We start from the raw sequence: 72,089 nt of genomic DNA on the forward strand, positions 1-72,089 counted from the left end.
TGCAAGCGATACAGCAGCAATGGTGCGGCGGCACAGCGTTTAACAAAAAAGCAGCGCATTTTATAAAACAAATACGCAACATCTATTCAGGAATGTACCGATAGAACGATAAGGCAACTTATTTCGAGAATGATAAGAGTGCTTAAAAGTAATATCAGTGTCGTATATAAAATAATCATTATAATGTTAAATTTTTGAAAAATACATTTTTGTATTTATTAATATATTTTTATTGAAAAAAAGTACTAAACGTTACAAAATTTCATTTATATTTTTGCTATTTTAATTTTTGTATAGTTTGCATTGAAAAGATAATTTAGAAGAAATAAAGGAAAAACAAAAAGGAAATCTGTAATCTTCATTGTAGTCGTCATCACTTATCATGTACACGCTTTTATGTATTTTAAAAAATCGTATTCGGAAGAGATATCGGTCTATACTCTCGTTTTGAAAAAGCATGAAAATTAATGCTTATCATTGCATTTTGCACAAGGATGCATTAAATCAATTCAAATGGACCGAATAAAAATTGTATCCAAATATTCATACGGTGGCATGTATATGTATATATGTATATGTGTATCTATATGTATATATACAGGGTGATTCAAAATAACCTAATTGTCCTTAAAATGACACATTCTTGAGTCAATTCTAAGACGATTTTTCCTTTGGCAAAATTTCGTCCAACGCTTAGTTATTGAATTATTAAAAGAAGTAATTAACTTATGACGGGTCGGATACAAGGGGCAGGCAAGGGTGGCGCGATTCACCGTCAGACGCGGGTGCTTACGCGGGGTGCCTGCTGCGATCACCTGATCGCTACAGACATACACACACATGCGAATACATACATTCTCATTCTCTCTCTCTCTCTCTCTCTCCGCCTCTCTCTCTCTCCCTCCCTCACTCTCTCTCTCTCTCTCTCTCCCTCTCATTTGCTTACTCACTTTAAGTCATTATTATTCTTACTTAAATTATTATTTACTTTTTATTATTATACGTTTTCGCTTTAATTATTATTGTTTTAAATTGGATTTTTTTTCTATTTTACGAGAGAGGGGAAAATGCATTTTATGCATACTCACCGGGCGGTCCGGTGAGTATGCATAAGAATAATTGAGTTATGTGGGACTCGAGTACCAAGTCGAATTACCAACTCGGTACTCCCTACCCACTAAAAACCCCTCTCTTTCGCGAATTTTCTGTAACACTCTTTATTTGACATCCCGAAATCTGTTTTCACACAACACCAAAGAATAGTTATTATTACCTTGTTCGATGTATTGCTGTAATTCCTTGAGAAATGAATTTTCCGATAGATCGTACTTTCACTCAAATTGAACGTAGATATCACGTTCTAAAGGACAGAGATCCACACTAAATAATTAATCGAAAGTTCTTTTTTTTTTTATAAACTGTATTATTTCTAAACTTCAACATAATCACATTCATTCACTCACTCGATAAGACGAGAAATTTATGACTATCACTAATCACTATCAATCACTATCGAATAATCACTGTTGGCAATTAAAAACCACTCGATTAAAGAAAGACACGCGCACATACGTTATTACACGACGCGACGACGCGACAATGCGACGATATTTACCCGGCGACAGCAAACAGTTTTTTGTTATGGTAGGTTACGGTAGGTTAAGGTACTAACAGCGCTGTCGAACTTGAACATGTGTTTGATTGAAGACACGACAATTTAGCGTATAATATTATTATCATATGATATTTATACATCGTATATTTGTTTTTTAAAATTAATTAGAATAAATAAATGTTTAATACTTTCACTATTAATGTTAAATATTATTTATTATTAATACTAAATATTATTATTAAGTATTCTTAAATATTATTATTTATATTAAATATTTATTTATTATTATTAAATAGTATTATTAATATTAAATATTTATTTATTATTATTAAATATTTTTATTAATATTAAATATTTATTTATTATTATTAAATATTATTATTAATATTAAATATTTATTTATTATTAAGTATTTATTAAACTATTATCTGATTGAAAATCGATAATCAATAATAATATGAAAGTAATATGAAAAAATATCATTAAATTCTGGCGTTTCAATCTCTCTTGGTTTTTTCTTATGATTTTAAAAACGAAAGAAAATGTTCCAAATGTTCAAAAATATTGGTCGCACTGATTTCGTTTTTAAAACCATAGGAAAAAACCAAGAAAGATTGAAACGCCAGAATTTAATGATATTTTTTCATATTATTATTCATTATCGATTTTCAATCAGATAATAGTTTAATAAATATTTAATAATAATAAATAAATATTTAATATTAACAATAATATTTAATAATAATAAATAAATATTCAGTATTAATAATAATATTTAATAATAATAAATAAATATTTAATATTAATAATACTATTTAATAATAATAAATAAATATTTAATATTAATAATAATATTTAAGAATATTTAATAATAATATTTAGTATTAATAATAAATAATATTTAACATTAATAGTGAAAGTATTAAACATTTATTTATTCTAATTAATTTTAAAACAAATATACGATGTATAAATATCATATGATAATAATATTATACGCTAAATTGTCGTGTCTTCAATCAAACACATGTTCACGTTCGACAGCGCTGTTAGTACCTTAACCTACCGTAACCTACCATAACAAAAAACTGTTTGCTGTCGCCGGGTAAATATCGTCGCATTGTCGCGTCGTCGCGTCGTGTAATAACGTATGTGCGCGTGTCTTTCTTTAATCGAGTGGTTTTTAATTGCCAACAGTGATTATTCGATAGTGATTGATAGTGATTAGTGATAGTCATAAATTTCTCGTCTTATCGAGTGAGTGAATGAATGTGATTATGTTGAAGTTTATAAATAATACAGTTTATAAAAGAAAAAAGAACTTTCGATTAATTATTTAGTGTGGATCTCTGTCCTTTAGAACGTGATATTTACGTTCAATTTGAGTGAAAGTACGATCTATCGGAAAATTCATTTCTCAAGGAATTACAGCAATACATCGAACAAGGTAATAATAACTATTCTTTGGTGTTGTGTGAAAACAGATTTCGGGATGTCAAATAAAGAGTGTTGCAGAAAATTCGCGAAAGAGAGGGGTTTTTAGTGGGTAGGGAGTACCGAGTTGGTAATTCGACTTGGTACTCGAGTCCCACATAACTCACCGGACCGCCCGGTGAGTATGCATAAAATGCATTTTCCCCTCTCTCGTAAAAAAGAAAAAAAAACCAATTTAAAACAATAATAATTAAAGCGAAAACGTATAATAATAAAAGGTAAATGATAATTTAAGTATGAATAATAATGACTTAAAGTGAGTAAGCAAATGAGAGAGAGAGAGAGAGAGAGGGAGGGAGAGAGAGAGGCAGAGAGAGAGAGAGAGAGAGAGAGAGAGAGAGAATGAGAATGTATGTATTCGCATGTGTGTGTATGTCTGTAGCGATCAGGTGATCGCAGCAGGCGCCCCGCGTAAGCACCCGCGTCTAATTGTGAATCGCGCCACCCTTGCCTGCCTCTTGTATCCGACCCGTCATAAGTTAATTACTTCTTTTAATAATTCAAAAACTAAGCGTCGGACGAAATTTTGCCAAAGGAAAAATCGTCTTAGAATTGACTCAAGAATGTGTCATTTTAAGGACAATTAGGTTATTTTGAATCACCCTGTATATGTGTATATGCAGGGTGAGCCATTTTAATTAACGCACGCAATTATTTCGGAAACAAAGCATTTTAGAGAAAAATGTTTCAGACAAAAGTTTTATGGTTTCGAGGGGGCCATAAGATGGTATCATTGGTTTGACCTTGAAGAGTTATTTGAAGGTCACATGAAGGTCATCTTCAATTTCTTAAATGGAACCTACTATTTGTCATTGCATATTCTTGTAGCTTATCTCGAGAGCTTTCCAAAACACTATAATTAAGTACCTTTTCGTTAAGTACTTTTTGAGTTATGAGGCTTGAAATAATTTCTTAATTTTACATAAACCGTAAAATATCTTGTAAAATATTCATTTTTCGATTATCTTACCTTAATACTTTTACGTACAAAATAATGAGAGGAATCAACTGGTGTAAAGAAAACGCATAGTTGTTTTGAAGAAAAAATATGTAATTTGCAATTAACAATTCCATATTTTTTCTTAAAAACAACTATGTGTTTTCTTTACACCAATTGATTCCTCTCATTATTTTGTACATAAAAGTATTAAGGTAAGATAATCGAAAAATGAATATTTTACAAGATATTTTACGGTTTATGTAAAATTAAGAAATTATTTCAAGCCTCATAACTCAAAAAGTACTTAACAAAAAAGTACTTAATTATAGTGTTTTGGAAAGCTCTCGAGATAAGCTACAAGAATGTGCAATGACAAATAGTAGGTTCCATGTAAGAAATTGAAGGTGACCTTCATGTGACCTTCAAATAACTCTTCAAGGTCAAACCAATGATACCATCTTATGGCCCCCTCGAAACCATAAAACTTTTGTCTGAAACATTTTTCTCTAAAATGCTTTGTTTCCGAAATAATTGCGTGCGTTAATTAAAATGGCTCACCCTGTATATTATTTTCTCAACATAAGAAACGTGCACTTTTTCCGTTTTTTTTTCTGTGTTTTGTTCTTTATATTCCTTTATGTTTTATATCTTTCTTTTTGTATTTATTTTATGTGTCCTTTCTAACTATCTTCTGTTCTCTTTGTATTCTTTCGAAATATAACAAATTTCTTTTCTTTAATATTACATTAAAATAACTATCTATTTATCTATGTATATATATATATATATATATATATATATATATATATTTTATATCATTATAAGTATTTTTTACATCATATATAATATTTAATTTTTATATTTAATTTAATTTAATAATAGTATTCAATATGTCTATTTACGAATTGATAAAATGTCATACATGGCATTAAAATATTATTTATTATATAGAAAGTATTATTAACATGTGTGATTTCTTGAAAGAAAAAACGTACATGTTGGCCAAGAGTGGATTTTTATCATTTATTCTTTTTCTATCCTTTATTTTTCAAATTAGTTATATCTTTTATATGCAAAAGAAATTGTAATTAGGAGATTTATTTAATTAATTTTTTAAAGGATTAAAGATTTATTTAATTTTACGCATAAATTTTACATGTCTTTACGCGAGACCTAATAAATAGATCGAATCGCTAACATACGATTCTCGAGGCATTAGCTATAGCTACAGCGCTCGAGAAAGAAGGAGACAGTAGATTATACGTCGGCGTTCTTCCACTACCCGAAGATAGCCGAGCGCCGAGCGCCTCACGTACATGGCTCTTTCTTTGTGTGCGAGACCGTGCGCAGCTCATTTCTGGTAACTTTGGGCGGACCCCTCCCTGTCAATTGTATTGTCAGGGTGAGGGGCCCGCCCACGCCGCCGCTGTTGTGTGGCGGCACCTTCTTTAGTTGTGGCGCAGAGGGGCATCACCTCCACGCCCCTCGGGGTTTCCAGGGGGTGGGGTCGGGGCTCGAGTCTCCCGCTCGAACCCCTGCCCCCCGAGCCCGGAGTGGGCCTCCCTCCCTTCCCAATTGGGACGGGGATTCGGGCTTACACTCCGGGTTCTTCCATTGTTGTCCCTCCGGGGCGTGTTCCCTTCCTTCCCCTTGGGGATTTGGCAGTGCCCCCGGAGGGCTCCATCTCTCCTTTGTGGGTGCCGCAACGGGGAGCCCAGTGACTCCCCGGAGTAGCACCCCCCTCTCTCCTCGGCCGGGGGGCGGGAAGGTCGCCTTAACGACCCCTTACCCCCGGTCGAAGTCATCCTCCCCCGTCGGTGTTCGGGGGAGGACGGTGGGGGCTGTGATGCCTCCGCCTTCTTGGAGGCGGACCTCCATCCGGCGGAGGCATCACCCCGTCTCTCGGCGGGTTGGGAGAGGCGCCTCGGCGACGTCCTTCGCCGCGCCTCTCTCTCCGCGTCCTCCTTCTGCAGCATGACTTTGCCGCAGAAGGAGGACATCGCTTTCCAAGTCTCCACTCCCGACCATTGCTCTTATTACGGTCGGGAGGGAGAGGTCCGCCCCTACTGCAGCCACGAGGTCCGCACGCTCAACCGCCCACGCCGGACAGGACTCCAGCGTGTGCTGCACCGAGTCGTGCGGATGACTGCAGTGGTGGCACTCCGCGGTGCGCTCCTTACCTATCCTGCACAGGTACTCATCGAAACATCCGTGTCCGGTAATCACCAGTGTCATCCGGTAGGTGATACCTTCACGTTTGACCCTGTCTATCCATTCGGGTAGACAGGGTCTTATGGCCTCGACGGTCCTTTACCCCGCAATGTGCGGGTCCTCGAGTGACCTCTGCCACTCGAGGACCATGGACCGTCGAGCCTGGTCCTTAATCATTCGACGTGCCCTGCCGGAGACCTCCGCTCCGCCTTCACGGATCCCGCGAACCCTCTTGTACATGTTATTGTATATTCGGGCCGCAAGGTCCAGCGGAGCCATCCGTCGGTGGCATCCTCTTCGGAGGGTACTCCGATGGAGGTGGACCTCAGCGAGTGCGATCCGACATCTAAACGCGCTCGGAAGGACGATGACGCTGCCTCCACGCACTCAGAGCCCGCGAGTCCCCCGTCTCGGGGGAAAAGAGCTCCCGAGGGAGAGGTAGGCCCCCGACAACCGGGGAATACGTTGGCTTGGCAAAGGCTCAAGCCAACGTAAACAGGTTGGAAAATGAGGAGCTAATGCTCAGGGCTGAGCGTGAACTCCTCGACTCCTGAACCGGAGAGCCCAAAATGATCCGCGGAAGGTCCTCCTAGGGGTGGAGATGGCCTCTGAGGAGGGGTCCGAGGAGATCCTCGACCCCTCGAGCCTCTCTGCGGCTGATTTTTCGGGTCATCCTCTACACGGTCATCTCCTTCAAGAAGGAGTACAAAGGTACCTCCATTAAGGTCTTGAGGGAGGCGGCTGGTGTGGTGAGTGCGGTCGGCACTGAGTTGCTCGGCCGCACTCAGAGCGACGAAAGCCGTCGTATGAGAAAGGACAACATCCGCCTGAGCAAGAGCTCAGGCGGCAGTTGAGCGAGCTCAAGGAGAAGGTGGCCAACATGGCGGATCCGACTGGGTCCGTGCCACCCCCGACTCCAGCAGGCTCTGCGCCAATGAAGGTGATCCCCTCCTCTCCACCTCGGCGCAATAAGCACAAGAGTGTGGAGGGAGGATCAGATCTCCCCACCCCCTCTTCTCCCAATCTTGGGAATCGCAAGAGGGGGAGAGGGGAAAGTCCCCCGATAGGAATGCCGACGGCAATGCCGGCGGCTGAGGCGGTGGATCCGGGAGCAGAGTCCATTATCCACGCCATATCGCGCCATATGGTGGCGTTTTTCAACGCGCGGTTCAGGCGATCGAGGGTATGCTCCCGGAGAAAATTCGGCCTCCTTTGGAGGCCGACAAGAAAGTTGCAGCGGCCAAGGCGAAGACTTTCGCACAGGCGGCCGCTGCACCTTCCAAAGGCAAGGCTGGCGGTGGCGGGGGGGAAGGGGACACAGCCCAAACCCTCCTCCTCCTCCCAGTCTTCCATCCCTAAAAACGGTGGGAAGAAGGGCGGGGTGAAGGCGTCCAAGGCCTCCGCGGCTCCTGGTACTCCCGGGGCTGCTAAGCCCCCGCAGGCGGCGGCCAAACCGGCCGAATGGACGGTGGTCGAGCGCCGGGGGAGGGAAATCGGGGGGTATGGCAGGCAAAGCCAAGGCCCAAACCAAGGCCGCGGCCCCCTCCTCCAAGAAGACCCCACCTCCTAAAAAGGGAGGGGCCAATACCGGAGGCAAGGGCAAAGGCGGGAAGGCCCCTCAAGCAAGGGTCCAACCCGCCAAACTTCGCAAACTCCGTTCTCCTAAGCAGGCTGCCGTGCTTCTAAGCGTGGAGCCTGCGAAGGAGGGCGAAAAACCCGAGTCGCTGGGGGACGCGGTGTCCGGGGTCCGTTCCAGCATTAAGCTGGCGGACTTTGGAATCGCGTCCCTCAAGCCCAAAAAGGCGGCGGGGGGAGGGATCCTATATGAGATCCCCGGCCAGGAAAGCGGCGTTAAGGCCGACAAACTGGCCGAGGCGTTGAGGGTTTTACTGGAGCCAAAGGGGGTGCGGGTAACCCGCCCGGTGAAATTCGCAGAGTTGCGAGTCACCGGGCTGGATGACTCTGTCACCCCCGAAGAGGTCAAAGCCGCGATTGCCGCGGCTGGGGAATACCCTGCGGGGGAGGTGTCGGTTAGCAAGTTCAACCGCTCCCCCGCGGGCCGATTGGGGTCCGTATGGGCCCGATGCCCGGCAATCGTGGCCAAGAAGATAATCGACGCGGGCCCGCTCACCGTTGGGTGGGTCGAGGCCCGCGTCGAGGCCCTCGGAGCCCGGCCCCTCCAATGTTACAAATGCTTGGGGGCCGGTCACACGAGGGCAAACTGTAAATCGGAAATTGACCGCAGCAGTTTCTGTTACCGCTACGGTCAACCAGGCCATAAGGCCTCGGGATGTTCCGCCGAGCCCAAGTGCCCGTATTGTGCGGGCAGGGGCTCAAGGCGGAGCACAGGTACGGAGGGTTGGCTTGTGCCTCCCTCCGGCCTGAAAAGAAGGCAACCAAAGGGGGAAAGGGGAAGAATCCTCTCTCCCTAAAGAGAAGGCCGGTGAAAGGGGGCTGCTTCACCGACTACGGAGCGGCCCCTGGTCCCCGAGCCGGATAAGGCCCGGGTGTTGGCCGGGAGGAGGCGATGGATACCGAGTAGTTATACAGGACCATCTCCTGCAGACGAACCTGAACCACTCCGCCAGGGCGCAGGATCTCCTGCTTCAGACCCTGGCGGAGTGGAACACAGACTTGGCCGTGGTGGCCGAGCCGTACCACGTTCCCGTTAGATCCTTTTGGATCGGCGACATGGACGGCTTGGTCGCCATCGGGTGACCTCCTTTTCGACACGTAACTATTCGACACAGCTCGATTGGACACGCATTATTGGACACGTTTTATTAGACACCGCTCGATTGGACACCGCACGATTCGACACCGCACGATTCGACACAGCACGATTCGACACCGCACGATTCGACACCGCACGGTTGGACACCGCATGATTGGACACGCACGATTCGACACCGCACGATTCGACACCGCACGATTCGACACCGCACGATTCGACACGCACGATTCGACACCGCACGATTCGACACCGCACAAAGAGCATGGAGCAGGCACACACACACACACACACGGGGGGGGTGCAAGGGGGGCCTTCGGCCCCCCTCCCGCACCCACCCCGTCCCCCTCGCTTCGCGTGAAAAATTGCAAAGTGGAACCTCGCTTCGCGTGGAAAGTTGCACCCTATCGTAGACACCCCTACCGGCGGGGTGCATACATGTCCAAATGTGCGGTGTCGAATCGTGCGGTGTCGAATCGTGCGTGTCGAATCGTGCGGTGTCGAATCGTGCGGTGTCGAATCGTGCGTGTCGCATCGTGCGGTGTCGAATCGTGCGTGTCGAATCGTGCGGTGTCGAATCGTGCGGTGTCGAATCGTGCGGTGTCGAATCGTGCGGTGTCGAATCGTGCGTGTCGAATCGTGCGGTGTCGAATCGTGCGGTGTCGAATCGTGCGGTGTCGAATCGTGCGGTGTCGAATCGTGCGGTGTCGAATCGTGCGTGTCGAATCGTGCGGTGTCGAATCGTGCGTGTCCAATCATGCGGTGTCCAACCGTGCGGTGTCGAATCGTGCGGTGTCGAATCGTGCTGCGTCCAATCGTGCGGTGTCCAATGCTGCCGTGTCCAATCGTGCAATGTACGTGTCCAATCGTGCAGTGTCCAATGCTGCCGTGTCCAATCGTGCAATGTGCGTGTCCAATCGTGCAGTGTCGAATCGTGCGTGTCGCATCGTGCGGTGTCGAATCGTGCGGTGTCGAATCGTGCGTGTCGAATCGTGCGTGTCGAATCGTGCGGTGTCGAATCGTGCGGTGTCGAATCGTGCGGTGTCGAATCGTGCGGTGTCGAATCGTGCGTGTCGAATCGTGCGGTGTCGAATCGTGCGGTGTCGAATCGTGCGGTGTCGAATCGTGCGGTGTCGAATCGTGCGGTGTCGAATCGTGCGTGTCGAATCGTGCGGTGTCGAATCGTGCGTGTCGCATCGTGCGGTGTCGAATCGTGCGGTGTCGAATCGTGCGTGTCGAATCGTGCGGTGTCGAATCGTGCGGTGTCGAATCGTGCGTGTCGCATCGTGCGGTGTCGAATCGTGCGTGTCGAATCGTGCGTGTCGAATCGTGCGGTGTCGAATCGTGCGGTGTCGAATCGTGCGTGTCGCATCGTGCGGTGTCGAATCGTGCGTGTCGAATCGTGCGGTGTCGAATCGTGCGGTGTCGAATCGTGCGGTGTCGAATCGTGCGGTGTCGAATCGTGCGTGTCGAATCGTGCGGTGTCGAATCGTGCGGTGTCGAATCGTGCGGTGTCGAATCGTGCGGTGTCGAATCGTGCGGTGTCGAATCGTGCGTGTCGAATCGTGCGGTGTCGAATCGTGCGTGTCCAATCATGCGGTGTCCAACCGTGCGGTGTCGAATCGTGCGGTGTCGAATCGTGCTGCGTCCAATCGTGCGGTGTCCAATGCTGCCGTGTCCAATCGTGCAATGTACGTGTCCAATCGTGCAGTGTCCAATGCTGCCGTGTCCAATCGTGCAATGTGCGTGTCCAATCGTGCAGTGTCGAATCGTGCGGTGTCGGATCGTGCGGTGTCCAATCAAGCGGTGTCCAATAAAACGTGTCCAATAATGCGTGTCCAATCGAGCGGTGTCGAATCGTTACGTGTCCAATCGGGATACGCCCGTCGCCATCATCGGCAAGGGCGGTGCGGAGGCACTGCCCCTCTCCCTTATTGGGAGAGGGAACGGTTACGTAGCCGCACAATGGGGGGAAATTGCCGTGGTGGGGGTGTATTTTTCACCCAACCGCGATCTGGCACAGTTCAGCGCATGCCTGGACCGGCTGGCGACAGTTATACGTCGCCAGCTACTCGGTCCAGTGTTGGTTGCGGGGGATCTCAACTCCAAGTCGGTGGATTGGGGTTCCCCTGTGACACATGCGCGGGACCGGGTACTCGTGGAGTGGGGGGGGGCGGAGCCCCAGCTCCGAGGTCCACCTCGTGATGCTCAACCGAGGCTCGGCTCACACCTGCGTGCGGCATAACGGCGGGTCCGTGGTCGATGTGACCTTCGGCTCCCCGCCGGTCGCGCGCAAGGTGGTCGGCTGGAGAATGATGACGGGATCGGAGACGCTGTCCGATCACCGGTATATCCGGTGGGACGATTTCAGCCCCTCCCTTGGCGACCGGCCGTGCCCTCCCGGGGGTGCACCCCTGCCACCCCGCTGGGCGCTGAAGCGCCTGAATGAGGATACCCTGATGGCAGCTGCTTCGGCCAAGGCCCTGGAGGAGCCAAAGCCGGGCCCGTGCGACGTTGACGGGGAGGTTTCCTGGTTCCGGGAGGCAATGACGCAAATTTGCGACGCCGCCATGCCCCGGATCCGGGCCCTCTCCGCGCGGAAGGCGGTGTACTAGTGATCGCTCGAGATTGCGCAATTACGCGAAACATGCGTAAGGGAGCGACACCGGTACACGAGATGTCGTCGCAGGCGGCACACGGAAGCTGAAGCGGCAGCGCTGCATGAAGCCTACAAGGAGGTAAAAAAGGCACTGCAGCGCGCCATCAAGAGGGCCAAAGATAAGGCCTGGGCGGAGCTCCTGGAGACCCTCAATGACGATCCATGGGGGCGCCCTTACCAGATCGTAAGGAAACGTCTGCGGTCAGGGGGCCCCTGATCACAGAGGGTCTCCACCCCTAGGTCTTGGAGGATGTGGTTTCTGCCCTTTTCCCCAATAGGGGAGAGGCGGGCCAGCCTCCGAGACAGGCGGTCCAAGTAGAAGATTGGACCGCCGATCTGGGGGTCACTGAGGAGGAGCTGGCCAGGGCAATCAAGAGGCTGCGGGCGAAAAATACTGCCCCGGTGCCGGACAGGATCCCTGGCCGTGCCTGGGTCTTAGCCCTCGGTGTCCTCGGGGACCGACTGAGGCGGCTTTTTACAGCCTGTCTTCGGTCGGGGCGATTTCACCCCAAATGGAAGGAGGCGGATTTGGTCGCCTCCGAAAAGAGGGGCGTCTCGCGGAGTCTCCCTCCGCGTTCCGTCCGATATGTCTGCTGGATGAGGCGCGCAAACTCTTCGAGCGTTTGCTCGTTGCCCGCCTCAAACGGCACCTGTCCCTGGTGGGCCCCGATCTGGCCGACTGTCAGTTCGGATTCCAAGAGAGCCGATCAACCGTGGACGCGATTTTACGCGTACGGACCCTCTCGGATGAGGCTGTCTCTCGAGGTGGGGTGGCGTTGGCGGTATCTCTTGATATCGCCAACGCCTTTAATACCCTACCTTGAGAGAGTATAAGACGTGCACTCGGACATCACCGGGTGCCGCTTTATATGCAGGAGGTAATCGGGGATTACCTCCGGGACAGGTCCGTGACATATCGGGCGCGGTACAAAGTACCACATAGGAGGGAGACGCCATGCGGGGTTCCGCAGGGGTCGGTCTTAGGACCACTCCTGTGGAACAACGGCTACAACTGAGTGTTGCGTGGTGCCCTCCTCCCGGGCCTTACCCACTGCGCTACGCTGTTAGTTGACAATTCATTCTTTCCGCTCGATACATAACTAGCATATAAATTTTCGACGCTGCTTGCGTCTCGATATCTCGACACGTATGACAGCGTTAAACGTTTTTCTCTTTTAGCTTGTTATATTAGATATTTTTATAACTGGTAAATATATTACATATATTTGCTAATCGTAAGAAAATATTACGATATATCTTTTCATATTAAAAAATCAAATCGTATAATTCTTAAAAATGAATATATATACATACATACATACATACATATATATGTATATATATATATACAATTATTTATAAGAATTATGTCATTTAATTTTTCACATGAAAAAATATATCGATATTTTCTTACAACTGATAAATGTATAATATATTTATCAGTTAAAAAATATGTGTGTAATATAAAAAGCTATAAAGTGTATAAAAAGCTATAAGGGGAAAACATTTAATGCTGTCGCACGCATTGAGATATCGAGAAGCGAGCAGCGTCGCGCGTCGCCCGTCTTTCGTTGCCAGCTTGGTATGAAGGAGACAGAAGACTGTATTCTGTCCTCTTCTACTATCCGAAGCTAGCCGAAGCGCCGAGCTCACACGTACGCTTACGCTCACATCCTCATTACCCCCTCCACGCCGTGTTGCATGTTGCTTGCGGCGGAGATCTGGCAGCTTTGGTGCTCCCGCATCCCCGTCAAAACTCTCCTCCTCCTCCTCCTCGCTTTCGCTATCGCTCCCTACGGGAGCTGCCGGAACTGCTGCTATCGCTGCCATTGCGGCCGCGGCCTCCTCCGCCGCCGCCTCTTGGCGGCGGATTCTCTCAGCCGTCTCCTTTGCGAGCATAACAGCCTCGGAAAAGGAGACGGCTGCCTTCCAGGCCTCCTCGCTGCCGATCATCTTCGTCATAAGGACCGGCAGCGAGAGGTCATTTCCAACGACACTAACGAGACCACGGCGCAGCTCTTCCCATGCCGGGCACTCGGCGAGTGTACGCTGCGCCGTGTCTCTCCATTCCTCGCAGTGGTGGCACCGTGTGATTTCCTCCCGGCGTATCCGACACAGGTACTCACCGAAGCAATCATGCCCGGTGAGCACCTGTGTCAGCCGGAAAGTGACCTCCCCCTGAGCCCTGTCCAGCCATTCGCCTAGACAGGGCCGGATGGCCTCGACGGTCCTTCGGCCCGCTGTCCGCGGGTCGAAGAGATGGGCGTCCCACCTCTCCACCGTCGACCGTCGAGCGTGGAGCCGGATGGCCTTCTTCGTCCTCGGTGGCAGAGGCTGCCTTGCCTCGCCCCGGAGTTCTCGCTCTAGCTGATATCTCTCAGCGTACATCGTCGCGAGGAACTCCAGAGGCGGCCACCCCGCAAGGACTGTGCCCGCCGCGTGAGATACTGTGCGGTAGGCACTTGTGACTCTCGCAGCCATGCCACGCTGCACCCGACGAAGTTTGTCCTTCCCGTACCGCATGACTGCGAGGTCCGCCACCCAGACGGGTGACCCGTATAGGGCCACCGCATTGATGATACTCACATATAAGCGGCGGACACGGCCATCTGGGCCCCCAAGGTTAGGCAAGAGCCGGTCCAGTACGGTCGACACCCTTTCCACCCTGGGGGCTAGAGCATCGAAATGGTGTCCAAATCTCCACCTGCCATCCAGTAGGAGACCTAGGTATTTCAGGCGGTCTCCCACCAGGATGGAGGTCCCTCCTATCCTTATATGGGCCTCTGGCGGTACCCCGGAGGCTCGGTTGAAAAAGAATATAGCCTCCGTTTTTTATACCGCCACTTTGAGGCCCATCTCCGTGATACCATGGACTACACGTGCCACCCCTGCTTCGGCCTTGGCCACTACGTCTCCCCAGCCCTCCCCGGTGGCCACCACGAGCGTGTCGTCTGCGTAGCAGATGGCGTAGCAGCTCCGGGGAAGAGGAAGGCAGAGAATACGGTTGTATGCGAGATCCCATAGCAGCGGGCCTAAAACTGACTCCTGCGGGACCCCGCACCGTATGCTCCGTCGGCTCTGGAGTCCACCCTGACTGGTGAACTCCAGTTCCCTGTCCCGGAAGTAATGCAGTATCCCCACGAGGTAGCTGGGGACCTCCCTTTGTTGGAGAGCATCCCCTATCCTATCCCAGGGGAGGGTGTTGAAGGCATTTGCTATATCGAGCGAAATGGCCATCGCCACCCTCTCCTCCTCCATTGCGGCCTCCTTGAGGACCCTGACGCGTCCAACCGCATCCACGGTGGAGCGTCCCTCACGGAAGCCGTACTGCTCCTCGTGGAAACCGCGACCCTCTTGACTCAGGTGCTGGACGAATCGGCTCGCGAGAATCCTCTCGACGATCTTGCCGACTTCGTCCAGCAGGCAAATTGGCCTGTAAGCCGACGGAGTTTCTGGCTCTCTGCCCTCCTTTGGAAGCAGGACCAGCTTGGCCCTCTTCCAATGCTGGGGGAACTGCCCCTACCTGAGGCACTCGTTAAACGTATGCCTCAGGCGCTCGCTCAAGTATTCCAGGGCCCGGACCCATATTTTTCCGGGGATTCCGTCCGGTCCGGGGGGCTTCTTGGCTCCTATACGTCGGACGGCCCGGATTATTTCGCCTCCGGACACCTCCAGCTCCTCCGTGATTTCGTGGGGTCCATCGAGATTTGGACCCCACTCTAACGTGGACCCCTCCACCTCACACGGGGAGAGGGTGTCCACTACTTCACGGAGGATGTGAGGGTCCAGAGACTCCGTCGCGGGGGGCGCCCATGTCCTATGCTTTTTAAGGACAATCTTATATGGACGCCCCCATGGGTCCGTGTTGAGGGATGCCAACATTTCATCCCAACAACTGGCCCTGGACTTGCGTATGGCGAGACTAAGGACCTAGCGGCTCTATGTGTGGCCAAGGCCTCTTCCCTCTCCTCCTGGTTCCCGTTCCTCGGGAATCTGGAGAGGATTCGCCGGGCCCGGACGGACGAGCGCCTCAATTCGGCTATCTCGTCCGTCCACCAATATGTGGCCCGGCGGGGGCGGGACGAGGTCCGGGGGATGGATTCGTCGCAAATCCTTTGCATCGTGTCCCGGAGCCACTCAACCTCGGTGACAATGTCCCGCCTCGTTTCTCTTTCCCCTAAGCCCCAAGTCATCGCTCTCAAGGCGGTCTCGAGCTTCTCCTCGTCCAATTTTGTGAGGGCCCATCTCTTCTCATCCCCCTCCTGGGTGGGCGGAGCAACCGCTGGCACGCGGTTCCTATAGTGATTACTATATATCGATGATCCGAGAGGGTTTCTCTTCTCGAATCATCAACCACGCGCCAGTCAAACCTTACTAACCTAACCTTGCAACCGACGCTAAACAACACCCTAACTCCCCAGGACGCCGGGACGACGGAACCGACACCGGGAACATCAGGGACCACCCAGAGAAAACCATCCAGGGAAAAATCGGTAGAAAAGTACCGAGCCACCGAGAAAGCAATGATGTTGGGACCAGATGGTAAATTTATACCAAGAGTGACCCTGGAGAAGGATAACGAGGAAGTTATCAAAGAAAAAGTCTCACAAGATACATTGAAATATAAATATATTCTGTAAAGTTAAGAATAAACATATATATATTGTAATATATTGTAAAACCTAATTATTATAACCTATTATATAAGAAAGTGTAGAATGGGACGCACTTTAAAGATAATTACCCATAAAAGAGTAAAATAAGCAGCGAAAGTGCAAAAAAGTGCACTTAGAATAAGTATAAATAGCTAACCATATTAAAATCAATAAGAATACTGATAAATTTACTTTAAAATAGTAAATCGCGGTAATATTAAGCATATTATATGTAAGTATCTGTATTTTGAAGCATATAACAGTTAAAAGTATAATACACATGCGCAGAACCACGGCACATGTACTAGAGATGCGCAGAACCACTGCGCAGGTACTACAGATGCGCAGAACCGCTGCGCAGGTGCTACGCATGCACAGAACCGATGCGCATGTCCGAAAACCGATCGTACGGCGAACGGCGGAAAAAGGAACAGGCCGCGAACCAGAATCGAAAGAGGGGATAGACAAGAGTGTGGAGGCCTATATAACGGACTGCAAAGCTCATTCGAGAGCTTTTTCCCGAATGCGTGCGTTGCGATCTTTCGAGCCAATAGAGCGATTAACGGAAGTTTCCATTAAATTCAAAGTAACGAGAATATTATTCCGCGTACACGGCGACATAGTATATAATAGGACTTGCATGTCCAAATACGAAATAACTGTAATAATCCAAGTTCATTTATATTTTATTTTATTTTTAATATATAAATATATATATAAATTAAACGCTAGCAGTTATCATTTATCCAAGAGATAAAATCCAAGATCCATAAATCCGGTAGTGATTCATCCATCCGGGAGTGATCTGAAAAGAAATATTTGTGAAACAAATATTTCCAAAATCAAAGGTAACTTACCTGAGGAGGAATCCATAGCGGTGACGTCATCCTGTCAGCGTTGTTCAGCGGCGAAGTCCATCGTCCAGCGGCAACCTGAAACAGAGAAAAAAGAAGTATTAGAACGAGTGGAGATACGACGGAAATACGTCGGGAATTTCCATTGTTGCGACGCAGTCAGCGGCCATCTTGTAATACGATACGGTGGCGTGACGCAGCTAGGCGAGGCCAGTGGAATATTCCAGGGATCTCGACTCTGGCATTGGGCTTCCCACAGCCCAATATCCTTGCTTATTGGTGGATAAATAAGCTGGCGACCGTAATAATCAAAGGTAAGAGAACTGCATCCACGGATATTTTTACCAAATAATAAGTCGTCCGATCACAACCTAACCTTGCAACCGACGTTGCAGAGCACCCTGACTCCCCAGAGCTCGGACAGGCCTGAGGAACAACCAGGAACTTCAGGGACCATCCAGAAGGAAGTACCAAGGGAAAAGTCGGTAGAGAGATACCGAGCGACAGAAAAAGCAAGGATAATGAGCCCAGAGGGAAAGCTCATTCCATTTTAGGACTCTGGACAGAGTAACCAAGGACGACGGGGGCAGGAAGGAAGAAGAAAATAGTTCTGATCCCCTGAAATATAAATATATCTTGTAGAGTTAAGAATTAAATATATTGTTACGTCCGTGTTACGTCCCTGGTTCAATTAGCGGTCGTCAGCTTTGGAAAGCAAGGAAGATCTCGTTGTCAAGAAGAATATTGATTTGTCGAATGACAGTCGAGTCGGAAAATAGCTGTCGAGCTATATGGACGCGTTTCGATCCGCGGCTTATTAATATCATTATTGTGTGTTCTCTGAGTTCTGTGTTCTGTTATTAAAGTTCTCTTAATCATTTAAACCGTGTCATTATTTACGAGTGCGCGGGTGCCGCGTAATTAGCGTGTGCCGATCGGTTGTGTCGCGCGCGTTCGATAAATATCGTTCCGCCGACGCAACATTTTGGGGGCTCGTCCGGGATACCAGAATTCCGGGGAGAAAGGATCTGAGAATCCCGGGAGTGAAAGGATCTGAGAATCCCGAGAATAAAAAGAACATCCTGGCGTTAAAAATGCCAACGCTCCGTGAAGGACGAATGCGGCAGCGGACGGAGTATACGGAGCAGCTGCGGCGAAATGCTCCGAGAAAGGGAAGAGAAGAGGCAAACGATCCAGCTAAGTCGCTCCAATATTATGAATAATTGTTATTCTGTAAGAGCGGCTTCACGCGGTTAGATCGGCACGCGTGGTTTATAAAAAATCGTTATGTTAAAAATGTTTTGTTTCGGAATATAACTTATTAAAGAATAAGCTGTTGTGTTTAAAATTTGTGCGGACTCGGATGTATCTCGAATAGGGGTAATTCCTCATTCTTAGAATGCCTGGACGGCAATATTCGTTGTGGTTTTTTTAGTGTTTATTAGGAAAATGGTTGTATTGATTTAGAATATTTTTGTAAGGGGCATTCGTGTATTTGTAATAGTTGAGTAATCTTCGAAGAATTGTGGGAGGAACTCCCAAATTGTAAATTGATTAGGGAATGGTTTTACATCCGAGGCCCGAAAGAGATAAAAAGGGAAACTTAATGAAAATTAGTGTTACTAGTTACTCGTTTTACTGATTTTTATTTAAAGGGAAGAAAATTTTGGAGACGCGTTACTAGTTACTCGTTTTACTGTTTTTTATTTAAACCTTGTGTGCATACCCGGGTACCCGTGTACCCACCACGTCCCTTTTTTGGATGTAAGTCGATAAGGAATCAAAATTCCGTGATAAACCACCGGATCGTCGTTATTCAACTCAATTCAAAGCAAATAAGTGCATTGAGGATTGTTTAAAAATTTTTTTTAGTCAAAATAATCGAACCTAAAGTAAACATACGTCGCGGTCACACCCGGGTACCCGGGTACCCACCATGAAAAAAATTGAATTGCTATTGTTTATCATAATTTGTTATTGATCAATTTGATTATTCACGTGATTTATATTGCATAATAATAAAATAAACAAATAATTAATAAAAATAACATCATTTATTTATTACATTCATGGCATTTAGCGAAAGTTGTTGCATGTTCATCGCAGACAGGCTGATCACATTGGCAGCAGGTCTTCCGTGTCTTCCTTCTTTTCTGGATTGTTTGTTTGTAGCAAATGTGGCAGGAACCAGTTACTTTCTTTCTTCCTGATGCATCTCGTACATCTGAAGGACCTGGAAGATCCTCCACAGGATTCATCAGCCGCCCGATCACACTTTTAATAGCGATCTTCGTATTATAGTTTCGCATCACTTGAGGATTTGGAGATCGATCCTCAATCATCGGAGTTGCGAGTTCCTTGCTCAATTGGCGCATGAATAGACGTCGCTGGTTAGTTTTTTTCGGCATCATCTTATTATTTTCATAATAAATTAGATAGGAAGCGAGTGAGCTAATATCTAAAATGTTGAAAAAAATAACTAGCGACCATCTCAAAGTGCGACGTTGTGTTGTGTATCTTGTGATCATCTGATCCATTGTATCGACGCCAGCTTTATATTTATTATAATAAGAGATAATGTCCGGCTTTTTTTTAGCATCATTGCTCACAGCCATGTCAGAATGCATTGTTGATAGCAGAATTACCGCCTTATTCTTCTTCGGCATGTACGAGCACATTGTAACTTTCTCATTGAATCCAAATACAGTAGAGTATACTTCTCTCGATTTATTCGGAGCCATCACACTTGGAATATAGGGCTTATTCTTCTTCAAAGTTCCAACTAAAGTTAGATTCCATGAGAGCAGGTGTTTAGCAAGAGGTAACATTGTGAAATAATTATCCATACAAATATTTCGACTACTGCCCTTGTACGCAACTGCAAGTTCTTTTACCACCCTCTCTCCTTGGTTTTTCTCTCGAACGTTATCTGTTTTGCCAGTGTAAATTATGCCGCGCAAGGGGTAGGCATTTTCAGCGTCGCAAATCCACCAAATCTTGATGCCATATTTCGCCGGCTTCGAAGGAATGTACTGCGTGAACTTTGTGCGACCGCGAAAAGGATAAAGTTGTTCATCTATCGTTAAATTCTCTGTCGGCTTGTACATCTGAAATAAATTTGCGTTGAGCATGGTCCAGATATCACGGATAGGAGCTGCTTTATCCTCTCTTACGCGTTGTCGGCGTGTATTGGCATCGTCGAATCTAATATAACGCATGACGTTACGAAATCTGTTATTCCCCATTGCCGCTCGATAGAGTGGATATGAAATTGAACTCCACATATCACTTGTGTGATCAGTATTAGAGTTATTCACACCAGAGCAAATCAAAATGGCAATGAACGAGTACATTTCTTGTACAGTAACAGGCTTCCATTCGCGCTGCAAATCTGGATGTGCTTCATTGAATGCTGTATAGACTGACATAGCCTTTTTATTTGTATGTCGACAGATAATGTTCACCATATCTACTGTCAATATCTTCTTAAAAGTGTCACTAATTGAAAGTGTCTCGGTACTTCTATGAGGACCACTTCGCTGACGCACAACATTGTAAGACGCAGTTTGATATTGAGGAAGCGGTGTTTTATTCCACACAGTTTTGTCTTTGCCTATGTAGGAATTTTGTATTTCTCCTGCTCGTGCTGCAGCTGCCGCTTCATCCTCTGCCTCACTTTCACTGCCTTCAACCTCTTCCTCTTCCTCTTTGTCAATGTCTTCATCATCTTCTTCGTCATCAATTTCATGAGCACTGAACCCTTGATTATCTATATTATCAATAATTTCATCACTATCAGAAGCTGCATTCTCTGGCATACCGTCATCTGGAAGCCAGTCCTCGTCTTCGCTGTCAGACTCCACGTTAGACTCATCATCCTTCCCCAACATCGCGTCCAAATAAGCTTGCCTCTCATCGAAATTCAATCTGAGATAAAATTCATGCATTATATACTTTTTCAATAAAATAATAGAAAGAAATTAGAATTTTCAAATAAAACGCTGAGTAAAATTACAGATGTATATTCTATTTTACCTTGCAAATTCAGTCCTCGATAATTCTTCCATGACTCGTAATCAATTCAGCAGCAATAGATACGTGAATCTTGAAAAAATATTCTAACTGAAATCGTCACTGCACAAAGAAAAACACAGAACAAAGAGAAGCGACGCTTCAATCTCAATACACTGTGTAGCCAAACGTCCCCACTTTCTCGTTCGTAGCACGTCTGTACACGTGAAGAACACGTTTCATACTAACGCGCATGTGCTCAGTCCTTCTTCTAGACGTAAAAGAGGGGGCTGGACCGTTTGTATTCAAAATTCCGAGCACCTGGGATTCTATCAAGATAAAATTGACCGCGAGGATCCCTCTATTCCCTTCTTTTGTAAGAACTGCAGCGGCTCAATTGATTCGAAAATACCTCAAGCATCCACTTTTGGTGTTAATTTATTGAAATAAATGTTAAGGAAACGATTAGAATTGCATAAATATTCGAAAAATTAAAAAAGATGCGAGGTGGGTACCCGGGTACCCGAGTATGCAACAACGTGGGTAAAGTTGGGTATGCACACAAGGGTTAAAGGGAAGAAAATTTTGGAGACGCGTCGGAGTGATCTGGCCGAAACTTCAGAAGTAGAAATCTTCAATTGAAGGCTGCCTCGCCCGCGGTTTTTGAGCCGTGGTTTTCCCGCGGGACGGAGGGCAAATGCCGAGGCAGAGGCTTGAGAAGTTCTCTTTGGAGAACGAAGGGTCCACGGAAAGTCACCCCTCTCTTGCCTGAAGATGTGGAACTACGAAATTCCTGGGATCATTTGTGTCGTTTGGGCCCAAGAGGATGTGCAGTTCGGTAACCTGAACAGTAGTTCAGGGAGAACATGGAGACACATCGGGAACTTTAATTCGACCAGATTCCTGGAGAAGCTTGCCATTTCGTGATTGTCGGGACGACAATCTTTCGAAGAGGGGGGCAAGTGTTACGTCCGTGTTACGTCCCTGGTTCAATTAGCGATCGAGTCAGCTTTGGAAAGCAAGGAAGATCTCGTTGTCAATAAGAATATTGATTTGTCGAATGACAGTCGAGTCGGAAAATAGCTGTCGAGCTATACGGACGCGTTTCGATCCGCGGCTTATTAATATCGTTATTGTGTGTTCTCTGAGTTCTGTGTTCTGTTATTAAAGTTCTCTTAATCATTTAAACCGTGTCATTATTTACGAGTGCGCGGGTGCCGCGTAATTAGCGTGTGCCGATCGGTTGTGTCGCGCGCGTTGGATAAATATCGTTCCGCGGACGCAACAATATACACAGTTAGTTTATGTAAACGTATTATAAAATTAATGTTCTAACCTATAAAATTAAGAAAACAGTGCGAAATGGGGAGCACTTTAAAGAAAATAACCCAGGAAAGCGAAAGTGCAGATAGTATACAGCGAAAGTGCACTTTAGCATGATAATTCTAATAAAATAGAGTTAAAATGTAAAAATATATAGATAATATGTTTAGAATAGTAAATTAAGACATATTATATTAATATTAAGTAATATTAAAAAAAAAGAACTGTAAAATACTGATTGCACAGATATTAAGGGACTGCGCATAAGAAAAGACAATTTGCGCATGAGTAGTGCAACTGCGCATGAGAGCAGTGTAACAGAACGACTGCGCAGCGCGAAGCATCTGCGCATAGGGAAAACCGGAGTGCGCATGCGCAGTGCGACTGCGCACACCAGAAAGGCGAAAACCAATAGGAAAGCGATCTAACCAATAGCGCGTAGCGACTACGAACACACCGGACCGCCCAGAAAGCGTTCGTGGTGGGGATAGCAAAGAGTGGGGAGGCCTATAAAAGGGACTGCAGAGCTCACTCGAGAGCTTTTTCCCGGATGCGTTCGTTGAGATATTTCGGTAGTAAGCGTGTAAGCGTTTATTGGAATTTTCCATTAAAATAACGAAACAGTGTGAATATTGTTCCGCGTGCACGGCGATATAGTGTAAATAAGACACTGAGCTTTTTCCCGGATGCGTTCGTTGAGATATTTCGATAGTGAGCCAGTAGCGCGAGTATCGGAATTTTCCATAAAGAAACGAATCAACGCGAATATTGTTCCGCGTACACGGCGATACAGTGTAAAATAAACATTGAGCTTTTTTCCGTGGACCTTCGTTACGATATTTCGTTAGAAAGCTAATAGCGTGATTAACGGAATTTTCCATAAAAATCGAAGTAGCGAGAATATTGTTCCGCGTACACGGCGACATAGTGTAAACGAGGACTCGCATGTCCAAATACGAAATAACTGTAATAATCCAAGTTCATTTATATTTTATTTTATTTTTAATATATAAATATACAGGGTGACCCATTTTAACTTAGGCAGCCAAATAACTCGAAAAATAAGCAAGATAGAGAAAAATGTTTTAGACAAAAGTTGTATGGTTTCGAGGGGGCCATAAGATGGTATCATTGGTTTGACCTTGAAGAGTCATTTGAAGGTCACGTGAAGGTCACTTCAATTTTTTTAAATGGAATACCCCATATATTTTTGTACATTCTTGTAGCTTATTTCGAGAGCTTTCCAAAACACTATAATTAAGTACCTTTCCGTTAAGTACTTTTTGAGTTATGATGCTTGAAATAATTTCTTAATTTTACATAAACCGTAAAATATCTTGTAAAATATTCATTTTTCGATTATCTTACCTTAATACTTTTATGTACAAAATAATGAGAGGAATCAATTGGTGTAAAGAAAACACATAGTTGTTTTTAAGAAAAAATATGGAATTGTTAATTGCAAATTACATATTTTTTCTTAAAAACAACTATGTGTTTTCTTTACACCAATTGATTCCTCTCATTATTTTGTACATAAAAGTATTAAGGTAAGATAATCGAAAAATGAATATTTTACAAGATATTTTACGGTTTATGTAAAATTAAGAAATTATTTCAAGCATCATAACTCAAAAAGTACTTAACGGAAAGGTACTTAATTATAGTGTTTTGGAAAGCTCTCGAAATAAGCTACAAGAATGTACAAAAATATATAGGGTATTCCATTTAAAAAAATTGAAGTGACCTTCACGTGACCTTCAAATGACTCTTCAAGGTCAAACCAATGATACCATCTTATGGCCCCCTCGAAACCATACAACTTTTGTCTAAAACATTTTTCTCTATCTTGCTTATTTTTCGAGTTATTTGGCTGCCTAAGTTAAAATGGGTCACCCTGTATATATAAATTAAACGCTAGCAGTTATCATTTATCCAAGAGATAAAATCCAAGATCCATAAATCCGGTAGTGATTCATCCATCCGGGAGTGATCTGAAAAGAAATATTTGTGAAACAAATATTTCCAAAATCAAAGGTGACTTACCTGAGGAGGAATCCATAGCGGTGACGTCATCCTGTCAGCGCTGTTCAGCGGCGAAGTCCATCGTCCAGCGGCGACCTGAAACGGAAAAAGAAATATTAGAACGAGTGGAAATACGACGGAAATACGTCGGAAATTTTCATCGTTGAGACGAAGTCAGCGGCCATCTTGTAACCCGATTCGGTGGCGTGACGCAGCCAGGCGAAGTCAGTGGAAAATTCCAGGGATCTCGACTCTGGCGTTGAGCTTATACAAGCCCAAAATCCTTGCTTGTTGGTGAATAAATAAGCTGGCGACCGTAATTACTAAAGGTAAAAGAACTACATTCTCGGATATTTTTACACAATAATAAGTCGTCCGATCACAGTTATATAGGGCGCGAAGATAGATTGTGTGTGTGGCTATTGTCGGAAATAAACCGCGTCACTCGGATTTGTAGCAGTAGGATTTCGAAGTCCGATAGTCATTGATCCGTGGGTTTGCGGTAAAGGCGAGCGTTCGTTGTATAGCGACGTGTCCGCGAGTGTTTACGATAAAAAATACCAAAAACCCAGATATAGCGAGAGAAAACTTGGCGACCGTGACAGGACAGTCATTTACGTGTAATTGCCGAAATTTGAAACGAAAGAACGTGCGTGATTAATTCGCGACGCTTTTCTAGAAAACGATTCGAAGAATAAGCAGGCGTGTGACTCGGTGTTCGCGTGTTAGCCGACGGAAGGATAAGTTACGCGCACATATCAAAAACGCAAAAATGTCGAGTAACAAGGATCCCTAAAAAAATTACCCTTTTAAAAAAAAGGTAAAAAAAGGTGCTAAGTCCGCGTAAAAAACAGTATATGTATTTGCAAAATAGTGTCAAGAGACACGGTAGTGTCTTTGCTAAGTCCCAGCGTAAGCAAAAAAATGCACTCCGTGTATTATTACGCGAGTCGGATTGAGAGTATAACTCGATATTTTTATTTCTCATATAACCGCTCAACGGATCGAGTTCTTAGTAGAATTAATCGATAGCTTGGGTTTAAATTAAATAATAAAAGTGTTTTTATTTTTGCGCTACGTGCTCTGTAAACGGAGATATCATGATGCAAAGTCTGAAATGTGAAAATTTCGATTAAGAAACGTCGTCATGGTCATCGTCAACTCCTCTTAACGTAACAAAGAATATACAGAAATACGTTTCCAACGTCTGCCACAAGAATGCGCTAGCAGTGATTCACGCGACGCAGCGTTAGTAGCGCTCTGTGGCGTTAACGGTGTTTATAAATATGTTGTCAAAGGTTAAGTGTGTCACTTCAGGTAATTATATAAAATAATAATATACATATAACATTTATATATTTAGATTAGATTGTATCTATATTATTATTTCAGATTATATATATATATATATATATATATATATATATATATATCAAGAGACACGGTAGTGCCTACTTCACTACAGCTATAACATGGACGTGGACACAGCGAGTGACAATACATCTATCGACGACAAGATAGATGACTTTTGCGAAAATCCGACGCGGGATGCATTAACGGAAGGTCTTATGAGTCTCTTGAAACCTACGGTGGATCAACTGGACGAGAGAATTCGCGTCACAAGGTGACGTCAAGTTTTCTGTTCAGCGCGCATGCAATAATAGTAACATTTATTTTTCGCGTTTCTTCTTGCAAATTTACGTATATTTATTATTCTTATATTTCTTTCACAGTACGTACTATTTATTGCAAAATATATGTTTATTCATCGAATTGTAACGATAAAAAATTGCGATTTACTTACACAAGCAACATATATATCTTATTGTTACCTATTTTACAAGAATTCTTGAGCATTTTGAAAATCATTTTCAATTTTCATATATAATTATTGGAATGTTATAAAAAATTGTGCTTCTATCATGTACTACAAGTTGCGTACAAAAGTTGCGAAGAGTATTATTTTTTATGCATAACTATTCTCTTTGTTATAGGATATGTCAAATAGAGCTGAAGCAGCGGATTGTTATTACTTAACATTGATTACTTTGCAAGTTTTATAAAAGAAATTTCTTACAATTTTCACCATAAATTATGGAAACTCCAGTAGTTAATTTATCAGATGAAGAACTCAAGACAGTTTATGATCCTTCTGAGGATTCGTATCTTTTAATAGATGCTTTGGAAGAAGATTTAGACATTCTGCATGCGATGAAACCTGTGATTTGTTTAGAAATAGGTAGTGGTTCTGGTATAGTCATCACAGCTCTAGCAATGGCATTGAAAAAATATAATGCTCATTTTATTGCAATTGATATAATCATTATAACATAGAATATTGAAATTCAAAATTTCAAAATTAAAAATAATTTATGCTTTGCGAAAGAAAATTAAAAATGAAAAGTAGTTTATGCAAAAGCATAGAAAGAAAAAATGAATACTCTATGCTATGATGATATTACATACACACACGCACACGCATGTACACATATACAAACATATTTTTATATCATCATAACGTAGAATATTTAAATTTTCAAAATTAAAAATAGCTTATGCTTTGCTAAAGGAAATGAAAAATAAAAAGTAGTTTATGCAAAGCATAGAAAGAAAAAACATAAAGACACACATTTATAAAAAATATTCTATGTATGATGATACACACACACACACACGCACAGACGCACACGCACAAACTAATCATGGAAGAAGTAATGGAGTCAGTAATTGAATTATCGTCATCGTTACATGTTGAGGCTGAAGCGATTTTAAAAGAAATCATCATAACATAGAATTTTTAAATTTCAAAATTAAAAGTAGCTTATGCTTTGCAAAAGAAAATTAAAAATAAAAAGTAGTTTATGCAAAGCATAGAAAGAAAAAACGAAAAAACACATTTATAAAAAAAAATATTCTATGTTATGATGATGTACACACACACACACACACATATACACACGCGCACACACACACAAACATATTTTTATATCATCATAACATAGAGTATTGAAATTCAAAATTTCAAAATTAAAAATAACTTATGCTTTGCGAAAGAAAATTAAAAATGAAAAAAATGAAAAGTAGTTTATGCAAAAGCATAGAAAGAAAAAATAAATACTCTATGCTATGATGATATTACATACACACACGCACATGCATGTACACATATACAAACATATTTTTATATCATCATAACGTAGAATATTTAAATTTTCAAAATTAAAAATAGCTTATGCTTTGCAAAAGGAAATGAAAAATAAAAAGTAGTTTGTGCAAAGCATAGAAAGAAAAAACAAAAAGACACATTTATAAAAAATATTCTATGTTATGATGATACACACACACACGCACACACACGCACACGCATACACATTTAAATATTAATAAAAATTAAAAATATTATTTCTATAACGGGCTGAGGTTCTTGGATTGGAACTTCGGCCTCGGCCTCGTCCTCTCGACCGTCCCGCTCTAGCCCATCGTGCACGCGGTTGTTCTACAATAAAAGAAATATTTTAATGTTATTTTATTTGAATATAATATTTAAAGAAGAACTGCACGGATTAACTATATTGAAAGTTAATAAATCTAATTTTAATATATGTACATTCAGATTCATGAATTTAACATTACGCAAAATACTTTTAGCCTTTTAAAATATAAAAATAATTATTTGTGAATTAAAAATTTCTTTTGTAAAATATAATTTATACGACACAAAAATTCATGAAAATAAAAATTTTAATTCTATAGAAGGCTAAAAATACTTTGGGCAATGTTAAATTCATAAATCTGAAAATGTAATGGATTTATTAACTTTTAACATAGCTGATTCATTTAGCTGATTCCTTTATAATTAACGTGCCAATTATATAATTCAAAATTATTTACCTCTTACTTGCCCCGCTGTCGTTATCGGTGACGACGGCGGAGGTGGCAGCGGTGACGACGCTGACGGCGATGGCAGCGGTGACGACGTTGACGGCGGCAGTGGCGGTGGTAGTGATGCCATCGTTGGTGGCGGCGATTCTTTTTGTGTTTCCATTAATTTTTGTGTTTCCATTAATTTTTGTATTTTTTTTTAAGTATTATATTTTCTTTTAAAGCCGCTTCAGCCTCAACACGTAAAAAGGACGACAATTCAATTTCTGGCTCCATTTCTTCCATATTGTAGGTTCTGAAAGAATGGAAACATATAAAATATATATTATAAAATATGTTTAGAAATGATAGTAGAAATGATAGATAATAAATGATTAATCTTCATTTTAATCTTTTATTGTAATGCATATATGTATTGTGTGTGCAACACAAATATGAATTACAATAAAAAATAAGTAATTACAATAAGTGAACAATAAAAATAGTAAAATAAATTTTTATTCCCTTGTTATCTATCATTTCTTACGCATATGTATTAATAATATAATGTGTTACACTTACTTTTTAGGATTTTCTTCATTTTCCTTTTCGTTAGATCTGAAAATAGAAATGTATAAAATATATTGTACAATATAAAATATTTTTATATTATGTATTACAATAAAAGATTAAAATAAAAATTAATTCTTTGTCATCTATTTTTATTATATATTTCTATATTTTTATTATATATATGTATTACAATATGTATTACAATAAAGTGTTAAAATAAAAGTTAAGCAAGTATTGTGTGTGCAATACATATGCATTATAATAAAAGATTAAGATAATAAAATATTAAAATAGATTATAAAACATTTTTATAATGAAATAATAGATTGTTATGTATCATTTCTATAAAAAATTTTATAATATTTTATTATTTTATATATTTTATTATTTTAATCCTTATTGTAATGCATATGAGTTGCACACACAATACTTGGTTAACCTTTATTTTAATCTTTTATTGTAATACATATATATGTGTTATACGCAGAAGTACATATAGTTACGTATCGCAACAACTAATGGTTAGTTTTAATTTTAATGGTCTATTTTAATTTTTTATTATAATGCATTTGTATTGCGCATGCAACATATAGTAATATATATGTATTATAACAATCATTAGTTATTGCGATGAGTAATTATATGTATTTGTATGTATAATACATATATGAATTATAATAAGACATTTAAATAAAAGTTAAACAGTATCATGCGTGAAACATATATAATAGAAGATTATAATAAAAGATTGAAATAAAATATATAAAATAATAAATTATATTATAAAATATCTTTATAGATATTATTAATAATCATTGCTTACCTTTTGTGAGTTTCATTATCATTAATTGTTGCTGGTTCTTTTTCGTTTCTGGAACTGTAAATGTATAATATAAGTTATAAAATATTTGTATAAAAATGATAGAAAACCCTTTCGATCAGTCCCATATAAAAGAATGTTGTAATGTATCAACAATAATTTCGTGAAGACTGCTTCATATTCTGCATTATTTATGAACTGTGAAAAAATATTTAGGTAAGTTGCCAACACTACCGTGTCTCTTGATAATTTGTCTTTATTTTCCTTACTATTAAAAATAGAATTAAATAACTCACTTTTTCTCCGTTCCATTTATATATTCAATGATGAATTAGATAAGCAAAGCAACGATTATTCATTAATGGATTTATAAGTATTAATTGTGAATAATAAATGTAGATTTCTAATGACATATTGATTTGTAATTATCCGTTATTTTTGCAATAAGAATAGCAAAGAAGTTTGAAGGATCTGAATATCTATATAGTAAGCAAAGAGGACCGTCGAATTTTAATGAAATATGACGGGGGTGATGGCGGGTTCTTTGCTCATTTATTTAAAGATGTTTAACATATAATACAAAAAAGAGTGATATCCCTAAAAAAATTACCCTTTTAAAAAAACGGTAAAAAAGGTGCTAAGTCCGCGTAAAAAACAGTATATGTATTTGCAAAATAGTGTATTATTAACTGTAAAAAACTATTGTAAAAAACCTGTCTCCAAAATAGTGTTATTTTAAAACTGTAAAAAACTACTGTAAAAAACCTATCTTCAAAATAGGATTATTTTAATCTACAAAATAGTTATTTTAATCTGCACAAAATAGTGTTATTTTAAACCGTAAAAAATTGTTCTACAAATTATTTTAATTTTGTGTAAAATTGTATATCCTACAAAAATAATGATATCAAAAAAATTGCGCTAAGTGAAAATAAAAACTTATAAAAATATTTTAACCAAAAAAAGTTATACAAAATAGTTGTTTTACTTTTCTACATTATATCCTAGAAAAATGATGATATCCAAAAATTACGCTAATTGAAAATGAAAACTTAAAATATTTTAACTAAAAAAAATTGTACAAAATAATTGTTTTAATTTCCTACAAATAATATTAAAAAGTTGCGCCAACTGAATAAAAATTTTCACTATAAAATATACATTTCTTTTTTATTTCCAATATTAAAAGAAAAATGATATTAAATGAATTGTAATATATCTATTATAAAAAATCGTTGAAAATATGAACAATCATATACATTGCAATAATCATATGCATATATCCTGAAAAGTTTAATTAAAAAAAAAAAAAAGGAAATGATAATACAAAATACAAAATTAAAAATTATTAAAAAAATTAAAAATTAGAAATTAATAAAAAAAAAAAAAATTTATATAAAAATTAAAAATTAATACATATAAAAAAATTTTAGTTAAAAAACTTAGCGCTGCTACGTTGAATAATGTGCTAATGAAATTAGCAGCGCTAAGTTTTTTAACTAAAATTTTTTTATATATATTAATTTTTAATTTTTATATAAATTTTTATTTTTTTTTTATTAATTTCTAATTTTTAATTTTTTTAATAATTTTTAATTTTGTATTTTGTATTATCATTTCCTTTTTTTTTTTTTAATTAAACTTTTCAGGATATATGCATATGATTATTGCAATGTATATGATTGTTCATATTTTCAACGATTTTTTATAATAGATATATTACAATTCATTTAATATCATTTTTCTTTTAATACTGGAAATAAAAAAGAAATGTATATTTTATAGTGAAAATTTTTATTCAGTTGGCGCAACTTTTTAATATTATTTGTAGGAAATTAAAACAATTATTTTGTACAATTTTTTTTAGTTAAAATATTTTAAGTTTTCATTTTCAATTAGCGTAATTTTTGGATATCATCATTTTTCTAGGATATAATGTAGAAAATTAAAACAACTATTTTGTATAACTTTTTTTGGTTAAAATATTTTTATAAGTTTTTATTTTCACTTAGCGCAATTTTTTTGATATCATTATTTTTGTAGGATATACAATTTTACACAAAATTAAAATAATTTGTAGAACAATTTTTTACGGTTTAAAATAACACTATTTTGTGCAGATTAAAATAACTATTTTGTAGATTAAAATAATCCTATTTTGAAGATAGGTTTTTTACAGTAGTTTTTTACAGTTTTAAAATAACACTATTTTGGAGACAGGTTTTTTACAATAGTTTTTTACAGTTAATAATACACTATTTTGCAAATACATATACTGTTTTTTACGCGGACTTAGCACCTTTTTTACCTTTTTTTTAAAAGGGTAATTTTTTTAGGGATATTATTAACTGTAAAAAACTATTGTAAAAAACCTGTCTCCAAAATAGTGTTATTTTAAAACTGTAAAAAACTACTGTAAAAAACCTATCTTCAAAATAGGATTATTTTAATCTACAAAATAGTTATTTTAATCTGCACAAAATAGTGTTATTTTAAACCGTAAAAAATTGTTCTACAAATTATTTTAATTTTGTGTAAAATTGTATATCCTACAAAAATAATGATATCAAAAAAATTGCGCTAAGTGAAAATAAAAACTTATAAAAATATTTTAACCAAAAAAAGTTATACAAAATAGTTGTTTTAATTTTCTACATTATATCCTAGAAAAATGATGATATCCAAAAATTACGCTAATTGAAAATGAAAACTTAAAATATTTTAACTAAAAAAAATTGTACAAAATAATTGTTTTAATTTCCTACAAATAATATTAAAAAGTTGCGCCAACTGAATAAAAATTTTCACTATAAAATATACATTTCTTTTTTATTTCCAATATTAAAAGAAAAATGATATTAAATGAATTGTAATATATCTATTATAAAAAATCGTTGAAAATATGAACAATCATATACATTGCAATAATCATATGCATATATCCTGAAAAGTTTAATTAAAAAAAAAAAAAGGAAATGATAATACAAAATACAAAATTAAAAATTATTAAAAAAATTAAAAATTAGAAATTAATAAAAAAAAAATAAAAATTTATATAAAAATTAAAAATTAATACATATAAAAAAATTTTAGTTAAAAAACTTAGCGCTGCTAATTTCATTAGCACATTATTCAACGTAGCAGCGCTAAGCTTTTTAACTAAAATTTTTTTATATGTATTAATTTTTAATTTTTATATAAATTTTTATTTTTTTTTATTAATTTCTAATTTTTAATTTTTTAAATAATTTTTAATTTTGTATTTTGTATTATCATTTCCTTTTTTTTTTTATTAAATTTTTCAGAATATATGCATATGATTATTGCAATGTATATGATTGTTCATATTTTCAACGATTTTTTATAATAGATATATTACAATTCATTTAATATCATTTTTCTTTTAATATTGGAAATAAAAAAGAAATGTATATTTTATAGTGAAAATTTTTATTCAGTTGGCGCAACTTTTTAATATTATTTGTAGGAAATTAAAACAATTATATTGTACAATTTTTTTTAGTTAAAATATTTTAAGTTTTTATTTTCAATTAGCGTAATTTTTGGATATCATCATTTTTCTAGGATATAATGTAGAAAATTAAAACAACTATTTTGTATAACTTTTTTTGGTTAAAATATTTTTATAAGTTTTTATTTTCACTTAGCGCAATTTTTTTGATATCATTATTTTTGTAGGATATACAATTTTACACAAAATTAAAATAATTTGTAGAACAATTTTTTACGGTTTAAAATAACACTATTTTGTGCAGATTAAAATAACTATTTTGTAGATTAAAATAATCCTATTTTGAAGATAGGTTTTTTACAGTAGTTTTTTACAGTTTTAAAATAACACTATTTTGGAGACAGGTTTTTTACAATAGTTTTTTACAGTTAATAATATCCCTAAAAAAATTACCCTTTTAAAAAAAAGGTAAAAAAGGTGCTAAGTCCGCGTAAAAAACAGTATATGTATTTGCAAAATAGTGTATTATTAACTGTAAAAAACTATTGTAAAAAACCTGTCTCCAAAATAGTGTTATTTTAAAACTGTAAAAAACTACTGTAAAAAACCTATCTTCAAAATAGGATTATTTTAATCTACAAAATAGTTATTTTAATCTGCACAAAATAGTGTTATTTTAAACCGTAAAAAATTGTTCTACAAATTATTTTAATTTTGTGTAAAATTGTATATCCTACAAAAATAATGATATCAAAAAAATTGCGCTAAGTGAAAATAAAAACTTATAAAAATATTTTAACCAAAAAAAGTTATACAAAATAGTTGTTTTAATTTTCTACATTATATCCTAGAAAAATGATGATATCCAAAAATTACGCTAATTGAAAATGAAAACTTAAAATATTTTAACTAAAAAAAATTGTACAAAATAATTGTTTTAATTTCCTACAAATAATATTAAAAAGTTGCGCCAACTGAATAAAAATTTTCACTATAAAATATACATTTCTTTTTTATTTCCAGTATTAAAAGAAAAATGATATTAAATGAATTGTAATATATCTATTATAAAAAATCGTTGAAAATATGAACAATCATATACATTGCAATAATCATATGCATATATCCTGAAAAGTTTAATTAAAAAAAAAAAAAAGGAAATGATAATACAAAATACAAAATTAAAAATTATTAAAAAAATTAAAAATTAGAAATTAATAAAAAAAAAATAAAAATTTATATAAAAATTAAAAATTAATATATATAAAAAAATTTTAGTTAAAAAACTTAGCGCTGCTAATTTCATTGGCACATTATTCAACGTAGCAGCGCTAAGTTTTTTAACTAAAATTTTTTTATATGTATTAATTTTTAATTTTTATATAAATTTTTATTTTTTTTTATTAATTTCTAATTTTTAATTTTTTTAATAATTTTTAATTTTGTATTTTGTATTATCATTTCCTTTTTTTTTTTTTAATTAAACTTTTCAGGATATATGCATATGATTATTGCAATGTATATGATTGTTCATATTTTCAACGATTTTTTATAATAGATATATTACAATTCATTTAATATCATTTTTCTTTTAATATTGGAAATAAAAAAGAAATGTATATTTTATAGTGAAAATTTTTATTCAGTTGGCGCAACTTTTTAATATTATTTGTAGGAAATTAAAACAATTATTTTGTACAATTTTTTTTAGTTAAAATATTTTAAGTTTTCATTTTCAATTAGCGTAATTTTTGGATATCATCATTTTTCTAGGATATAATGTAGAAAATTAAAACAACTATTTTGTATAACTTTTTTTGGTTAAAATATTTTTATAAGTTTTTATTTTCACTTAGCGCAATTTTTTTGATATCATTATTTTTGTAGGATATACAATTTTACACAAAATTAAAATAATTTGTAGAACAATTTTTTACGGTTTAAAATAACACTATTTTGTGCAGATTAAAATAACTATTTTGTAGATTAAAATAATCCTATTTTGAAGATAGGTTTTTTACAGTAGTTTTTTACAGTTTTAAAATAACACTATTTTGGAGACAGGTTTTTTACAATAGTTTTTTACAGTTAATAATACACTATTTTGCAAATACATATACTGTTTTTTACGCGGACTTAGCACCTTTTTTTACCTTTTTTTTAAAAGGGTAATTTTTTTAGGGATATCACTCTTTTTTGTACTATATGTTAAACATCTTTAAATAAATGAGCAAAGAACCCGCCACCATCCCCGTCATATTTCATTAAAATTCGACGGTCCTCTTTGCTTACTATATAGATATTCAGATCCTTCAAACTTCTTTGCTATTCTTATTGCAAAAATAACGGATAATTACAAATCAATATGTCATTAGAAATCTACATTTATTATTCACAATTAATACTTATAAATCCATTAATGAATAATCGTTGCTTTGCTTATCTAATTTATCATTGAATATATAAATGGAACGGAGAAAAAGTGAGTTATTTAATTCTATTTTTAATAGTAAGGAAAATAAAGACAAATTATCAAGAGACACGGTAGTGTTGGCAACTTACCTAAATATTTTTTCACAGTTCATAAATAATGCAGAATATGAAGCAGTCTTCACGAAATTATTGTTGATACATTACAACATTCTTTTATATGGGACTGATCGAAAGGGTTTTCTATCATTTTTATACAAATATTTTATAACTTATATTATACATTTACAGTTCCAGAAACGAAAAAGAACCAGCAACAATTAATGATAATGAAACTCACAAAAGGTAAGCAATGATTATTAATAATATCTATAAAGATATTTTATAATATAATTTATTATTTTATATATTTTATTTCAATCTTTTATTATAATCTTCTATTATATATGTTTCACTCATGATACTGTTTAACTTTTATTTAAATGTCTTATTATAATTCATATATGTATTATACATACAAATACATATAATTACTCATCGCAATAACTAATGATTGTTATAATACATATATATTACTATATGTTGCATGCAATACAAATGCATTATAATAAAAAATTAAAATAGACGATTAAAATTAAAACTAACCATTAGTTGTTGCGATACGTAACTATATGTACTTCTGCGTATAACACATATATATGTATTACAATAAAAGATTAAAATAAAGGTTAACCAAGTATTGTGTGTGCAACTCATATGCATTACAACAAGGATTAAAATAATAAAATATATAAAATAATAAAATATTATAAAATTTTTTATAGAAATGATAGATAACAATCTATTATTTCATTATAAAAATGTTTTATAATCTATTTTAATATTTTATTATCTTAATCTTTTATTATAATGCATATGTATTGCACACACAATACTTGGTTAACTTTTATTTTAACACTTTATTGTAATACATATTGTAATACATATATATAATAAAAATATAGAAATATATAATAAAAACAGATGACAAAGAATTAATTTTTATTTTAATCTTTTATTGTAATACAAAATATAAAAATATTTTATATTGTACAATATATTTTATACATTTCTATTTTCAGATCTAACGAAAAGGAAAATGAAGAAAAACCTTAAAAAGTAAGTGTAAGACATTATATTATTAATACATATGCGTAAGAAATGATAGATGACAAGGGAATAAAAATTTATTTTACTATTTTTATTGTAATTCACTTATTGTAATTACTTATTTTTTATTGTAATTCATATTTGTGTTGCACACACAATACATATATGCATTACAATAAAAGATTAAAATGAAGATCAATCATTTATTATGTATCATTTCTACTATCATTTCTAAACATATTTTATAATATATATTTTATATGTTTCCATTCTTTCAGAACCTACAATATGGAAGAAATGGAGCCAGAAATTGAATTGTCGTCCTTTTTACGTGTTGAGGCTGAAGCGGCTTTAAAAGAAAATATAATACTTAAAAAAAAAATACAAAAATTAATGGAATCACAAAAATTAATGGAAACACAAAAAGAATCGCCGCCACTGCCGCCGTCAACGTCGTCACCGCTGCCATCGCCGTCAGCGTCGTCACCGCTGCCACCGCCGCCGTCGTCACCGATAACGACAGCGGGGCAAGTAAGAGGTAAATAATTTTGAATTATATAATTGGCACGTTAATTATAAAGGAATCAGCTAAATGAATCAGCTATGTTAAAAGTTAATAAATCTATTACATTTTCAGATTTATGAATTTAACATTGCCCAAAGTATTTTTAGCCTTCTATAGAATTAAAATTTTTATTTTCATGAATTTTTGTGTCGTATAAATTATATTTTACAAAAGAAATTTTTAATTCACAAATAATTATTTTTATATTTTAAAAAGCTAAAAGTATTTTGCGTAATGTTAAATTCATGAATCTGAATGTACATATATTAAAATTAGATTTACTAACTTTCAATATAGTTAATCCGTGCAGTTCTTCTTTAAATATTATATTCAAATAAAATAACATTAAAATATTTTTTTTATTGTAGAACAACCGCGTGCATGATGGGCTAGAGCGGGACGGTCGAGAGGACGAGCCCGAGGCCGAAGTTCCAATCCAAGAACCTCAGCCCGTTATAGAAATAATATTTTTAATTTTTATTAATATTTAAATGTGTATGCGTGTGCGTGCGTGCGTGCGTGCGTGCGTGCGTGCGTGCGTGCGTGCGTGCGTGCGTGCGTGCGTGCGTGCGTGCGTGCGTGCGTGCGTGCGTGCGTGCGTGCGTGCGTGCGTGCGTGCGTGCGTGCGTGCGTGCGTGCGTGCGTGCGTGCGTGCGTGCGTGCGTGCGTGCGTGCGTGCGTGCGTGCGTGCGTGCGTGCGTGCGTGCGTGCGTGCGTGCGTGCGTGCGTGCGTGCGTGCGTGCGTGCGTGCGTGCGTGCGTGCGTGCGTGCGTGCGTGCGTGCGTGCGTGCGTGCGTGCGTGCGTGCGTGCGTGCGTGCGTGCGTGCGTGCGTGCGTGCGTGCGTGCGTGCGTGCGTGCGTGCGTGCGTGCGTGCGTGCGTGCGTGCGTGCGTGCGTGCGTGCGTGCGTGCGTGCGTGCGTGCGTGCGTGCGTGCGTGCGTGCGTGCGTGCGTGCGTGCGTGCGTGCGTGCGTGCGTGCGTGCGTGCGTGCGTGCGTGCGTGCGTGCGTGCGTGCGTGCGTGCGTGCGTGCGTGCGTGCGTGCGTGCGTGCGTGCGTGCGTGCGTGCGTGCGTGCGTGCGTGCGTGCGTGCGTGCGTGCGTGCGTGCGTGCGTGCGTGCGTGCGTGCGTGCGTGCGTGCGTGCGTGCGTGCGTGCGTGCGTGCGTGCGTGCGTGCGTGCGTGCGTGCGTGCGTGCGTGCGTGCGTGCGTGCGTGCGTGCGTGCGTGCGTGCGTGCGTGCGTGCGTGCGTGCGTGCGTGCGTGCGTGCGTGCGTGCGTGCGTGCGTGCGTGCGTGCGTGCGTGCGTGCGTGCGTGCGTGCGTGCGTGCGTGCGTGCGTGCGTGCGTGCGTGCGTGCGTGCGTGCGTGCGTGCGTGCGTGCGTGCGTGCGTGCGTGCGTGCGTGCGTGCGTGCGTGCGTGCGTGCGTGCGTGCGTGCGTGCGTGCGTGCGTGCGTGCGTGCGTGCGTGCGTGCGTGCGTGCGTGCGTGCGTGCGTGCGTGCGTGCGTGCGTGCGTGCGTGCGTGCGTGCGTGCGTGCGTGCGTGCGTGCGTGCGTGCGTGCGTGCGTGCGTGCGTGCGTGCGTGCGTGCGTGCGTGCGTGCGTGCGTGCGTGCGTGCGTGCGTGCGTGCGTGCGTGCGTGCGTGCGTGCGTGCGTGCGTGCGTGCGTGCGTGCGTGCGTGCGTGCGTGCGTGCGTGCGTGCGTGCGTGCGTGCGTGCGTGCGTGCGTGCGTGCGTGCGTGCGTGCGTGCGTGCGTGCGTGCGTGCGTGCGTGCGTGCGTGCGTGCGTGCGTGCGTGCGTGCGTGCGTGCGTGCGTGCGTGCGTGCGTGCGTGCGTGCGTGCGTGCGTGCGTGCGTGCGTGCGTGCGTGCGTGCGTGCGTGCGTGCGTGCGTGCGTGCGTGCGTGCGTGCGTGCGTGCGTGCGTGCGTGCGTGCGTGCGTGCGTGCGTGCGTGCGTGCGTGCGTGCGTGCGTGCGTGCGTGCGTGCGTGCGTGCGTGCGTGCGTGCGTGCGTGCGTGCGTGCGTGCGTGCGTGCGTGCGTGCGTGCGTGCGTGCGTGCGTGCGTGCGTGCGTGCGTGCGTGCGTGCGTGCGTGCGTGCGTGCGTGCGTGCGTGCGTGCGTGCGTGCGTGCGTGCGTGCGTGCGTGCGTGCGTGCGTGCGTGCGTGCGTGCGTGCGTGCGTGCGTGCGTGCGTGCGTGCGTGCGTGCGTGCGTGCGTGCGTGCGTGCGTGCGTGCGTGCGTGCGTGCGTGCGTGCGTGCGTGCGTGCGTGCGTGCGTGCGTGCGTGCGTGCGTGCGTGCGTGCGTGCGTGCGTGCGTGCGTGCGTGCGTGCGTGCGTGCGTGCGTGCGTGCGTGCGTGCGTGCGTGCGTGCGTGCGTGCGTGCGTGCGTGCGTGCGTGCGTGCGTGCGTGCGTGCGTGCGTGCGTGCGTGCGTGCGTGCGTGCGTGCGTGCGTGCGTGCGTGCGTGCGTGCGTGCGTGCGTGCGTGCGTGCGTGCGTGCGTGCGTGCGTGCGTGCGTGCGTGCGTGCGTGCGTGCGTGCGTGCGTGCGTGCGTGCGTGCGTGCGTGCGTGCGTGCGTGCGTGCGTGCGTGCGTGCGTGCGTGCGTGCGTGCGTGCGTGCGTGCGTGCGTGCGTGCGTGCGTGCGTGCGTGCGTGCGTGCGTGCGTGCGTGCGTGCGTGCGTGCGTGCGTGCGTGCGTGCGTGCGTGCGTGCGTGCGTGCGTGCGTGCGTGCGTGCGTGCGTGCGTGCGTGCGTGCGTGCGTGCGTGCGTGCGTGCGTGCGTGCGTGCGTGCGTGCGTGCGTGCGTGCGTGCGTGCGTGCGTGCGTGCGTGCGTGCGTGCGTGCGTGCGTGCGTGCGTGCGTGCGTGCGTGCGTGCGTGCGTGCGTGCGTGCGTGCGTGCGTGCGTGCGTGCGTGCGTGCGTGCGTGCGTGCGTGCGTGCGTGCGTGCGTGCGTGCGTGCGTGCGTGCGTGCGTGCGTGCGTGCGTGCGTGCGTGCGTGCGTGCGTGCGTGCGTGCGTGCGTGCGTGCGTGCGTGCGTGCGTGCGTGCGTGCGTGCGTGCGTGCGTGCGTGCGTGCGTGCGTGCGTGCGTGCGTGCGTGCGTGCGTGCGTGCGTGCGTGCGTGCGTGCGTGCGTGCGTGCGTGCGTGCGTGCGTGCGTGCGTGCGTGCGTGCGTGCGTGCGTGCGTGCGTGCGTGCGTGCGTGCGTGCGTGCGTGCGTGCGTGCGTGCGTGCGTGCGTGCGTGCGTGCGTGCGTGCGTGCGTGCGTGCGTGCGTGCGTGCGTGCGTGCGTGCGTGCGTGCGTGCGTGCGTGCGTGCGTGCGTGCGTGCGTGCGTGCGTGCGTGCGTGCGTGCGTGCGTGCGTGCGTGCGTGCGTGCGTGCGTGCGTGCGTGCGTGCGTGCGTGCGTGCGTGCGTGCGTGCGTGCGTGCGTGCGTGCGTGCGTGCGTGCGTGCGTGCGTGCGTGCGTGCGTGCGTGCGTGCGTGCGTGCGTGCGTGCGTGCGTGCGTGCGTGCGTGCGTGCGTGCGTGCGTGCGTGCGTGCGTGCGTGCGTGCGTGCGTGCGTGCGTGCGTGCGTGCGTGCGTGCGTGCGTGCGTGCGTGCGTGCGTGCGTGCGTGCGTGCGTGCGTGCGTGCGTGCGTGCGTGCGTGCGTGCGTGCGTGCGTGCGTGCGTGCGTGCGTGCGTGCGTGCGTGCGTGCGTGCGTGCGTGCGTGCGTGCGTGCGTGCGTGCGTGCGTGCGTGCGTGCGTGCGTGCGTGCGTGCGTGCGTGCGTGCGTGCGTGCGTGCGTGCGTGCGTGCGTGCGTGCGTGCGTGCGTGCGTGCGTGCGTGCGTGCGTGCGTGCGTGCGTGCGTGCGTGCGTGCGTGCGTGCGTGCGTGCGTGCGTGCGTGCGTGCGTGCGTGCGTGCGTGCGTGCGTGCGTGCGTGCGTGCGTGCGTGCGTGCGTGCGTGCGTGCGTGCGTGCGTGCGTGCGTGCGTGCGTGCGTGCGTGCGTGCGTGCGTGCGTGCGTGCGTGCGTGCGTGCGTGCGTGCGTGCGTGCGTGCGTGCGTGCGTGCGTGCGTGCGTGCGTGCGTGCGTGCGTGCGTGCGTGCGTGCGTGCGTGCGTGCGTGCGTGCGTGCGTGCGTGCGTGCGTGCGTGCGTGCGTGCGTGCGTGCGTGCGTGCGTGCGTGCGTGCGTGCGTGCGTGCGTGCGTGCGTGCGTGCGTGCGTGCGTGCGTGCGTGCGTGCGTGCGTGCGTGCGTGCGTGCGTGCGTGCGTGCGTGCGTGCGTGCGTGCGTGCGTGCGTGCGTGCGTGCGTGCGTGCGTGCGTGCGTGCGTGCGTGCGTGCGTGCGTGCGTGCGTGCGTGCGTGCGTGCGTGCGTGCGTGCGTGCGTGCGTGCGTGCGTGCGTGCGTGCGTGCGTGCGTGCGTGTATCATCATAACATAGAATATTTTTTATAAATGTGTCTTTTTGTTTTTTCTTTCTATGCTTTGCATAAACTACTTTTTATTTTTCATTTCCTTTTGCAAAGCATAAGCTATTTTTAATTTTGAAAATTTAAATATTCTACGTTATGATGATATAAAAATATGTTTGTATATGTGTACATGCGTGTGCGTGTGTGTATGTAATATCATCATAGCATAGAGTATTTATTTTTTCTTTCTATGCTTTTGCATAAACTACTTTTCATTTTTAATTTTCTTTCGCAAAGCATAAATTATTTTTAATTTTGAAATTTTGAATTTCAATATTCTATGTTATAATGATTTTTTCTTTCTATGCTTTTGCATAAACTACTTTTCATTTTTAATTTTCTTTCGCAAAGCATAAATTATTTTTAATTTTGAAATTTTGAATTTCAATATTCTATGTTATAATGATTATATCAATTGCAATAAAATGAGCATTATATTTTTTCAATGCCATTGCTAGAGCTGTGATGACTAGACCAGAATCACTACCTATTTCTAAACAAATCACAGGTTTCATCGCATGCAGAATGTCTAAATCTTCTTCCAAAGCATCTATTAAAAGATACGAATCCTCAGAAGGATCATAAACTGTCTTGAGTTCTTCATCTGATAAATTAACTACTGGAGTTTCCATAATTTACGGTGAAAATTGTAAGAAATTTCTTTTATAAAACTTGCAAAGTAATCAATGTTAAGTAATAACAATCCGCTGCTTCAGCTCTATTTGACATATCCTATAACAAAGAGAATAGTTATGCATAAAAAATAATACTCTTCGCAACTTTTGTACGCAACTTGTAGTACATGATAGAAGCACAATTTTTTATAACATTCCAATAATTATATATGAAAATTGAAAATGATTTTCAAAATGCTCAAGAATTCTTGTAAAATAGGTAACAATAAGATATATATGTTGCTTGTGTAAGTAAATCGCAATTTTTTATCGTTACAATTCGATGAATAAACATATATTTTGCAATAAATAGTACGTACTGTGAAAGAAATATAAGAATAATAAATATACGTAAATTTGCAAGAAGAAACGCGAAAAATAAATGTTACTATTATTGCATGCGCGCTGAACAGAAAACTTGACGTCACCTTGTGGCGCGAATTCTCTCGTCCAGTTGATCCACCGTAGGTTTCAAGAGACTCATAAGACCTTCCGTTAATGCATCCCGCGTCGGATTTTCGCAAAAGTCATCTATCTTGTCGTCGATAGATGTATTGTCACTCGCTGTGTCCACGTCCATGTTATAGCTGTAGTGAAGTAGGCACTACCGTGTCTCTTGATATATATATATATATATATATATATATATATATAATCTGAAATAATAATATAGATACAATCTAATCTAAATATATAAATGTTATATGTATATTATTATTTTATATAATTACCTGAAGTGACACACTTAACCTTTTACAACATATTTATAAGCACCGTTAACGCCACAGAGCGCTACTAACGCTGCGTCGCGTGAATCACTGCTAGCGCATTCTTGTGGCAGACGTTGGAAACGTATTTCTGTATATTCTTTGTTACGTTAAGAGGAGTTGACGATGACCATGACGACGTTTCTTAATCGAAATTTTCACATTTCAGACTTTGCATCATGGTATCTCCGTTTACAGAGCACGTAGCGCAAAAATAAAAACACTTATATTATTTAATTTAAACCCAAGCTATCGATTAATTCTACTAAGAACTCGATCCGTTGAGCGGTTATATGAGAAATAAAAATATCGAGTTATACTCTCAATCCGACTCGCGTAATAATACACGGAGTGCATTTTTTTGCTTACGCTGGGACTTAGCAAAGACACTACCGTGTCTCTTGAAACCGACAAATTGCAAATCGAAGCGACGGGCGCGCGAGTGATGCGATCACCCGTCAAATCGAGAGAACATATCCTCACAAGAGCGCAAGCAAAACGCGTGAACGAAGATATAGAAGAAATTCGCGACACGGATAACGCGGGCGGAAAAGAGACGAATAATCCTACGGACAAAGAGTTCTGGGAGATGTTCGTCAAATTGAGTAAGAAATTGGACGCGTTAGAGACGCAAATCGTGGAATCTAAGTAGTTAGCACTAGGAGAGTTCTAACGCTGGGATCTCAGGGGGGTGAGGGGCGAGGGGATCTCAGCGGCGCGGGGGAATGACGTCACGCAGGATGGAGGGGGGATGACGTCACGCGGGACGGAGGGAATTTCGGTGGCGCGGGGGCTGCGGGGAGGGGGACGCACGTATAAACAAAAATGGCGGTATTCCTATGAAGAAGATTTTGGGTCTCTCTCTATTCCTCCCTCTCTCTCGCTCTCTCTCTTTATCCCTTTATATTTCTATCCCTCTCTCTCTCTCCCTCTCTATCCCTCTATCCCTCTATCTATCTCTTTATCCCTTTTATATCTCTTTCTCTCTGTATTATCGCAAGTATACAATATTAGTCATAAACTTATATTTTGAGATATTTCGGGGTCCGACGTTTTCGAGCAATCTGTGAATCATAGTGAGATAACAACACATTTTTGAGATATTATACAATATTACCAGTTAACAAACAATATAAATAGAAGTATTCTTTGAAGGATTGGGTGGATGGAAATGCGTGCGAAGAAATTACGTCATGATTTTGTTACAATTAAAAAAATATATATAATTTATTTAAATGTGTGTTTAATAAAAAGTATACAATATAAAAAATAATAATATATAAAATAGACCGTCGGGCTATGTTGGAGAAGCCGTTTCTGAAAACAGAAGAAAACATACGCATTTCATTAGTTTAAATTATTTTAATAATTTATTTTAAAATACTTTTGATATATAATAAATTAAGATACTTACAATGTTATCCATCATCTATTTTAATTTGTGCAAATAGGGCACATGTTGCAGGCCAATATTTGATTCAAAGATTTGTTACATTCTTTGCAAGACATATTTTCCAAATGTTCATAATATGTGCATCTATGTTCCCGAACAAAACCAGCTTCTAAGAACAGGAATGATAATCTATAGAAGCACTCGGTACAATATTTGGACTCATCTTTCACATAGTAGTAAGATATACAACATATCTTCGTGTGATCCAATGCCATTATTTCAGTCAAGTCTAAATTTCGATGTTTAGTGTGTATTAGTTCATCACTACTATCACTCTCATAATCACTGTCTGCTATGGGTTCTATTTCTATTTCCTCGTCTGATTCATAGAGATTATCATCTTCCATCTCTCTCCTCTCTCTCTCCTCTCTCTCTATCTCCATCCTCTCCGCCACAACTGGATCCATCCAATCGTAATCATCATCCGTATCGTCGTCGATGATAATTATGTTTTCTTCAGCCATTGCACAAAACCACCGAAACACAGAAGAGCAACGAAAGAAATGATACTCTAGTGCAGCAGACTACCGAAACACAGAAGAGCAACGAAAGAAATGATACTCTAGTGCAGCAGAGTCCTCTTCATTATATTTTTTAACATACACAATATAAATAGAAGTATTCTTTGAAGAATTGGGCGGATGGAAGTACGTAGATAACAACACATTTTTTGAAATATTTCGGGGTCCGACGTTTTCGAGCAATCTATGAATCATAGCGAGATAACAACACATTTTCAACCCTAGGTTCAGTTACAAAAGAATTTTTCTTTTGTGCCTCCAACAATCTCTGAATATCCCTCTCTCTTTCTCTCTTTATCCCTTTTATCTCTCTCTGTCATCTCTGTATTATCGCAAGTATACAATATTACCAGTTAACAAACAATATAAATAGAAATATTCTTTGAAGGATTGGGTGGATGGAAATGCGTGCGAAGAAATTACGTCATGATTTTGACTTAAAACTCTTTATTTATGTTTTATATATTTTTCTTACGTACTATGGACTAAAAACTAAAGCTGCCAGTTCGCAATCGACGAGTTGATGCTTGTTGAAAGCAGCAATCGCGCGTATTACATTTGATATTTCTTTCGGATTTATTACAGTGGACGCGATATTGGAGAATTGCGTAAACTTGACATCAACTGTTTGGATAATTTTATCCAATCGATCAAAAGTTACATCTATGCAGTGATCGAGATCGAACATACGATGTAACGTCGATTCGACCATCATCAAGCATACGTTTGAAGATTCGAGACTTATGAGTTTGACGTCGTTAATCGTACGAACTCTCACTGTTAGCGGTCCAACGCTTATGAAATTGAAGTCATCTTTAGAGTCGTTCCGAAGGAAATTTTGAATATTACGACGTTGCTCGTAGAGTCCCTTCCACGTTTCGAGAGATAATATCAGTTCCTTTCCTCGATGATCTCCTATGGCAATCTCCACGTAACTCGGTGGACCCACGTTGATACCAATGTCGAGGAATTTGAATCCCGTAGCTGTCAATGCGTATCGTCTACCTAGTATACGAACCGCACGACGTTCCAACGAAATGCTACAGAAAAATTAAAATTAAATAATAGTAATACAATTTGTAAAAATATAAAAATAGAAAGAAGTTAAACGAAAAACTTACTCGTCACATTTGTTCTCAAACGATGGAGTTTTATCACGACTCGATACGTAATTATTCACGCGTCTTCCGACGCCGCTGCCGCTGCTGCTTCTTTCGACGTAGTACATTTCTCTGGGAGTTATGAAAAGTGAACCACGAGAGCGGTGTTAACGCGACACTGATCGTATAAGAAATAACCGAGTATAGATGACGCTCATCTTCCAAAAGTATAATGTGGTGGGGGGATTAATACTTCTAACGTTTTGAGTTTTAGGAGAAGGGGAGATAACGCTCAGACAAAAAATTCTTAGAAACGCATGGAAAGGTTTAGGGAGGGGAAATAAGAGATAAAACATTAATGTTTACATATTTTATTCTCTTGCAATTCTTTCTGGCGTTGCGACCACCAGTTAAATATTTTAAATACATTTTGTAATGCACAATTCTTAACATGTTTTCCACATCGCATACTATTGGTAATGGTATGGAAAATGTTTTCGAAACCACGGGCAACCCGCTCGAATCACCATCTGTTCGAAACATGTTACAAACGTTGGAAGGTCAAAAAATGTTACGAGAGCACTTCGGGCCACTGGCACAAAAGTACATGGGCGCTCTCCTTAGTGGCGATAAAAAAAACCAGATCGATCACGTGTACGGTGTCTATTTCGACGAGAATGAAATGTGGCTCGGTAACAAACGATTCGACATCGGTGCAGATGACTCTATAATCATAGACAAAGTGAGGTACATTGGTACACCTGGATTATACGAGTTGATCTTCAAGAGAATTCCCGATGATGACATATACACTGAGGACGATATGCAAAAATATAAGAGCATATTAATGGCGACGAGTGCGCATAAACGTCAATATGATGCGCAAGGTCAATTAAAGAGCAACAGGGGATACAAGTATAAACACATAATTGCACCGTTGATGTCGATCGAATCGAAAAAGAAAAAAATGCGGTACGGGAGTATTCATGCCTCGCGCAATGACGCTAACCGACAATAAGATCGATTACGTGCACTGGGACGATCCCAACGAGCTAGTGGATCGTCTACGATTGCTCGACGCTTCGCGCCGAGCTGGCCACAACGCTCACGACAACGAGATCCTGTCGATCATCGATGAACTTCGCGAAGTTGGTCTTATTATAAATTAAACGGTGTCTCGACAAAACTGATCAGTCGATCGACGTCACTCGCATCGAGGAAAAAAATGCCCATCAACAAATTTGGATTATTCGAACGGAGAAATGAAGCAATTAGAACGAGCGATCATTGGGGTAAATCGGTGACAAGTTACTTGCGTCAAAACACTCTGTGTCGCGTCGCTACGTACTATGACGCGAGGTCGCGCAAGATTCGCCGTGTAGCGCATCCTGAGGCTGATACCGATGCAGTCAACAAACTGTACGTGGAACAATGCGTTAAAACGTTGAAGAATCAGCAGAAAGAATCAGACGAGAAGCTGACTGCGTTCGAGAGGGACGTGCGAGCTTTGCAGACTGCGATAAACGAGCTTCGGCGTGCGATTAACACTAATTCAGAAACGGCTATCAACCTGTAATGAGCGGCTGTAGTGAACGGTTTAGGAGCGGCTATTGTACAATTATTAAACATCTGCAAAGGTTTATCGAACGGGTTGGGAACGGCTATCGAACAGCTATAAACGGCTATCGATCGGCTATCGAACGGTTATCGAACAGCTACGAACAGCTATGAACAGCTATCGAACGGCTATCGAACGGCTATCGAACAGCTACGAACGGCTATCGAACGGCTATCGAACGGCTATCGAACGGCTATGAACGGCTATCGAACAGCTATGAACGGCTATCGAACGGGCCAGGAACGTCTAGCAACGAATGATAAAACGCACGGTGATACTCGAGGCACACATCGTTTGATCGACGAATCGAAACAACGATGGATCGGCGATCGGGAATAACCGAGGAAGCGAAGAAACAACATAGTTTAGAGAAACGGCAGTTGGTGAACGAATTGCACGCGCCGGCGAGAAAAAATTTTCCCCGAAGACACGTCATAGTGCGGGGATACGATGACCTGTGGCAAGCTGACATTGTCGAGATGCGTCCGTACTCTCGTTTCAACAGAGGTTACCACTACATACTCACAGTCATAGATGCGTTGAGCAAGCACGCGTGGGCCATACCACTCAAGAGTAAAGGTGGAAGCGAGACAGCTGACGCTATCGCCGAGATAATTCGAGATAGCAAAAGATGTCCGAAAAACTTACAGACTGATATGGGGAAGGAATTTTATAACGCTGACGTGCAACGGCTCATGCGGAAACATGACATCAATCACTATTCTACATATTCGGTATTGAAGGCATCGATCGTTGAGCGATTCAATCGCACGCTGAAAAACGACATGTGGAAGATGTTTACGCTGAACGGATCTTACAAGTGGATCAGCGCGTTGCCGCGACTCGTATCGGATTACAACGCGCGCAAGCATCGAACGATCGGTATGCGACCCGTCGACGTTACTCCCGCGATCGCTGAAAGACTCTTGGCTACTGTGTACAACCATGTAAATATCGCGGGTCCGGCGAAATTCAAAGTAGGTGACTCGGTACGCGTTAGCAAGTACAAGACAGTTTTCGAGAAAAGTTACACGCCAAATTGGACAACCGAAGTGTTTAAAATTGCAAAAGTACAACATACTAATCCCGTAAGCTATCTACTGGAGGATTATCGCAAAAAATCTATCGCTGGAGCGTTCTACGAGTACGAGTTGCATCGCGCGAATTATCCGGACGTGTATCTCGTGGAGAAAATACTGCGTAGGAGGGGTAACGAGGTTTACGTGAAATGGTTGGGATTTGACAATTCGCACAATTCTTGGATACATAAGGACAATGTGATTTAATTCATACAAATTGTATTTATTTTTAAATTTAAGAAAAAATATGTACAACATATAAAAAATATACATGAAATATATAAAAATACAAAAATCTTTTTTAATACATCCTTTCCAATAATCGTATATAATACAATATATGAAATACATATACATATGAGATACATATACAAAAATAATATCTGACATTATATCACATACTATATTACATTACATTATATATATTATATTATAATGGTATCCTATAATGTCCCCATGGTAATGTGTCGGTCGAATCAGGTACGATATACCGCTTGTCATCGTACGGACTCAGAGCAATTTTCGTCTCGCGGACGGTATACACTTTGTGCAATTTCGATCTTATGCAAGATTGCTGTCGTGTCATTTCTATTTCGTCATTCAGACACCGCGTGTAATCGTCGAATGTTATCGTTCTCGCAACAACGTTACTTTTGACACCTTTAACCTTCTTCGTATCCTTTTTCCCGTCCACTCTCATCGCATACATTTTTGCTCTAAGCCCGACGAATTCGGTCATTATCGCGCCGTTATTTTCATCTTTCATTAAACCCGGTACTTTTTTATTCACGAGCGGTATACCGTACGCGTTATCAATTGGATAATCGCTCGTATCGAAACTAGCGATATCATGTTTCATATTTTCATAGACATCTTCGCACTCAATGTAGTATATAAGACTGTCTGTGTCGGTGTACATTACCCGGCATTTATCACGATATAGCGGTGACATCTACTCATGATGAAATTCGTACAAGCACGTTTTAGAAATGTCGAGTATGCACATGCCGACATAGATTGGTTTATAAAATTTCACTTCAAGTTTGCGTAATTCTATGGCAACCAAATTTTCCGAAAAGACGCTTCTACTATGAAAATTTGGTTTCGCTATCATTGCTTCTGCTCCGTATCGTCCGTCCCACTTTGTTAATAATTTTACATCGACACGATTACGCACATTTTCCATCGTCTTACCAAATACCGCGTTATTTATCAGTTTATATAAATTTTTTTCAAAATCATTTTTCGCGAGTGTTCTAAACTGTGTATTTAATTCGATATAACTGTGAAGCCACGGAGATTGTGTAAATTGTAATATGCGATGTATTTTTGTAACGCGAAGATCGTGTCGCGTACATTGCTGTAGGTTACGGTAGTGTATCACGTAACGCTTCTTATCGTATAGCGTTGCGAGGAGTTTGTCTTGCCGCTTGCCGGGCGGCTTGTCGCGTGTCGGGCAAAACGGCAGGTCAATGTGCGTATCGTGAAGATGTTGCGGGTACTCGAGATCGACTTCGAGGATATAACCCGTAGGCGAATCTAACGCGATCGATGCTACGTCAAAATTCGACACGTCGTCGACCCATCGAAAATCGGCATAGGGCAACGGTTGACACATTGCCCATCCGTACAAATTATTTACATCGAAATACATCAAGTACGACGATGGTTTCAATGGATCGTACGATTGTTGCATGTACTTGTTATTAGCGCGCGCGTATCTGTTGGAACACTGACTCAGACCACCGCGTATACCGCGTTCGATAAACATGACCATGTCGATGTCGGTAAGCAATTCGAATGTAATCTTTGTATGCTTTAACATGGCATCCCACGTGTATCCGGGAAGAGTATAATAATACGCGGGGTCGAGTCCGTAACTTTTGATGCAACTATCGCGAAAGTTTTCAAAAATATCGGCTAATAACAAGACGTCGATTTTCAGGTACAAATCGCTATACTCGCCTAGCGTTCGAATGGAGAATCGCGTCCAGATGTTCTCGGCGTGCGCGTAATCGCTTTCGGATATAGTTTCACCGGTCAAAGAACTGTAAAACGATTCGCGCGGTGGTAAACACGTATCTTGCAACCTATCTACAGAGTCGACGTATTCGTACGGAAAGACGCCTTTCCGTGTTAATAAACTGAAATTTTCTGCAGATAAATTTTGAAATTCTGATTTTAAAATTTTGAATTTGTCTTTGTCTAGATAAGATGCCAATTTGTCGAGACTTGCCGTAAGAAATTTGTACGAATCGATAAAACTTAATTTTATATAATTTTTCCAATTGTCTTGTGCAACTTTAACAGTTTTTGTAAACGATATATATTTTTCCTTGGTTATTGGAAGTAATTCGATTTCCCCTTCGTACGCTGTGGCTATATCCTCGATAATGAAATGCGCGTCGTAACCTGATAAATTATGGAAGACTATCGGAATATATAATGATTCTTTGTAATTTAGATTGCAATTTGAGTGCGCGGGACCCCTATATCGTCCGGTCAAATGACAATGATCGCGTACGCGTGTATCGTCTTCTTGCGTAAACGGTTTTTCGCAAATATGGCAATGCGTTGCGCTGTGAAATTTTTCCCACTCGTCCGATGTTAAATTTACCATGGAGACATTTGTAGTCATTAAAATAGTCTTTACACGTAACGCTAAATTTTTAAGTTCTTCGGCGAACCACGCGATACAATCAATACTGCGGCGAGAATGGTACGCGGATAACGAGTCGTCGAACGAACAATGCATATAATACGCTATACTAAATACCTTATGATGCTGATAATTTTTTTCTTCGTCAGTCTTTGTCAACGCACATTCCAAATCGGCATAGATCACAAATGGAAGCCGCTCTTTCCTCGTGTAGTTGTTGAACTCGAGCCACTTGTCCTTATCGCTCGGCAATCGGATAGCGCAGTCGTTTATTTTTCCGCAGTCTACCGTATGTGACTGCAACTTGTCCTCCGATCCGAAATAGTGCAAGCATCTGTAAAGGAATATTTAAATTAAAGATTTATGCAATGCATTATATTTTATAATTACATAAATTATTCAAATTATACATACCGATCACAGATATATCTTTGGCCGTTGTGTTTGCTCAGTTGCGAGCTCACGAGCCGGGATAAGTTCTTGATCCATGCGAAATGTCCGACGCTGTTACCGTCTTCCACATACAACAGGTTGACGTGTTTATCCCGTTTCTGCTCCGAAAGACGTATCGGGACAATGCTGTTTTCTTTCTCGATGCTGTACACGTTGATGGAGATATTGTTTATATGTTCAAACTTTTTTAGTTGGTTCAACGTCATCGGAAACTCAATATTTTGTACATTTAACACCGTCGTATAGTGGGGATATGAAGATTCCCGATTCGTGTCTCTTTCAGCGGGGTATAGAACGGCCACCACTGCCCACGCGAAACACGCATTGTCTCTAGATTGTACATTAATTACAGCTCTCTTCATCATAATTTCTCGCAGCAATTTAATATAACATCCCGCGCGCATAGGATTATACTTATTTATATTTACAGTTAAATTCTGTATTCGCGACAATGCCCAGCCACTATCGCGTTCCTGAAATTCTTCTAGCAATGCTAGGGTGGGCTCGATAACGCTGCGCTCATACCACTCGTGTAAATCAGACGTGCGAAAGAGTTCACAGTTTCTCGTATTGATACTTTTATTCGCACGCTTATCACCCGACACAAATTCACCGTTGAATATAGTGTTCAATTTTACACTGTTGTATCTTCTTATAACGTCTTGCACTTGCTCGAGCACGATGTCTTTGGCGTCCTCGAGAAATTGACGAGGTTCGATATGGTTTGCGTTAATCACAGCACCGGTTAGAATACGGTTATCGAACGCGGTATCAATCTCGCGCCACACAAGTTCATTTTGATGCGCGCTACATCCGGCACCCGCGTTATTGTCGCCACTATAATTACCACCACTGGGCATAAACTGTCTCTGCAATCGAATCTTTGCACCTTCGAGTCGCGCGATTCGAGCAATCAGCGATTGTCGATTCCCGATCGATAATCGCGGTCGTTTGATCCGATTTTGCTCTTCCAGCGACTCAATGTACTCGTTGCATCGTTGTAGCCATGCAAAATATTCGCCCAAGGTGGCAATTTGGCGGGACCGCTCCACCAGGTCGCGTTCAGTCTGCTCGATGTTTTCCATTTCTTCACAGAGTGCAAATTGGGCACATATTGCACGGAAATCTTATATACAACGGCTCGTTACAACTTGAACAGAATCGGCCATCCATCGCATCAAGTGTCTCAATTTTATGCTTTCGAACAGCATACATCATTTGGCTATCCACGCCTTGCAATGCAATCATACACGAAGGACATACAGCTAAAGCACCACCCGTGGAATAATAAAAGTATATGATACAAAATTTTGTACTACGTGCGTTTAAAACATTAATTTCCGCAACAGACACTATTTTCTCTCTGAATTCCGTGGAGTTCTCACTGCAGTCACTAATGCAATCACTGTCAGATGACAACGCGTGATCTTCGTCTTCCATTTTTATATTATCACACAACACTGACAGAACACTACTTTCTGACAGAACACTACACTTTTTGACTATACTTTTGCTATACCGACGTGTCGATGCGCTTTCAAATCACGTACTATGATCTGATGCGCTTCGATCCTTCTTATATTCAATCAACAAACTTTCAGAGATTGTTGGAGGCACAAAAGAAAAAATTTTTTTGTAACTGAACCTAGGGTTGAAAATGTGTTGTTATCTCGCTATGATTCACAGATTGCTCGAAAACGTCGGACCCCGAAATATCTCAAAAATATGTTGTTATCTCGCTATGATTCACAGATTGCTCGAAAACGTCGGACCCCGAAATATCTCAAAAATGTGTTGTTATCTACGTATTTCCATCCGCCCAATCCTTCAAAGAATACTTCTATTTATATTGTGTATGTTAAAAAAATATAATGAAGAGGACTCTGCTGCACTAGAGTATCATTTCTTTCGTTGCTCTTCTGTGTTTCGGTGGTCTGCTGCACTAGAGTATCATTTCTTTCGTTGCTCTTCTGTGTTTCGGTAGTCTTGTGCAATGACTGAAGAAAACGTAATTATCATCGACGATGATACGGTGGCTGAAGAAAACGTAATTATCATCGACGACGATACGGATGATGATTGCGATTATTGGATGGATCCAGTTGTGGCGGAGAGGATGGAGATAGAGAGAGAGGAGAGAGAGAGGAGAGAGATGGAAGATGATGGATCTGATATAGAACCCTTGGCGAAGGACAGTGATTATGATAGTGACAATAGTGTCGATATTCTTGATGAACGGTTACAAAAGAAACAGCGAGATTTAAGCATATCTGAAATAATGACACAACCAAGCAACAAAGATATGTTGCATTTCCTATTATTACATGGAAAATGGATCAAAATTTTGTACCGAATGCTTTCTAGAAGTACCGGATCAGTATGAAGAAACTAGTGCTGTTCGAGAACATAGAACCATAGCTTATGTTCATTTGGAAAATATGTCATGCAAAGGGTGCAGAAGATCTTTGAATCAAATATTGGCCTGCAACATGTGCCCTATTTGCACAAATTAAAATAGATGATGGATAACATTGTAAGTATCTTAATTTATTATATATCAAAAGTATTTTAAAATAAATTATTAAAATAATTTAAACTAATGAAATGCGTATGTTTTCTTCTGTTTTCAGAAACGGCTTCTCCAACATAGCCCGACGGTCTATTTTATATATTATTATTTTTTATATTGTATACTTTTTATTAAACACACATTTAAATAAATTATATATATTTTTTTAATTGTAACAAAATCATGACGTAATTTCTTCGCACGCATTTCCATCCACCCAATCCTTCAAAGAATACTTCTATTTATATTGTTTGTTAACTGGTAATATTGTATAATATCTCAAAAATGTGTTGTTATCTCACTATGATTCACAGATTGCTCGAAAACGTCGGACCCCGAAATATCTCAAAATATAAGTTTATGACTAATATTGTATACTTGCGATAATACAGAGAGAAAGAGAGATAAAAGGGATAAAGAGATAGATAGAGAGATAGAGGGATAGAGAGGGAGAGAGAGAGAGGGATAGAAATATAAAGGGATAAAGAGAGAGAGCGAGAGAGAGGGAGGAATAGAGAGAGACCCAAAATCTTCTTCATAGGAATACCGCCATTTTTGTTTATACGTGCGTCCCCCTCCCCGCAGCCCCCGCGCCACCGAAATTCCCTCCGTCCCGCGTGACGTCATACCCCCTCCATCCTGCGTGACGTCATTCCCCCGCGCCGCTGAGATCCCCTCGCCCCTCACCCCCCTGAGATCCCTGCGTTAGAACTCTCCTAGTGCTAACTACTAATCTAGACGCGTAATAATCAAGAAGCCTCTTCGGTAATTGATTTAGCGACCGAACGCGGTAAGGAGGAAACGGCGTCTAGCGTTGTAAAAATTTCTGAAAACGCAGTCTTAAACGCGCGATTGCCGCGTGGAGGCTGGCTTAAAAATCCTTTCGAAGATATTAAATACTTCGGAAGAATAGACCAACAGAATCCGATTAAATTCATCAAAAAATTTGAGAAAATCGTAGAGTATGAAAACGTCGGAGAAGTCGATCAAATTTATTTCTTCGCGAGATGTATGCGAGGATCTGCATCGACGTGGTTCGAAGTAAGAGAACCAGATACGATCGATGAAGCCAAAGAATTATTCATCCAACATTTTTGGAATGAAGAACAACAGGCGAAATTTCGGGAAGAAATGTATACCGGAAAATATAACGCTAACGGTACGGAAACGATGTCCGAATACGCGTTAAATATAATGAAGCAGGCGAAATGTCTGGATCCGCCGATGTCGGATAGAGAAATTATAAGATGCGTGAAAAGACATTTTGGTAATAATGTCGCGCGCGAAATAAGACCTACTACGGTAAAAACCGTGGAAGATTTCGTTCAATTACTCGACGAAATCGAAATAGAGCGTGAGCGGAATAAAAAAATATTCGAAGCTAAAAAACGCGAGAATAGAGATAAAGTTCCGACGGATAAAAAACGCGAAGACGCGGTAAAACCGTGGAATAAAAACAAAGTCGCGGAGGAGAAAAAACCGAATCGCGACGATAAAGAAAATAAATCGTATGTTAATAACAAATATACGAAAAATAGAGATTTCGAGAAATCGAAAGAAGAAGACGGAAAAAGTTATTACGCGAAAAACGATCAAACGAATGAGACTGCGAGTAAAAACGAAAAATCAAAAAATAATAACGCGTCCGTAAAAACGGATAAAGCCACGTTTAATAAAGGATTTTCGACGCAGCGTAATCTGGCGGTCGTAAAAGCGGATTACCGAACCGAAGAGTCTGATGAAGATGACGAGAGCGAAAAAAAATCGCCTAAATTAGCGGTTATTCGGACGAAAAGACAGAGATCGAATAAACGTAAAAATAAAAATAAAGTCGAATGCGATCGAGTAAACGAACAGCGATTCGCAAAATTAAAAATAAACGTTGAGGACGATATAAAGTCAAAAAGCGCGACGGAGAATAAAGACAAATTAAATCGCGAAGGAAAAATTCCGAAAATCAACAGATTAAAATCAAACGTATTAACTGAAAAATCGTTAAACGATGAAAATGTCGACAAGGAGTTTAAACCGAGCGAAAAAGGGGCGACAAACGTTGATTGGTTGGTCGAAGATATCGAGGAAAATTTAGAAAATATAAATCTAGCCGATATCGAGCCGGAAAAAACCATGACGACGGAAAGTTCCAAAAACAAAAAACGCGTTAAAAACGACGTAGTCGGGCGCGATAAGGAAACGCGTAGAACGGAAAAGTACCAGGATGCGACGTTAAAGAGAGACAGAGAACGCGCTAGAGGCGATATAGCCGAGCGTGACGAAGAGACGCGTAGAACGGAAAATTACCGGGATACGACGTTAAAGAGTGACAGAGAGCGCGTTAAAGGTGACATAGCCGAGTGTGACGAAGTGACGCGTAGTACGGAAAATTACCGTGACGCGACATTAAAGAAAGACAGAGAGCGCGTTAAAGGCGATAGAGTCAAGCGTGATAAGGTGCTGCGACGCACACAAAATACGCACAGCGCGGAATTAAAGGGGATGGTTTAAGACCAGTCCGAACATGATTTCGAAACGGAACGGATTAAAACTAATAAAAGAATAATACCGTCCGTAAGAATTAATAAAATAATCGACGAAGTCGATGAATTGACGCGGGAAGACTAACAGAAAAAGAAATCAATCGGTTCCGCGTATATCGATATCGAAGTGGGTGACATGAGCATAAAGGCATTGCTCGACACCGGTGCCGAGATATCAGCAATGACGAAAGCGTTATTTGATTCGCTGGTTGAGATTAAAGCGATAACAAGAGTGATACCGCTGAGAAAATTTTCGCTTGTAGGCGCGTTCACGGATAAATCGCAAACAGCCGCGAATAGAGCACAGATAACTTTCCGATTATGCGGTAAAGAATTTACTCACGAATTCGTAGTAGCAAAGACACACTCGCGTATAATGTAATTTTAGAACTCACTTTTATGCGACAAAATTACATAGTGGTATATTGCGAACCGAATGACGTGCAGATAAAATTCCGCGACGGGAAGCAACACAGCGCAGAAATATTTGCTCTCTCGGTGGAAGAAACCGAAGAGTGTTTAAATAAAATACTGCAGGAACACAAAGATGTGTTCGAAAATAGGATAGGGTGCGTTAATCATTATTCCCATCAAATCCTTATGAACCACGATAGACCTTTCCGTATGAAGCCATATCCAGTACCGGATGCTTATCGATCAAAGGTAAGACAACACCTGAGAGATCTTCAAAAATCAGGTATAATAGAAAAATCATCGACTCAATTTGTAAATCCACTTGTAGTCGTGATTAAAAAATCGGGAGAAATTAGATAGTGCCTCGATGCGCGTGAGTTTAACAAGAGAATGTGTAACGAACATGATCAACCTCCAACGATCGAAGAAGTTTTCCGTAGAATCGGGAATAAGAAATTTTTTTCGACTTTGGACGTGACAAGCGCATTCTGGCAAATACCGCTGACGGACGACAGTAAAAAATATACCGGTTGTTCGATAACCAAACGTATGTTTTCCGAAGATTACCTTTCGGATTAAAAACATCGGGTTCATCGTTTACCAGAGCGATGAATAAAGCGTTGGTGGAGGATTGTGATGCGTTCACCATAATATATCTAGACGATATCTTGATCGCGTCAGATTCAAAAGAGGAACACATTTTCCATATAAACTACGTGCTTGAAAAATTAAAAAGCGTAGGATTTCGTTTAAATCAGGAAAAGTGTGAATTTTTTAAATCCGAAATTAAATTTTTGGGACATAAGTTCGACAGCATTCAAGCTAAAATGAACGATGACATAAAAAGAGCTATACGGGATTTCGAGATACCGCGAAATAAAAAAGGAATTCAAGCGTTTCTCGGTCTCGTCAATTGGGATCGACGGTTTATAAAAAATTTAGCCGCGATGACCCAGCCGTTAGGCAATGCTTTGCAAAGGCGTAAAATTCGAATGGAATGAGGAAGCCAACAAAGCATTTAATCGAATATAAAGGGCATACGAAAGGGCGCCTAAATTATACATTATAAGATTAGATTTGAAATTTGGCTTATATGTAGACGCGTCAAAATTTGGACTCAGTACGATATATCAGTACGACGAGGAAAATAACGACGTTAAATATACAGTGGCTTACGCGAGTCGAAGCCTAAAAGGTGCAGAACTTAACTACACTATTACTGAACTGGAATGTTTAGCGATAGTGTGGGCACTAAGAAAATGGTATGCAAGCTTGCTAGGAAGGCGTATAAAAATCCATACGGATCATCGCGCGTTGAAATTTTTGTCAGCGTGTGCGGACGATAGTTCGAGGATCGCGAGATGGATAACGTTCCTAAATGAGTTTGATATCGAGATATGCCACGTACCTGGAAAAGAAAACGTAATCGCGGATACACTATCGCGACGTAACGTTAACAACGGGTATGTCAAGCAAGAAAAGTCAATAAAACGGATAGCCGCGACAGCTGAGCCGAACGACGAGTTAGACACCGTAACATGGTGCGAATTAATCGAACAAGCGCAGGAAGAATGTCAAACATTGCATGATTACACGCGTGAAGATTCGAACGTTTACATACGCGACGGATTAGTGAGAATTCGCGAAACGTTGGGAGAAAAAATAATCGTTCCCGATAAAATAAGTTGGGATCTAATCGATAGAATACACGATTACCTCTTACATTACGGGACGGATAAAGTCGCGGATTTCGCGAATAAATATTTTAAAATCAAAAACCTCGAAAGAGTAGCTAGAGACGTAGTTGCATCGTGTAACACGTGTCAGGCGACGAAATATTATACTCGACCAACGAGGGGAGTAGAATATTTTATTTTACCGGAAAGACCGGGTAAAGTCATCTCGATTGATATATTTGGATCTTTGCCACAAACACCAAAGGGATACAAATATATATTGATCGTTATGGATCAGTTTTCGAAACTAACGAAACTATATCCAATGAGAAGCCAGAAACTCGACGCAATCATGGACGCGTTGCAGTTGGAACATTTTCCACAACTGGGAATGCCGGAGGAAATTCTATCCGACAATGGAGGCCAGTTTATAACCAACCGATGGAGAGAGTTCGCGGAGAACATGGGATTCGCCATGAGAAGAACCACACCATATAACCCGCAGAGCAATCCAGTCGAGAGGGTGATGCGCAAGCTTGGACGAATAATTCGAGTTTACGCGCACGATAGACACACGTCCTGGGACAAAATAATTCCCAGAACGGAGAAAACGATAAATTCAACTAAACATCGAAGTACGGAGTGTGTACCATTGGAACTACACCCGGAACAAGAAGGATACTTACCTATGGATCCTAGATTATATCCAGAGGAAGACCAGGAGGAGGACGAGGACCTACTACTGGAAAAGAAAATTGAAAGTGCAGCTAGCTTTCTCAAAAAACGAGCTGGACAGAGAAAGAAGCAAACCGATAAACATGGTGAGGCGGAAGTCTACACTCAAGGGCAGAAAGTGTGGGTGAAAATCCATCGACGAAGCGATGCGAGTCGGAGGCTTACGAAAAAGATACATCTCGTCTATGATGGACCATATCAGATCAGGGCCCAGATAAGACCAAATGCCTACGCCGTGGAGGATGAAGGAGGTACAATCGGAATATTCAATTCACGATTACTAAGACCACATCGGGAAGCAAAATTAAAACCAGTGGCAAGAATAAATATGATTTCAGTCAAACGAGGAACAAACCAACCTCAAAGACATGAAATTGAAAATTTCTGTAAAAACCTGAAAAGGAAAGCAGAATTAGATAGAGTAAGTGAAAAATCAAAATTACTTACCAAAAAATCCGGAAACGAGTCCGAAGAGCAGAAGGAGTCCGAAGTGCAGGAGGTGCAGCAATCAGGTGCAACGGAGGACGACGGAGCCAATGTCGACATCCCGGAAACCAGCGAGGAAAGAAGCCTGAAAAGAAAACGATCAGGTCAAATTAGCGAAAAGGGAATGCGGCATATAATACGCATATCACGATTTATTTCCGAAAAAGAAAAGGAAATAACAATCGACGGATTAGTTAACGAAATACCGTTGAAAATACTACCCGATTTCAGAGGTGAGTTTAACGTGATAACAAGAAAAGCGTTAGAACTGATTGAAAAGAAAAATGGAAAACTCAAAAGAATCTACGATACGAAAAGCATACCTTCGTATCTACGAAACGAAAAGAAAATCACATTCAAAGCAGTCGAAATTAAAATCGAAGTAAAATTCGAAAAAACCTACGAAGAAGCCGTAGTAATACAACATGATAAACCATACATAATTGTGGGACATCATGTATGTAAAAAACTTGGACTAAAGAATATAGCCCAAGATAAATCAGACAATGATTTCCAATTGACAAGATGGAATAAAAAACGCAGTACAACACAAATGACGAAGTTGTATGCGGAATGTCTGAAAAACTATGAAAATCAAACGAAATCCAAGGAACGGCGATCCGGAGAAAAGAGAACGTCGAACGAGCCCACGAAGGAAGGACGACATCCGAACGAGCCGAAATCCGAAGGGGTGGACGTAGAAATCATCCTAATCGAAGACGAACCCGAAAGTGCAGATATCACTGAAAAAAGTGTAAAAAGTGCAATTCGCGAAAAGTCAATTTCGAGCGATGATATTAACAAAAAAGCAAAAGAAAACGCGAAAAATGATAAAATAAGTCATGCGGGAACCGAAATAAAGTCAGTGCGTGATAAAAATGGGCGTAAAGACACGTCCGACCTCCTCCCACATACATCCCTATCTTTCTCTGGAGGCCTGCCCCGGCCCTATCTTAGGGTCCATCCGCCACTGCTATTTGGTACAGTGGGGATTTTAGTATATTCTAGAGGGATCTTGGGGGATGTGGTCACTCTACGGCGTTGTGCTCGTCGGTGCCGTTTTATACTGAAGGCCAGTCGGAAGCCAGCATGTACGCGAATACCTCCACCGGCACTTATTTGGTCAGCGAGCGACCTTTTCAAGGATCCTCCATGGCAATCGGCATTGCATCCATCGAGCAAGATACCAACATCGCTCTAGAGTCGCATATCACTGTGTTAAAAAGCAGCATTAGGTGTGAGGTCTGGATAGCTCAGTGGTCTAGAGCAGTTGCCCGGAAAGCGAAAGACTCGGGTTCGATTCCCGATCCAGCCACTTGCGCCTCACATATTTTTCTAGTCTGCGAATATTGTTTTCTAGCAATTATTCGTTAGGCTGAAAAATGTGTGAATGCTCTCTCCACAGGATATGCGTCAATGCCGTTGCCACGGATGAATTCTGTCGCTCGTTGATCAAATGGGCGTAAAGACACGTCCAACCTCCTCCCACATACATCCCTATCTTTCTCTGGAACGGGGAACAAGGGCACCTGGCGGGGAACAAGGGCACCTGGCTCGGGACTGTGTATCACCGGTGAAATGTCCGGTGTGCACTAGTCTCGGACGCCCTGCCAACCACAGAGCAGGCTCCCGCACGTGCACTGCGCCGAGAAGGAAGAAAGCTGCTGCGCAGCCCCCTAGCTCAACTCCCAGGACCCCCTCTCAGCCGAAGGCTGCTGAGGGGGAAGGAACAGGTCCAGGTACCTCCTCTGTAATGGAGATGGAAGCACAGGAGCCAGCCCCTCTGCCATAGAGGGAGAAGAGGAAGAGGGCAGAGAAGGAGAAGCCCGAGGAGTCTTTCCCCGTCGCGAAAAGCGAGGGTGAAACTCACATGGAGACGGAGCCGGAGGAGCTTGTCGTCCATAAATAAATATGGCGAAAAGAATCCTCCAGGCCAACCTGAACCACTCGCCAGGCGCAGGATTTGTTCTGCCAGACCCTACTAGAGCGTGGTATTGAGTTGGCTATCGCCGCTGAACCGTACATAGTCCAGGATAGGGACCCAAACTGGGTCGGGGACGAGTGCGGTTCAGTGGCGATCGTGAGGGTAGCTGCCGATAACTTCCCCTGTCTGAATGTCATAGAAAGTGGGACAGGCTATGCTGCGGGGAAGTGGGGGTCCATCTCGGTCATCGGCTGTTATGCTCCCCCTAGCTGGGATCTTGCGCGGTTCGGCACACAGCGAATAGGAGACGCTGCGCGCAGCATTCTCCCCCCTTCGCTCTATTTCAATGCGAAATCCCCGGCGTGGGGATCTCGAACACCAAACCGCAGAGAGGAGAGATCCTCATCCAGTAGGCGGATTCGCACGGCCTGCAGGTCCTTAATATAGATCGGACGAGCACCTGTGTGCGCCCTCAGGGGGAGTCCATCGTGGACATAACGTTTGGCTCACCTGAGGTTGCGCGCAAAGTTGGTAGCTGACGCGTGCTTGAGCAGGAGACGTTGTCTGACCATCTCTATATAGAGATGGTCATTGGGAACGCGCACCAGCCGGTGCATCGCTCATTCCATAGGGGGGATGGTAACCGAAGATGGGCCCTCACAAAATTCAATGAGGAGGAATTCGAAACCGCTATGCTAGCGGTTTCGTGGGCGAGTGGAGGCGCTGAGGAAGGGCGGGACGTCCAAGAGAAGGCAGAATGGTTCCGGGTTACCATGTATCGAGTATGTGATGCATCTGTGCCCCGAACCAAGTCCCGTCCGCGTCGGGCAGTCTACTGGTGGACAGACGAAATCGAACTTCGGCGATTGTCCGTCCAGGCCCGGCGCAAAAAAAAGAGCTTCCGCCCCCGAAAGGATCGAGGAAGCCTTGGCTGGCACAGGGCGGCAAAGTTAGACTTGTGGAACGCAATAAGGAAGCCCAGGGCTAAGTGTTGGGACGAGCTATTGGACTCTCTCAACACGGACCCATGGGAGCGCTCCTATAAAATCGTTATGAAAAGTCATCGATCCTAGGCGCCCACCGTGGTGGAAACACTGGAACCTCCAGTCCTCAATCGAAGTCGTAAATCCCCTCTTCCCTGAGGTGAAAGAGGGTCCAGCACTCGACTGGCTCTAGATCCCAACGGACCCCAGGAGTGGCATGAAGACTTGGAGGTTTCCGAGGATGAGTTTGCCAGGGCCGTCCGGAAAATGGGGCACAACAAAGCCCCTGGACCAGACGGAATCCCGGGTAAAATATGGGTCCGAGCCCTAGGCTTCCTGGGAGCGCGCCTGATGCGGTTATTCCACCAGTGCCTCAAGCAGCGCCGATTCCCCCCAGCTTGGAAGAGAGTCAAACTGATCCTCCAAAAGGAAGGCAGAGAGGCAGGCTCTCCTTCGGCTTACAGGCCAATATGCCTGCTGGACGAGGTCGGTAAGTTGCTCAAGAGAATAATCACAAACCGCCTCGTTCAGCACCTCTCCCGGGAAGGTAATCTCCACGAGGAACAATATGGCTTCCGCGAGGGAAGACCGACAATAGACACAATTTTGCGTATCCGGCCCCTCGCAGCCGTGGAGGAGGGCAGGATGGCGTTGGCGGTATTCGTGGATATCGCCAACGCATTCGATACCCTGCCCTGGAAATGTGTGGGGCATACCCTCGCCAAACATGGGGTTCCCCGCTACTTCGTGGAGACCGTCGGGACGTAGAGTGGGATGCTGTCTGTGCTTACTTCCCGCCGGTGAAATCAATGCAGCAAGCAGAACTGACAATTATAACATACAACAAACGAAAGATGGTGGATCGAGCGAGGTTGGTTGCGATGAGTCGCGCCACCAAGTGTAGCAAATACGCGAGATTGGCCTAGTGTCTAGCGGCTGGAGAGAGTTCTCTCCCATGGAGGTTATCCTCCATTTTGACTTTTAAATTTTATTTTTGCCGCAATGTGCACAGGCTTAACTCGTCTTGAGGCCACAAAGCAACACGCCGCTCTCCAACTTAGACGTTTTCGGGGTCAGCTTCTGAAAGCAACACGCCGCTATACATCTTAGGCGTAGCCCGAGTTGGGCACGGGTTGCTTTATTGAGATCCCAAAGCAACACGCCGCAAGCGAACTTTGAAGATTATTGAAATTTTAAAAGCAACACGCCGCTGGCGAACTTTAATCTTCTTAAAGCAACACGCCGCTGGCGAACTTTAGTTTCGCAAATTTTAAAAGCAACACGCCGCTAATAAACTTAGGCTTAAACTGAAATAGCGCTGTTGGCGGGCTCAGGAGTGACTCGGGTCTGACCTGGGTTTTGTTCACCTCTTGGTGCTTAGCAGAACGCTGACCTCGTGGGGTCATATCTTGCTGTATCTTGCTGCTCTGGGTGACGTCTTTGCTGCGCCGACTAAGCTGGTTTGCTTTGAACCATCGCAAAGCAACACGCCGCGCGGGACTTAGAAATTTTAGCGTCGGTTGCAAAAGCAACACGCCGCGCGGGACTTTGCTAATTTTACAAAAAGCGGCATAATACACGCTGCTAAGAGGCTTGCTGCATTGATCGATCTGGTGATGATTTTTAGGAGAAAACAACATCAATCTCCTGCCGGGCAGTAACCCGCGATACGGGGCGACTGCGTTCTCCCAGAATAACCATGCTTCTCTCTAGGACGTCCAGGTGCCACTGCTCTGCTGAACTTGCGTCTGAAAGCGCAAGTGATGTAGAGCAGGTAAGCCCGGGGTCTTAAGAAGCGATGGTTGGGCCGTTGAAGCGATTTAGACCTCTAGTTAGGTCCTTTAGCCTCTCACGAGCCCCGAGAATCTGGTAGAGAACGTACGTTGTCGGATACAGGATGCGCATTCATCAGCCTCTCCTGTGTCAAGTCAGTGCTTTTACACCTCCTCGTGGTTCCCGACGGTAACGTTGTGTCATCCAGTACAACGGCTAAGTGATCACTGGCGCCGTTTGCTCCTCAGCAGCCGAACACCAGGCGCTCATGCACAAGGAAGGAGCATCGGTTATCTAAAAGAGTGCAAACAGCTCTACCAAAGAAGAGATACGCAGTATCAAGAAATATTTTACCTACCTACAGCCGAAGGAACTTGGTCTTGGAGCATATGGTCAGAATCCAAGGTTTGAAGGCACCATGCCAATGGATGCATGGCCGTTGGGACTCAAAGCTGCAACGGTCGCGAATGGTCCCTCCAAGGTACCTGTCGTCCCCCTGGAGCAGGCTAGGCTTGCCCACGTATGGAAGGCTCTATGTGGGTCAACTTATGTTTCCCTCACACTCGTGGGACTACAATGGAGAGTAAAAATAAATTAAACTTAAAACTAAAACCCGGATTAATCAAAATGTCGACGACTAAGCCTAAAACCCCGGACACGAACATGGAATCGGAAATATTTAGAAGTAGTACTTCTACTCCTCCATCTCCGCTAACAAGAAAGCCTGAATCTAGGATAGAAACAGGCTGTATTGAACAATGAATCTTGGCAACGGAACTGACTGAGATTGACAAAGATTTTTCTATGGAAAAAATCCAGTCTTAGCTCATATTTTTAAAGAAAGATCGGCCTTAGAAGAGTTCTTATTTAATGAGAATAATAAAATTTCTAAAAGTGCTATAAAGTTTGTTCTTAGCAAATGGAGCTCCCTTGAAAGCAAATTGTATGAGGATAGACTTGAGATAGAAAAACTTAAAGCTACTTACCAAAACAGAGATCCCTCGATGTATCCCTCAGATGTTGTCTTGTCCGGTGGGCCAAGCTGCTCCCGCGATGATACCTGAAACAGAAAAGAAAATTATAAGAAGTGAACATGAAGTTGTTTTAATAAGACCAATCGAGGAAAAGGACAAGAGGAACAGTGAACGATTAAAACAGGATCTGGTTAAGGAGCTGGAAGGATTGAGGAACAAGCTAAAAGTAAAAGGAATCAGACAAATGAAGAATAAAGGAATTTTTGTGGAAGTAAAAGATAGGAGAGATATGGATTTAATAAAACAGACGGACTTAAAGAGAATAGGGTTAAGGACTGGAGAACCTAACAAACTTAGTCCTTCCTTGATTATACAGGGTGAGCCATTTTAATTAACGCACGCAATTATTTCGGAAACAAAGCATTTTAAAGAAAAATGTTTCAGACAAAAGTTTTATGGTTTCGAGGGGGCCATAAGATGGTATCATTGGTTTGACCTTGAAGAGTTATTTGAAGGTCACATGAAGGTCACCTTCAATTTCTTAAATGGAACCTACTATTTGTCATTGCATATTCTTGTAGCTTATCTTGAGAGCTTTCCAAAACACTATAATTAAGTACTTTTTGAGTTATGAGGCTTGAAATAATTTCTTAATTTTACATAAACCGTAAAATATCTTGTAAAATATTCATTTTTCGATTATCTTACCTTAATACTTTTATGTACAAAATAATGAGAGGAATCAATTGGTGTAAAGAAAACACATAGTTGTTTTTAAGAAAAAATATGGAATTGTTAATTGCAAATTACATATTTTTTCTTCAAAACAACTGTGTTTTTTTTACACCAGTTGATTCCTCTCATTATTTTGTACGTAAAAGTATTAAGGTAAGATAATCGAAAAATGAATATTTTACAAGATATTTTACGATTTATGTAAAATTAAGAAATTATTTTAAGACTCATAACTCAAAAAGTACTTAACGAAAAGGTACTTAATTATAGTGTTTTGGAAAGCTATCGAGATAAGCTACAAGAATATGCAATGACAAATAGTAGGTTCCATTTAAGAAATTGAAGGTGACCTTCATGTGACCTTCAAATAACTCTTCAAGGTCAAACCAATGATACCATCTTATGGCCCCCTCGAAACCAAACAACTTTTGTCTGAAACATTTTTCTCTAACATGCTTTGTTTCCGAAATAATTGCGTGCGTTAATTAAAATGGCTCACCCTGTATATGATGTTGAGTCGGATCACAAACCAGAGGATCTGAAAGAAAACTTAACAAATAAGAATTTTGAAAATATGGACGATAGCCTAATAGATGAGCTTTAGAAAGATATTTATTTTAAATTTAAAATTAAAGCTTCCGAGAATAAGGTGCACTGGATTGTACAGTTGCCGGGGCTATTGTACAGAAATTTAATAAATAAATCGAGAATATTTATGATGTAGAGGACGTATAAGATTAGGGAGTATTTGAGCATCATGACAAGTGCCATGGATACGGTAACATTGCTAAGATTTGTGAATCCACTGACCAGCTGCAAGATATGTGGCAGTAAGGACCACTTAAAGGCTGCCTATACGAAAGGAGGCTCACCATCTTGCCTAAATTGCGTATGGAATAGAAGAAAAGATACGAACCATAGTGTTCGGAGCGCATTGTGCCAGGAATACAAGAGGCACGTGGAGATATATCGGCATAAAATAAAATGGGACTGAAACTGGCACAAATAAATGCTCAACGATTCTCTGCCGCATCAGCAGACTTGGAGATGATTATGCGTGAGCGAAACATCGATATTCTCTGCGTTCAGGAGCCCTACGCATATAAGGGTAGAGTAAGAGGCTTCACATCGTCAAACCTTAGAGTCACGCAACCCTACTGTGATACTCCGTGGGTCTCGATAGTTTCTGCTGAAGAAAGAGTGCAGGTCTTCAGAGTTGCGCTCGAGGAGACGGAGCATATTATGTGCGTCCATATCATCACGGAAACAGAGGAGCTTTACATCATTAACGTGTATTGTCAGTTCTCTCTGCCGATTGAGCCTCTTCTCGAGAAGATAGAGAGGATTTTGGACAAGATAAAAGGCAAAAACGTTTTAATTGCAATGGACACAAACGCTAAATCGATGACATAGAACTCTAAAGAGACGGACGAACGTGGCAGGATTGTAGAGGAGTTCCTGATCCACAACGACCTTTATACTGCGAACAAGCCCTGTGATGTGCCTACGTTTGCAACAACTCAGGGCGAATCTAATATAGACTTAACCATCATAAGTGGAAACATCGTAACAGCGATACAGGACTGGAATGTCTCGAACATTTGCACGACGAGTGATCATAATCTGATTTTATATAGTTATTGCCGCTGTTTGAACAAAAAACGAGTTCTATATAGACAACACAATTTTAACATCAAAAAGGCAAACTGGGATAAGTTTGAACGATTAGTTGAGACAAACTTCAACGAAGAAGTTTGCACAAATTGGGCACATCGAATTGTGAGAATGCGGTACAACTTTTTAATACTATCTTGGAAGATATCTGCAGTCGCTCGATACCAAGGAAAAAGAACGGAATAAAAACGGTTCCGTGGAATAATGAAATTGCTAAACTAAGAAAGGATACAAAAATGACTAAAAGACAGTTGATGCGTGCGCAGAAAATGGGCATTATAGACTTTATCCAGAATTCCGGAGAAGCTTATAGGAAGAGTAGAAATAAATACGTTTCCTTGATTAGAAAAAGCAAGAAGGAATCGTGGAAAGAATTTGTCATGGAAGAAGGAAATAAGGACCCGTGGAGCATCGTGTATAAAATCGTCAGAGAAAAAGTACGTACATCTGAGACGGCTTGCTCCTTGGTGTTGCCTTCGGGATGTGCGACGATGGGCTGGCGAAAAACCTTCTGTGCATTAATGGAAAAGGCGGTTCCCTCCGATGATCTGGAACAAGAAGATGTTAGACATAAAGACATTAAAGACAGAATTGACAAATATTTTAACTATAACGCTGAAAGTCTAATAACGGAGATAGAAATTGACAAGGCAATACGCAAGCTTAAAAATAACAAAGCACCTGGGATTGACGTGTTTCACAACGAAGTTCTTAAATGCTTATGGCTTAAGAAAGGTGCGGCTATATTTAATTTATTAAATAACTGTTTCCGAGAGGCCCGCTTTCCAAGTGACTGGAAGATTGCGGAGCTCATTTTTATATTAAAGGATAAAAATAAAGATAGATCTAAACTGAACTCATACAGACCAATCGCCCTATTGCCTACAATAGGAAAAGTATACGAGCGAATAATAGTAGATCGAATACAGACATGCTACGAAGATCTGGGACTAAACTCTGAAAGGCAATTTGGATTTAAAAAGAAGAAGTCGACAGAGGATGCTTTTCTTACATTGAGACGAAGCATTACTGAAACGGATTGGAAATATGCTGTAGCGGTATTCGTAGACATTGAGGGTGCCTTCGATAACATATGGTGGCCGGCTCTAATAGCAAGAGTTATGAGCTCAGGGTGTAGTGGCACTCTATTATCGATTTTAAAGAGCTACTTCGACAACAGAAAAATGATGGTTAGGACGAAATATGACAAACTAGAGCGCCAGATGGAAAGAGGCTGTCCTCAAGGATCGATACTTGGACCGACGATCTGGAACTGGGCGATGGATGAATTGCTAAAACAAATTGAGACGAACTTTAACAGTGAACAAACTGAAGTGATAGCGTACGCGGATGACTTGGCAATCCTAATAAAAGCCAACTCCAGAAGAGAGCTAGAGGAAATAGGAAAAAGAGTTTTAGAAGACTTGACAAGATGGTGTACTCTATATAAACTAAGAGTGTCGATTGCGAAGACTACTGCCCTTCTTATAAAAGGCAGGTTGGACAAGAATAGACCACCGATTCTAAAAATTGACAATAAAAACATTATTTATTCAAATGTTACGTCCAGACCCTGGAATGGATGGGCCGTATGGAAGGACGCAACTTACTTACCCCGTGACACACTTTATTCGGGCGTGTATATGGATCGGGTCGAACGAATGTGAAGGGCCTGACACAGGTCAGCGACCGAAGGTCTCTTTAACGCTGCGTTTTTAAGCCTATTCGTTCGGTGGCCCCTTTTCGGTAAAGGAATTTAATTCTTGTTACGCGGGATGGGACCTAGTGCGATCTCAGGATTTAGGGAAGAGAACGGGTTAAATAATTAAATTATACATTAAATTAAAAATACATATATTATAAAAAAAATAAAGAAAGAAGAATACATCTTAGCAGTTGTAGCTATGCGTGAGTGGATATCTGTGTGTGTATGTATATATTCTCGCGGGTGTTACAATCGTTCAGAGGTCATCAGTCAGAATATACAGGGAAGAATTTACGTTAAGAATTAAATTCTGACTGGTTAATACAATATACATATAATTAATATAATATAAGAAATAAAACAAAATAGAAAGTGAATGTGTAATAAAAAATATGAATAACACTTACTCATTAAGGGAAGTATAGAATTCGTCGCTTGCGCATATGTGTTATAGTTAGAATTAAAATTTTCTAAATTCGCTGAAACACAGGTCTAAATTAAAATACAATAATAAAATTAAGATAAGAGATTCGCCAAGTCTTTATGTTTGATCGCGAATTGCGAGGCGACACTAATAACATTGAAGATACGCGATTTAAATACGGTAATTATTAATGAAGACAGATGATCGATCAGGTATATTAGGTCTCTATCAAGAAAGGTCTCTATCTTCATTTCCTCTCTAGGTTCATTTATCGTTCAATCCTTCCATTTGAAATATATCCGATCACAATTTGAAGAAATAGTTATATATATATATATATTTATATTGAGAAGAAAATTAAAGGAAACTAATGGAATAGATTGCTTTAAAGAATCTTTGGAGAGTGGGAAAGTATTCGCGAATTCCAATTCTGAAATCCAGAACGAATAGATAAGGGGAATATTCGTGAATTCGAATTCTGAAATCCGGAACGAATAGATAAGAGGAATATTCGTGAATTCCAATTCTGAAATCCGGAACGAATAGATAAGAGGAATATTCGTGAATTCCAATTCTGAAATCCGGAACGAATAGATAAGAGGAATATTCGTGAATTCCAATTCTGAAATCCAGAACGAATAAATAAGAGTTATATGGAGAGGGAAATTGAACTGTTAACGATAAATTACTATTGATGGTTACTATAGAATTCTTACTGATCGAGAGTATTATTGATTAAACTCTTATTACCTTAAAGATCTGTAACTCAACTCTTTAATTACTTAAAGATCGTTTCGCAATCGCCAATCGAATGGGAAGGGGAAATAAGGACTTGTTTGCGAATCGCCTTACGGAGATTCCAGGCAAATTAGGAAGAACAAGGAATGAGACTGGAGGAGAGGTGAGACAAGGATTGATTGGTAGTAATTAGTAAAAATTTAATGGTTATTAAACCTTTTAAAATTATTTGTCAGATATAGATTTTAAATTGTGAGATAGTAAGATATGGGAAAGGGAGAAAATAAAAATTACTCAATTTTACTCAACTCGTTGGCATCACAAAAATGAGTGCGTCGATAAAATTGGAATGGCTGAGGTCGGAGGTTTATAACATGAAGAGCTGGGTAATGGAGATGTTCATCAGAAAATTCACACGATGCACAATTAAATGTTAACAAAATCATTTCCACTGTGATATAAAACAGATTAAGAACTTAATTGCATAATGCAAGAAAAAAGGATCCCCGAGGCTATATAATTTTAAAAATTGAATGACTGAATCTTGACTGGAGCTGTAAACTGAACTGTCAACTGCACTG

At 41.4% G+C, this 72,089-nt stretch overlaps 4 protein-coding genes and 1 long non-coding RNA gene across 5 annotated transcripts; 1 reads left to right on the plus strand and 4 right to left on the minus strand.

The window, feature by feature from the left end:
• The first annotated feature begins 11,195 nt into the window (after window positions 1-11,195).
• LOC145976270 (uncharacterized) lies at window positions 11,196-11,606 on the plus strand. The gene has a single exon (XM_083107340.1). It carries the CDS (start codon window positions 11,196-11,198, stop codon window positions 11,604-11,606), a length of 411 nt encoding a protein of 136 aa, XP_082963466.1.
• Window positions 11,607-28,892: 17,286 nt separating this feature from the next.
• LOC145975701 (uncharacterized) lies at window positions 28,893-30,091 on the minus strand. The gene is made up of 2 exons (XR_014440060.1): window positions 29,776-30,091; window positions 28,893-28,997 (listed from the first exon to the last, which is right to left on the minus strand). It is a non-coding gene; the product is annotated as an uncharacterized LOC145975701 (long non-coding RNA).
• Window positions 30,092-41,811: 11,720 nt separating this feature from the next.
• Window positions 41,812-43,405, minus strand: LOC145975490 (SNAPIN protein homolog). The gene is made up of 3 exons (XM_083105992.1): window positions 43,243-43,405; window positions 42,940-43,167; window positions 41,812-42,569 (listed from the first exon to the last, which is right to left on the minus strand). The coding sequence occupies exons 2-3, from the start codon at window positions 43,089-43,091 to the stop codon at window positions 42,527-42,529; spliced, it is 195 nt and encodes a 64-aa protein (XP_082962118.1). The 5' UTR covers window positions 43,092-43,167; window positions 43,243-43,405; the 3' UTR covers window positions 41,812-42,526.
• A 2,309-nt stretch (window positions 43,406-45,714) lies between these two features.
• LOC145975616 (uncharacterized) lies at window positions 45,715-46,551 on the minus strand. Its single transcript, XM_083106210.1, has 2 exons — window positions 46,374-46,551; window positions 45,715-46,292 (listed from the first exon to the last, which is right to left on the minus strand). Exons 1-2 carry the CDS (start codon window positions 46,478-46,480, stop codon window positions 45,731-45,733), a joined length of 669 nt encoding a protein of 222 aa, XP_082962336.1. The 5' UTR covers window positions 46,481-46,551; the 3' UTR covers window positions 45,715-45,730.
• Window positions 46,552-49,479: 2,928 nt separating this feature from the next.
• Window positions 49,480-50,001, minus strand: LOC145975736 (uncharacterized). Its single transcript, XM_083106406.1, has one exon. It carries the CDS (start codon window positions 49,999-50,001, stop codon window positions 49,480-49,482), a length of 522 nt encoding a protein of 173 aa, XP_082962532.1.
• Window positions 50,002-72,089: the final 22,088 nt, after the last annotated feature.

This window comes from Camponotus vicinus, unplaced genomic scaffold, assembly GCF_025532165.1.
Source record: "Camponotus vicinus isolate PSW18456_S1 unplaced genomic scaffold, iyCamVici1.0 SCAF_8, whole genome shotgun sequence".
NCBI classification, from domain to species: Eukaryota; Metazoa; Arthropoda; class Insecta; order Hymenoptera; family Formicidae; genus Camponotus; species Camponotus vicinus.

Bases quoted from the DNA above. Each gene is read 5' to 3' on its own strand.
- LOC145975736 (XM_083106406.1), bottom strand. From the start codon at position 50,001: ATGTCACCGCTATATCGTGATAAATGCCGGGTAATGTACACCGACACA.
- LOC145976270 (XM_083107340.1), top strand. From the start codon at position 11,196: ATGCTCAACCGAGGCTCGGCTCACACCTGCGTGCGGCATAACGGCGGG.
- LOC145975490 (XM_083105992.1), bottom strand. From the start codon at position 43,091: ATGGACGTGGACACAGCGAGTGACAATACATCTATCGACGACAAGATA. The intron at 42,570-42,939 runs GTGACGTCAAGT...TCTTTGTTATAG, and splicing joins GAGAGAATTCGCGCCACAAG to GATATGTCAAATAGAGCTGA.
- LOC145975616 (XM_083106210.1), bottom strand. From the start codon at position 46,480: ATGTACTACGTCGAAAGAAGCAGCAGCGGCAGCGGCGTCGGAAGACGC. The intron at 46,293-46,373 runs GTAAGTTTTTCG...ATTTTTCTGTAG, and splicing joins TTTGAGAACAAATGTGACGA to CATTTCGTTGGAACGTCGTG.